We start from the raw sequence: 72,089 nt of genomic DNA on the forward strand, positions 1-72,089 counted from the left end.
CTATACACTTGCTGATATTTTTCTATATATTTTTTAAATTATCTGTTTACAGAAATATAATTTTAAAGTTAACCTTTAGTTATGAATCTCAAACGTTGAAACGCCCTACAAATCACTTTGTTCGTATCTTAAAACATGGAACTTAAAACAAATACTAAAAAAACGAGGATAATGCATACAATTTGTTCCGAAAAAATCCGAATGATAAAATACCGTTCAGAAGTATTTAGTATCTACATCTACATAGTTATGTAGGATTAATATTGTCAAAATCTATTTAAATCACATCAGTTCATGGCACTATGAATCATGGTTTAAAAAACAATTAAAACCACATGTATGTGCGAATCTCTGCGGGATCCTATTTCTGTACTTCAAATGTCCCACCTGGTACAGTTTTATTTGTATTACTTTGAAACAATTTGTCAGTTGCTTAACAGGAATTATAATGTATTTTAAGACTTACAGTCCGTTCAACTTACTACAAAATAAAGTAATTTATGACTAAATAAATGGTAAATAAAACTATTTTAGTTCTGTTTGGTATTGGACTCAAGGCCTAACCCGTTCCTCAGTACGGGAGGAGACCAGCAGTTTTTTTGGAATTAACGTATATAGTTATAGTGAATACTGACGACATACCCAAAGCATTTTCATATCATGGAGATCAAAAACGTAACATCGCATACAAAGAAGAAGAAAAAATTAGAGTCCAGGTTTCATTTATACAGATTCTACATAAAATAATTAATCGATTTTATTTCAAGTTCCTGCGACTCGAGATATCATATTGAGGTAGTAGTCTTTTTCAGAAGTAAACAGTACTAAGGTGTGATATCCTATAAGTGTCGTCTACCTACTACGGAATGGGTATTCTTTGGCAATGCTTTAATGAAACAAATTCACTTATAATTAAAACCTCGCTTTCAGACCTCTTTTCATATTGCTTTTCTATGCACGTTAAACTATTGCTAATGAAATAATGGTCTCACAAAAGACTCCAAAGCTTTATTACATGACAGTTTTACTCTCGCATACTCCAACTATGAATAACAGCACCGTTTAAAATAAACACATAGAATTAATGCCGTAATTGGCGACGCGACTAGACGATCCATCTTGTGTTTTCCAGGAAATCTGTTTTATACGACCCAACATGGCGAACTGAGATACATAGACTAAGTGGATAATTATGTAGATAGGACATTAAGATCTTGAAGTTAAATGCCTATGTTTGTTAGAATATATTGCTGGTTTTCGTTTTAATTGTGACTGTAAAATTAGCTTGAACATTTAAGTAGTTACGCGTTAACATTTAGTAAAGTTCTTTTTGTGTGGGAATGTTTTGTTAACATTTCAAATGTTGAATAGCATTTGTAGTTTTAGCATTTTTTTTAAGAAAGGTACATTAGATCAGCTGCAATGAATAAGTTCACTTTTAATTTGCCTCAGTATGGTGATAATGTGATAGTTGTTTTTGATATACTGTTTTAATGATAAAAACCAAAAGACTGCATAGTAGCGGAATCACTTGATATTATTGTTACTATTGTGTCGTCTTATCGATTATTTTTACGTTAAAAACTTAAAAAATCTCGTCACTTAAATCCACAACAATGTTTGAATCAATGCTTCACTTGAATCATTCATTGAAGTTCTCGTTAATAAAATTGACTAAATACTTGTCTATAATGACACCTTTGTTTGCTTCTACACAAAGCTCTCGATGACGCGTCTGAACTTTACAATAATTGTACCTACCTATTTCAACACCGCATTAATCTATGACAATTTATTTTAAGATACGCACAGATCGTGGGCCTGCGTACAAATAATTAAATATAATACTCTTAGAGTTTATTTGAAGTTGAATTTCAAAAGAAGTTTTGAATTACTTTTCTTTGTAATGAAAATTATTCGGTGATATGTCGTCGACGTTTTATTAGTACTTGTTAAGTTATTAATTTTGTGTAATCATGGAGGAATTTTGTGAAGATATTTTTGTATGTTTGTTGATAATTAAATTGTTCCCTTGGAGAAATATTTGTTTCACTTTATGATATCTGTTACTTTTGTTTATTATTTTCTGATCAAATTATAGACACTTTACTGTTATAATATAAGTCTTAGTAAGCACTGCTGTCTGCTATTATAATCTGAGTTGTAGTGAAGGCAATAATTGTCGACCATAATTTTTCAGATAAGATTCCAAACTATTCATTTAAGGCCTAAAAATTGCTGAGATCAAAAAAAAATATACCAAAAATTTTAATAGAATACGATATGAAGAAATAATAACACCTATGGATTCTTCCTCAAATGAATAATAATTGTCGTGTATGTATGTGAGATCTATTATGTGTTACCAATTTATTTTCTATTCAAAGGTATTTTCTTACACCAGTACCAAGAAGGCCTTTAACCAATAAAACACCTCATACAATAATAAATTAGTTCCAGTCCTACCGGGAAGTAAATACATTATAAGAACTTGATAAACATGATTCTTTTTCGCGATAATTCTAACGCTTTTTTCATTTTATCTAATTCACACGAATATAGCTTTTACATACGACTCTTATATGGATAAAATGCTTACATTTTCTGCCTCCAGTTTAATTAAAATATATTATATTCTAAAGTGGTAAGTTATATTTTCGATTAATGAATTTCAAGAGAGTCACCCAATGTGATGTCAATGGTGATTAATTTTAAATTGGTGTTGCTTAATGACTACAGATTTTATACTATTTTACGATAAACGGTATTTAAAATGACTTATAAATTAATTGATTTATAATAATAGACATAGGATAAAATTATAAAATACCATATCAGTAGAGCAATTATATTTTATTACCATTTGCTCTTCTTACTGGCTCTACGTTCTTTAACTTTTCTATCATAAAATATATCAATTAGTAGCCGTAAAAAAGACGGACAAACTTGCAAGCACTTTCATCTACAATATTAGTACAGTTGAACAAATAAATACAATTACAGCAAACCTTTGTGTACAAATTGGAGGAAAAAGTACGTCTACGCCCACGCGTGGGAAAGTGGGAATATGTTATGACGTTTCATCTTCCCACGCTTGTATTTGGGTACAGGTAAAATATATTTAGAGAATAGAGTTTATTAACAAATTGTTTATTAGTTTCAAGAAACTTTTGTTTGATGAAGATAATAGAGCGAAATATTAATAGTTGTTTTAAGTACTATAGTTATATATAGAATTTGAATATAGATCGTACTTGATTGTTTGGAATGTTATAATACGTTAATAGACGAATTACACCTACACAATTTTCAAATTGTTTAAAAATAATATACTTTGATGAAGTTACACTTGAAGGCCGATGTTTTCACAGTCACCTTAGTAATTTTTTAAACTTATATGGTAAACAGTACTGAAACATTTTTACAAACCCACCTATAGATACCAGACAAAACAAAATCTCACAATGGAAAATAATAGTTTCAATTATTAAATTTAAAAAAAAAATATCAAACGTCAAAAATATATTTACAGCATACTTAATAGTATTCTACTCACAAAACTACGCATGACAACAATTTACAAAGTTTTTTTGATAATAATCAAAGAGGCTATCTTCTTCACTTTTACCGCCTGTACAAAATAATTTCAATGAAAATCTGTACCAATAAGACACAACCAGAAACAATTTCAAAACCTAATATTCAACTACTAGTATCACAAACTCTTTTATCTGCTCTTCAACCCTACTATGAACCATACATTCTACAACTGGCATTCCCGACCCACAATAAATTCAGTCAACGTGAACATTCTCAATAAATACACATGAAGTAATACTTAATTACAGCCTTCAACAGTTTCGACGTAAAGTAATTAAATTATCGCCAACTTAATGAACATTTTCCATTTATATCGAAAAATTGAAAACGAGATGAAAGAGGAAACCAAATTATTGGAATCGTGTCGTTTTATTTTAATATTTTGTTAAATAATTTACTTGTTTTAATTTAAAATTAATGAGTGAATATAGTGATGAAAACATTCATCTTTTGCGTAAATTATTATTTATTATATAAAATTAAAAACTACCTCTATGCAACACACCAATCATTTTTAAAAGTTTTGATTGTAATAATTATTTACCACGCCTTATTATTTTATTTGGTTATTCAATTTCAACTATGAAGTTTACATTTTCACAAAAAATCGCCAACATGAAATAAAAAATATAGAATTGATCCATATTTATACATAATTTTTAAAATATTGTATGTGTAAATAGTATTAAATTACATTTATGAAATACTAATGAGCGAAAAAAAAAATCATGAAAGCATGTTAAATACCTATTACAAACTACCCATCCCGGTGTGAATTACTAGCGCGATGAAGTAGAGAGCCCTATACATTCTTTACAATCAAATGGGCAACCGTACAGCAATAGGACAGTGTAGGTTAAGTATTTATTCCATATTCATAATATTAAACTTTGATTTACTTTCAAGTGAGATAAGTAGCATTTATTTATCACTAGCAGATAGTATAAAAAAATATTTTTCTATAAATTGTCACTATGCCCTTTTTAAATATAATTAAAATGATCTCCCTACATCCGAAAACATCCGGTTGAAAGTATTGTTTCCTTCCTGGCCGGTCATTATCCGGATGCCACGTGCGGGATAAAAATAAACAAGCAGTTCCAACGGTTATAACGATGCGCGTGCGACGATGACACCACTGATGTATACGAGATTAGATTGTGGAGATTGTCTTAAGATATGTTGTAAGAAGTTTGTGGGTTTTTTTAAGGAAGTAAATTTGTGTGAAGTAAGATTTGTTTTTTTATGTTGGAGAGTTTTGGTTAAGTTTTGTTTGGTCATAATTATAGAGTGGAAATGTTAACTTGTTTCATACACATCCTTGTATATGATAGTAAAGTTTCTGTAGTCTAAACCTCGGATGTTATTCAGCTAATGGCAATGTTTTGTAAATTACGAAAATAAACATTTTTATCTTTTAAGAGTTATTCAGGTGACTTAAAAAGATTTTATCTTATTAACTTACGACAAATTACCAGCAAAATTATTCAATTTTATCCTGGCCGAAAGGAATCCGACTTCTATAATAAATTGCGCACCCAAAACATTGCACCAAGTATGCCTGATTAAAAAATAAACTAAATAAAAGTAAAAAAATAATAATATTGATGTCACGAAATCCTTCTACTTGCTTCTATATCATACACGAATTCTAGTCACATAAAAAATGCAAATCAATGTCCACATAAAATATGTATCCTAATAAAACAAAATGAACTCCTCACTTTATTTTACTCACACGAATAAATTATTCAAACAAAATTTAAAATTCACAAAACATAAAATTCACAATACACGCTCATTTCAAACAAACTCTAAAAACTAATTTTCACGTGTTCATACAAAGCTGAATAAAAAATATGTTTATTATGATATACGTTGAAGCACTGTAGAAATCAAAAATGTACTTGTAATAATAATTTAAATCAAGATACCCGTTTGTTTCTAGACAGCAAATTTTTACTTAATTTTTTATTAAAAGTTACTACAAACAAAATAATAAAACTACTTCTTTTCTAAAATATTACACAGTGAAAGTACTCTACGTATGAAATTCAAATCTAAAATACCTTTCTTTCATTTTGCATAAAGTACTGTAAACGTTTTGGTAAAGTAAAACTGTTAAAGGATCTAGCCACTTGACAGATCAAAGTAGTTTTCTCTCCAAACAAAATACTGCAAACGCAATTCTTCCCCGACTAAATCCAGATTGACACAAAAGAAAATTCACTGCGGTGGAATGCCCGCATCTTTTGAAACAATCTCTGCTATGTACATCCCCTCTGCTTCGGATGCCGTAGTATTTCTGTATTGGACTCTCGGGGACAACTTTGGACGCTATCCAGTTAGAATCACGCGCCGCGAACGCGCAAACGCCGTTTATCGACCGCTGAAAAAAATTACAAAACAAAAATTTCCCGTGAAAATAATTACACCAAAATATTCAACCGATATTTTTTGTGAAAAAGAAACAAACAAAAAAATAAATGTGATTTTTTTTATTTTTAAACTCGTGTTCCAATTTTCAAATGTGACATTGTTGACAGTTGATATTTTTAGTTACGGTTCAATATTTATAAATGTAACGGCCTATTGTTAAAAATATACTAGAATTGAGATCGCAGTGTACAGTGCATAATAAAACTTGAGTGCAAACAAACAATAAAACAGCAACTATTTTGAGCACGTCGAACATAAAACGAGCAAACCGATGCTCATAAACAAAATGGCCACTAACCGGCACGCGACTTCGTTTATAAATCACAATATGTTTATTTGTATATTCATCTCGCTCTTACTGCCGATGGCAAACGAAGGTGCGTCGAACGTTTACGCTGATGACCGAGGGTTCCCGAAGGATGACGGAGGGAAACGATTGACGAGGGAATACCACCTGAGACAAGGAGCTTTAAGAGGGTGGATCGTAAAGCCAAGTCGGCATTACGATTTGCAGTATGTCGAGATGTTCCTTGGAATACCTTATGCTGCTCCTCCGACGGGGAGTTTGAGGTTTATGCCACCAGGTAATTAGATCGAACTCAAACACTCTAGAGTTCCAAAATAATATTATATTTTGTGTGAATCACTGAATAAAAATCACGGGATTCTTTTAAATTAGCTCTATATAGGATTGCTCAACGAAAGAAGGTATCACTTGGTGTTTTTAGGAAAAGCTCCTTAATGATCAGGAATTGCGGCAGCGTATCGGTAAAAAACTAACCAAAAATTAGACCCGCGATCCAAAAAGCAAATACAAAATGGACACCAGCTCACCTAGGCCTAAAAGTACAATAATTCCTAATATATTTATATAGGGTCATAAGAGTATTAGTCAACACCCGATACAAAGTTACATACAAAATGTACCACCCTATCCATAGCCACACGTACCAACAAAACTCAATTTCAAATAACTCCGCTAAAACCAACTCAATTGTAAATCCTAGTTTCACTATGTAACCAGATTAGTCACCATTCAGTTTAATGGCACCGTTAACACGATTCCGCATCATTCATGGGAGTGGAAATAACATTTTATCTCCATTTGACATTTGATTCTTGTTAAAGATGATTCATCTGACTTATAAACATCGCGGCTGCTATTTCCTATGGGATGAGAAATTTTAATGTTGTATGTCTCATTTTATGGCACCGAAGAGGCGCCTCTATCAGTCGTGATGTATTTGGCAAAATAACTCGCTCCATTACATGATTTTACATTGGAATTTTTACAATTTGCTGTAAACTCAAGAGAAATGCGGATTACCTTTTAATTCGAAGAAAACTATAATTTGAAGAAATTGCGTACTACGTTTTATAATAATACTAGCTGACCCGCGCAACTTCGTTTGCGTGTATCCCGCTACTTCGACAAATACAGTCAACGCACCAACACATATTGGATACTAATTTTCAATTCACAATAACTTCTCTTTCCCTTAACTGCGTTTAAAATATTAAAATGTTTTTTGGTTTCTGTGACTCTTCTTTGATCGCCCCCCCTATCAGTTTTTGGAAAAAATATTTAAGTAATGTACAGATTTTTTTTTTGTCTTATATGTATAGATCAAAGTCGTAGTACCTACTTTTTAATATTATTTATTTTTTATGTACCGTTTTTTTATATTTTTTGTTTTTTACTTACCTACTTTTGTTATATACATCTAACTATTATTTTCTTGTTTACTTTTTAAATTATTTACATTCTACATTTTATTACTTTTACTTATTTTTTATTTACATTTATTTTTAGAAGATTAACTTTGTCTACATTTTTTGAAACATAATATAAGGTATGTATACATTTTCATTTTAACGATGAGAAAGGTTTCCCATATATTTAAAATTAAAGACTATCTACAATTAAAAACTACCTGTAGGTAGATATACATGTTATTTTTTTTTATTTTCCTTTTATTTTTTATTTATTTTTTGTTCTTTACCTTTTTTATGTATTAGATTGTACTTTATTTATGTAGGTACACTATCTATTTTAATTTTTGATTTAGTCCAATTTCAAAGTGCTAATGGGGAGCCGCTGCCGCCGACGCGCTATTTATAGGGACGCTGCCCCCGCCGCCGTGGCCGGCCCGTATCGTGCCGCAATACTAATATCGTGATATCTCCTAAACTATATGTCTAAATAACACACTGTAAACTGCAAAAATAATCTAAATTAAATGCTCGTGATGATGAACTTACTTATTTTGATAAGGATATATGTATTATTGGTAATATCACCAGTTAAACATCACCCAACGAATTAAATGTTTTTTTAATACAGAAAAGTAGTTTTTGTGACTTAAATAAAAAAGCTGGATATATGTCATCGCGGACTTTTTTGTAGAACTAATAAAGACCAATGTTTTTGCTATACATTGTTCTTACTTGTATCCAACGGTATAAGCGGCGCACGCACAAATGCAATCTTCAATTAGATTTTTTTTCTGACTTGTTGGACATAAATCGCTATAACTCAGTTAATATAGTTTCAATGTATTTCAATTATATATAAAAACCTGTCGGAGAAAATACTCTTTCTATTAGTGAAAACCGCATCAAAATCCGTTGCGTAGTTTTAAAGTTTTATGCATACGAAGGGACTACAGACAAAATGGGCGACTTTGTTTTATACTATGTAGTGAAGGCTTATGTCCACATAGATAGACTACAGTCTATTCATACAATATCAAAATCATTAATTTGTTTTTAGAACAGTACCTCGATTCTCTACCACTTCGACTACCGACAACCGGCTAGCTATCGAAATTATGACATTTTGAATGAACTGCCAAAATATTTCCTACGACACCCGTCAGAGGCGCTGATCAGATTTTCATACAAAACTTCTCGATGACAGTTTGGATGTCGGTAGTCGATAGTAGTAGAGAATGCCATGAGCTACTGTAATATAATTTTAAGTAAATAGATTCTATACTCAATACTTTATACCCTTTGCGTACGAAAATAAACTAGTGAGAGTCATAAACGACCGAATCATTTGTTTACCAAATTCGATTTCAAAGAATTGAAGGTGGCTAATTGTTTCGTAATTATATGTTTACGTTCAGTTGTACTTACTAAAAGACTGATTCACTCTCTTTCATTAATTGTATTCGTTTCTGATATCTATTAATGCAATTAAAAGACTGATTCAGTTTTTAGATTTTTATTATTGCTATTTGTAACTGCTAACCTGATGATTGCATTTTCAAATGAAATATATGCTGATATTTGGTTGCCTTTTTTCCGACTATAAGTTTGCCGATCAGTTCATTGAACCACAAGCAAGTTACTTCTAGAGCTAGATATTCTTCAGAAACTGTCACGACTTCATCCTAATCAACTCTCATTATATATTTGGCATTACTTCAAACACCACCATCTGCTATACTTGCATCATCAGTTATAGGTACTATATTATATATTTATTGACTACTAGTAGCTGCCCGCGACTTCATCCGTGTGGACTTTAGTTTCCTCATTTTCCCATTATTATTCCTGGTGCAGCAGCAACTCCTTTTAGTTATTGCCTAATGTACACATCATCAGCCTAGTCTGTCTTCTAACTATGTTTGAGTCGGCTCCCAGTCTCGCTGGATAAAGCTAGTTGTCCTTCTTTCAAGCTTTTGACTACTGCTAAATAGATACTACAAATAATTTTAAATAAATCATACTGTTCAATAAATGTATTAATCAACACAAAACTAATTTGTTAATTCGAACACGCATTTAAGCAAACAAACAAAATCTTTACCTTTATATTATTAGTATACAAATTTATTGCCCATTCAACACCTAGCAATTCATGCACCATTAACTAAATACATTAGTGCTGCATATTTGAACTAATATTTTGCATAAACTTTGCTTTCGATGCAGAACTTTGACTAGCAAATATTGTATACGAGTTGAACAGTTTGGAGAAACGATGTCTGAAATATTGAATTTTTCGATTTGCAGTTTTATAACAGTCGTATAACTTGAACACTTATGGTTATATGTAATGTTTTAATTGTTTCTTTCATTACTATTTTAAGTAGAATCTATGCATTTTGGTATCATTATGTCGATGTATTAAAACCTAATTATCTTTTATCCCAGCAATTCCGCTTTTTTAATCATCAGATAACTTTATTAGTGGCATAATTTTGTAATTTCAAGCAGGCTTTTCTTAAAAACATCAAATTCTATGACTATAAGTATAGTTATTATAGTATTCAAGCATGAAAATAAAGGAGCAAAGATTTATCATCTTCTATCCTTTTCTCACAAACTGCAGCAACATTTTATTCGTAGAAAAGTAAATGGTGTTGTTGATCGTGCTTTTCACAACAAACATGTCAATCACGACATTCTAAAGTTTAAAGCAACATTTCGTGGAAGTCCAAGATATAAAATACGAAGGTATTTGTCGGTACGATTCACGTGAAACGTCTCTTGTGAATTTAGTCAAGGATTATAAAGTTCTATATTATTTAGTTTCTTGATTTTATTTAACTGGACACAGTTATTTTCCCCTATCATACACATAACATGTACATACATACCAATATTAAAAGAATGCCTTCTATGTTTCAATTTGCATTTGCATAGGACATTTATTTTGATAGTCTGCATTCATTCATTAACCAATCTGTGATGGTATAGTGCCAAAATTGACATTTAACGATCAAATTACAAAGCTAAAAACTGTCAGAAAACAAGCAATCAACATTCTAACTTGACTTATTGCATAAAGTAGAAGAGTAATTCGTGACTTTTAAACACAGTCTCAGACAATCTTAATGTATGATTACCACATTAATGTGTAAGGCTATAATACTATTATAAACACACTACAACCTACAAGAGCGGATAATTCGCTATAAACGTACTAAGAATATAAACACAAGCAGTTTCAATACTAACTTTAATACATCTTGATCGTAAATAGCCGTTCGTGTTAATTCCCAGTTGTGATGTAGTAAAACTTACTACGGCTGAACTAGTGAACCTACTGCTAGATGCATCATAAAACTGAATCTATAAGGACTTTCTGTTGGTCTTGGCGATGGACGATTTGACGTGAAAAATTTCGGCTAGAACTACGAAATTTATGTTTAATTGACTACATCGATGTACACATGCTGTTAATAACTGGCGGAAAACTACTACTACGAATACTGTGAAACTTCTCGCACTTTGCTCATTAATTTACACCTTCGTGACATCGTAGCGATAGAATTAGTTTGAAGCACTATAAATGTTTCGCGATTCTCTACAGTCGGTACCTTCGAGTAAAAATAGTTTAAAATATACTGCAAAATAGTGCCTTATATAACCGCTAGAGGCGCTGATCACATTCATACAACATGTCACAATAGGTAGCATGTAGTCAGTGTGTGTCATGTATACAAGTGGGTAGGTTATAGGTTGGTAGAGAATCGCGCTACTGAAAATTTGTAACCTTTTAGCAACTTACACCGCTAATGACTATACCTATAGAAGTATCAAAAACTTACAAAACACGTAGTCCTTCAGGTCTAGGACTAAGCGAGTGACGAGTGAGTGATGTTATCAAAGTATCGAAATATGTTACAGACGCGTCACGTTCGCATCGCTTTCCTTTCGTCAACAAAAACTCAGACGCTAAATCAAATTACCAAAAAGCTAATAAATTGTTAAAAAGTATCGTGTACGAGAGTCCTCAGTTAACCTAAAACAGCAACAATATATCACCTCGTTGCGCAATACTATGGAAAACAGTCTGATAACCAAAACGCTTTGCATTTGCAGTACCAGCCCGTTTTATTCAACATTTATGTTCATCCCCCAGTTTTTATATTAAAGTTATAATTCAACTTTATTTCATTCAATTTGCATCTGTTTAAAATGCTACATTTGTTTGTGAACATTATTTTATCATGTGTTCTGTTTCGCTCCGATTTCATTTGTGTAATAGGTTTTTTTTCACATGTTGGTATTTTTTTCTCGAAAGTTATTACTTTAAAAACTTTTATGTACCGAATACGTTCAGACATACACGACCTTAAAGGATAACAGATAAAAGAAAAACCTTTAGAATTAAAGTTGAATAAATGTGCTCGAGACATGAAAAACGACTAATTGTGATTTGACCATGACAAAATTGCTTAACCTTAAGGATAGTGTATGGTTAACACACTCACTTATCCAAAGACAACAATCGAGCATAATATCCGACTACCTCTTTGGAACAGCGGTAGTGAATTTACCAGTTGTGTAGAAGTCCCAGTTTCGAATTCCAGAATTTCCACCATAAGGAAGAAATATACTTAAATGTATTTTATTTGTTCCAGTCAGCGCCCCACCATGGCCAGGAGTGAAAATGGCCACCCACTTCGCTCCTGTCTGCCCCCAATCATTCCCTCCTATGAAGAAAGAGAACCCGCCTTCGAAAGGCCGTCAGCTGTACATGACGCAGTTGAAGAAGTTCCTCAAGAATGAGTCTGAAGACTGCTTGTATTTGAACATCTATGTGCCTTATAGAGGTAAGTTGTTTGATAGAGTAAAATAGTTAAAAGCAAGTGATTATAAAAAATTTGGTGGTTCAAGGACTAAATACAGGATCTAGGCCACAACTTATGAAAAATGAACACTATCATATCTAAGTCGTTTTGGTTTCCGTCAGTAGAAGCTCTACCAACAGTTAACTAATTTGGATCTTAGCAGCTTTAAAAATGCTGCCTACATCAATTTAATTAAGACTCTCATTTAAACTCGCTTCTTTACCAGTGAGCTTTGTCAAAATAATAGGAATCAAAGTTTGAATACAATCGTTATCCATGACAGACTTTCATTACTTATGTATAAGGATGCTATTTATGAAAACAGCTAAGAATAATTCTTTACGCTAACTCATTACCAGAAATATATAATTTGTTATAAATATCTTACATCCAAAAACATACACCGCGTCTAAAATACCGCTAAACGTAAAGAAAACATTTAATAATTTTCATCCATTTCATGTAAATTGATCTCCTCCGAGAAATCTACGGTCCCTTCTTAATATTCTCTTTGATCTTAGTAAAAAATATACGCATAGGTATACAGTAATTTAGAGGAGTAACATAAATAAACAATGAATGTTTGCACTAAATAAGAAGGCGCGACTAAATTGAATTTTCTTTATGAGTTAAGAAAGAGTTCTAGACGTGTGTCAGTCTATGCATGAGTGAACTAAAAAATATTTTGTTTTACATTTTTTTATGAAATAAAGGCTTGTGAAAATAAAAGTGATTGATGATAGTGACACTAAATAAAGTGTTTTAACCAACTGCATGCAATTTTTAGTATTTTAGGAGCTCAATGTCCTTTGTTTTGTCGCAAGAAAATGTAGTTTGTTAATATTTTCGTTTTGATGCTCCCTATACTACAAATAGAGAGCTAAGCAAAAATTATAAAAAAATAAGCTTCTTTTGGTTTGTCATTTATTTGTAGTCAAAACCAGAATAGTGTATTTTGATTGGGCCTAAGAAGATTTAGAATAATAGAAATAACAAATGTTGTCTCTTATTTCAATCTACCTAGCAACAATCATAAGTATACAATTTTTGATATTTTCTTCGCATTAATTTTTATCTTCACAATCTTCTTTGTCTCTTTTTTATCCCACTTTAAGTGGAGGCTAAAAGGAAATGAAGGCAGTGCTAGGAAAGCCAATTAATGATATAGCAATCAGGGTTATAGAGACTATGGGACAGACATGGGACTATGGGACGCTGCAGTGGTAGGGCCGGAATTGGTTATGGCTGAACTTGGGTAGGACGGGCCGTGCCCAAATGATAGGCCAGATTCATCTCTACCTATGCATTTCTGCCCAAACATAATTCTTACTATAAGATGTACAAAATAATTGTTTATACAAAATCAAACACGAAATCTACCACATCGTATCGCATGAAAGCCTACCACAACACACTACAAATGTTCCACTCCATATTTGTTTTAGATGCGGTTTCAAATAATATTTCAGTTTCCATTTTGTTTATAATTTGAATCACACTCGTGACGTATTATGTTACCAAAGGATTAATTAATGATTTATGAGTGATATATGACACGGTCCTGAATTGGTATTAGGCAAATATTCATGTTTGTATTTGAAGTAGGTTTTTAGTTATACTGCAAATATTTGTTTGTTGAAATCTAATATGGAAACGATGGAACGGATTCATTTACGTGATTAAGTGGTACTTTTATGTCTAGTTATTTATTTAATAAACAAAATTGCCGAATAAAACACTAGTTAGTTAAAGTTTAACACTAATTAACCCTCTGAAGTAACTTAAAATTAAATTACATGTAATTATTGCGATTATAAATTGTTTATCTCGGCTAGAAACATTGACAACACAATAAAACACAGTCAGTGTAAACTGTACCGAAACGTCACTAGTAAATAAAGATATTGGTCATACAAGTAATTGTTAAGTAATACTAAATCATTTCAAGAGATCACGAGAAGCATAGGATTGACATTGAATTAGTTATTACTACTGTCCAGCGCTCCCAGTGGTCAAATTAATGGTCAGTATTCACATATGAGCTCGTGGCTTAGTTAACAACAGCCGCGCGGATCGATCTCTGAGGTTAAGCCATGCTTGCCGAGGTTGATTTGTGGATGGGTGACCATCTTATACATATCGAGTTCCTCCGTGTTTCGGAAGGCACGTTAAATTGTGGGTCCCGGCTGTCATTTTCGAAGATCTTTGACAGTCGTTAACAGTAGTCAGAAGCTTGAAAGTCTGACAACCAGTCTTACCGAAGGGTATCGTGTTATCCCAGGTAACTGGGTTGCGGAGGTCAGATAGGCAGTCGCTCCATGTAAAACACTGATATTCAGCTGCATCCGGTGAGACTGGAAGCCGACTCCAACATAGCTTGGAAGAAAGGCTAAGCTGATATATATTCACATATTGATAATAATATGTTCATTGCTGCTTTGACGTAACGTGTTAATCACTCCTATCTTAGGGAGAAAACAATGTACAGCACAGTTGCTTTCAAATAGTAAAATAAATAATAAATTTTAAAAAAATAACTTTTAAAAAAATTTAATAGTTACTACATTATTCCAAACGAATGCTAAAATAAATTGCGTATAATAATATGATAAAGTTAGATACTTTCGTATCTGACCTCAGAAACTCATAAAATACCAAAGCAATTTATCATAAAACATCGTAATTAAGATGTCAAACAACACTTTGGCACTCACATTGAATATAAGCGTGAAGTGTGACGTCACGATAGTTAGTTTCGAATAAATAATACTGTTAATTTTGAGAACCATACGAATATTATGAAGTTGAACACATTTTGCTCGTTTAAACATCCTTACCTCAGAAATTGCTGCTCTCGTTTGGAAAAAAGGACTTTGTACGTTACGATAAGCAACATAAATATTGGCTCAGAGTGAGTGGTCCATAATTCCCTTTCGACTTTGATTCACTCATACAGGCTTATTTAAAAGATCTTAAGTTGTAAATTATATCTTTCTTTAAAACATAATCTATTATTCTTACAGATTTCATCTTAATCGATTGAGCCAGTTAGCTAGAAAACGTTTCATTTCTATTAGACAAACGCAAGAGCTTCTATTAGACTCTTACATTTTTTACAATGGGTAACAAAAGAGCTGTCGTAGAATAAAAAAGTATACCTAGACACTTTCAAGGCATCCGCGGGCGTTGGCTTGCTAGTTTTATAAACAGAATATAAATTATTCGACTATTTCCCCGCGACACTGCGTTATGACGTCACAAGGTCATACTAAATATACAATCTATGTTTTGGTTCAAAAAGATTAGACTAGATTTCAGGAAGACATAGTGCGTACTATTTTACACGCCCGTCGGATTTTTTTGTCGCAAATAATTACAGCTTTTGTTGTTTATCGGCGCAAACCGTTATAAATCTTAGTACGTATTTTTTTCTTGGAGAAAGTACAATAGAAGTTTGTTTTTGTTTTTCGTAAATTGAACTCATTAATGTTGTTGCAAGGAAATGAGTATTTGAAATAGCAATTAGAATTAAAATAGCTTTTTTTTTTAGGTGAAGCTCATGTTAGAAAATCTGATAGATATAATATATTTTTATCCAAAACATTTTTTTTTTAGAATAAAACATTGTTTTGCACCTAAACAATCAGTTTATAAAACTAAGTTCCGCTGGATACAATTTATAGTAATTTCGAAACATTCGAATAGTAGAGAACATAAAAGCAATTCTGTTGACATCTAAAAGTCTGTTTTGTGATGCAACCAACAATAGACCAATTAAAAGTTTCTTCCTCGGTGGTCTGGTCGTTAAAATAGTTCCTGAATTAATAGGTTTGTATGCTAAAATTATTCTAGTATCCACTTTGAAACTAAAACAAAAATTTAACAATTATCCTGACTGTCATGCATTCTTGATAAATCTAAGTAAAATTAACAAAACATAGGTCTTTGCAATTCTATTCTCCGAAGTAATTCTTTGTTCCAGCTTATTGATGAACAAGTTCTATACTTAATTATCTGGATTTTGAAGCTGTAACTTGGGAGGTCATCATTTTCAATATTTTTTCTTAAATTTGCTTACTACAAAATATTGCATTTAGGTTAACACTGAATACTTACTCCAACATTACTCAATTATAAAATTCTATAATTTTTGTATCTTAATACAAATATTATGTTATCCAATGTAAATACCAGTTAAAGTATTGAATACAACATAGAAGTGTTAATAGTCTGCACGTTTGGCGCAGTAGTTTAAGCGGTCACCTCGCCGCAACAACCGTTGCGCCGCGTGTGGTGGGTTCGAATCCCACCCGGGACAAATCTTTGTGTGATGAGCACGAGTATTTGTTCTGAGCCTGGATGTAAATGTATCTATATAAGTATGTATTTAGAAGTATATAAGTATGTTTATCAGTTATTTGGTTGCCATAGTACAAGCTCTGCTTAGTTTGGAATCAATGTATCTATATAAGTATGTATTTAGAAGTATATAAGTATGTTTATCAGTTATTTGGTTGCCATAGTACAAGCTCTGCTTAGTTTGGAATCAAATGACCGTGTGTGAGTTGTCCAATAATATTTAATTATCAAGAGCAAATCGTATTTAGCAATATTTATGAAAACATTGGAAAATCTAATGACACCACATTGGAATTCGCAAAACTGTTTAATTTCTTTAGTACCTACATGTAAATTACAAACATAAAATTAGTTCAATTGAAGTCCCCGGCGCCAGTCAGACATGTCGCACATCACTTGCGAATTGTTCATGAAATAACTTTTATTTTAAACTCTTACATTATTCATTCTTTAAATAAACCCGACTGTTTCCATCAGTGCTGTCTATTTTGGACCAAAGCTCCGATAGTTTAGTGAGATGCTAAAACAAAATGAAGGTAATAAAACTATTTTGAAGTTTATAAATAGGTCTGGAAATTGATTTTAGTGGTTGAAGAATACTTTATGACCTTTTAGTGTCCCGTATTGGAAATATTAGACAACATAGGACAGGATGAACATAATATGTAATTAGAAATTGCTGTCCTCCGTATAAAATCGGTTCATTTCTGTCGCCCAAGCACTTCCACTAAATACGAGTTTTATTTAAGTAAATAATGTATATTAAACTTTAAAACTTTTGCGTTGCACGTTTAGTATATGTTAGGATACGAGAATTAACGCGAATTTCTTACTCTACTCTCATATAAATGAAAATGTATAATCACAAACTTAAAGCTAGTCATACGGTCGTGTCACCCATGGCTAAAGACTACTCTTATTTCCACTTTAGCCTGAATAATATTTATGTATGGACTTATGTACTATGCCTGTCAAGAACGTCTCTCCATTATTTGTAAACGTTACAAATAAAACGAAAACAGAATAATATGAAGAGGAAAAAATATATGTATTCGTAAAAGATTGATAGGTACCTCGAAAGATTTTCACACCAAAGAAACAATAACACATTATTACAAGCCCTACTAAATCATCCGAACCTCTCAAAGCTAAGCCCAATAAACTCGGCCATTACACAACGTATCATCTAAACATCAGTTAAACAATCGTACTAGAATCCTGCCTATTATTGGCGCCTCTACATTACAACTCTCGTACTACTATCACATATATTGGCAGCTGTACAGACATTTTTCACATGCCGATAATGAATCATTTTGGATTTGATGGACATGGTTATGCCTGTGACTGCGTCCGATATTCCTTGGGTTCAAAAGTTCAAGTGCTAATCCAAAGGACCGATAGAAGTGTTGTCACGGTAACAAAACACCATATTATTTTATTTATAAAGTTAGATAAAATAACATACAATTTTATTTTCTTAAAAAAAAGAAGAAAGTATATTTGTTACTTAAAAACTCAATTCCCTCCTAATTCAAACTCAAAAAAAATCTTGCGATCATATTATGCCACACGTCAAGTTTAGATTAGCTGATATTTTAAGTGACAAAACGATGTCGAATTTAATTAATATTCTTGAGTCAGATGTCATTAAAAGTTTAACAGTTGATGCTGTAAATACTCACAAACACCCTCACAAACTTTCGCATTCATAACAGTGGTATTTAAGCTGTTATCATAACCTAGTTCAGTTATGATTTGTTATCAAGGTTGCTGATGATTGGCAAATGGTATCTGAGTTTACATTTCTCGCAGATCTTATGCAAGTTCATTGTTTTCAGAATTCTTCCTTTGATGTTCGTATGATGTGTGAGTTGATTTAAGCGTGTGGATCGGATTGTGATAATCTAGAAAACGTTCTATCTGAATGAGAGTAAACATTTGCTAGAAGGGAAAAATGCACTTAGGATTTTTTTTATTTATTTATTTATTTTTATTTATTTATTCAAACTTTATATACAGGGCTGTATAAAGGCGGACTTAATGTCAGGGGCATTTTCTGCCAGTCTACCTTGGGGTGATGCAGAGATTTTTATGAAGGTGTTAAAAAGAGGAAGGAGAGTGAGTTGAGAAAGGGTGTACAAATAAATAATAATAGGTGTAGACAATATGAGGTGTAAATAAATAATAATATAAAGTATATACACACAAAATAAAAAATACAATTATACATACATACATATTAGCTACATATATATAAAAAACATTTCAGATTTTTTTATTTCACAAGATTAATATTTAAATTAAACCGGAATACTGTATCCAAAAATTGTCATGGTTGTATTTTAAGTCGTGTTCTCGGACATAATCAAACAATTTCGAAGGCATAAAATAAAATTTTACCTACTTCCTTTTAAACACCTTCTTTATAACCTTTCAAAGATTTAATTATATCATCGAATGAACTACTTTAATGGAGGTTATTTTGACAGATTTTCCTAACATTATACTACATTTTTTAACATCTAACTATCATTGCCACATGTCTAAATCAATTCCCTATGAACACATAGGGTTTCTCTTTGCTGAAATCACTCTAGTTAACATTTACGTGATTGAAATAACTTTTTCTCAGTGGTTTACCCAGTTATTCTCACTTCATTGTTGTCGTCACAAAAATAATATTGTTGTCCCATAAATTGGCAGTTGTGGCCAGATTTTTGAAATTCCTTCAGTGAATCACACCGGCCTAACATGTGCCTATAACACATAAATTAGAGAAAGAATTTGTACAAACTAATTTTGTTAGTGACGCCCTAGAATTTGAGTTTTGATTTACTTGATATTTAAATTGAAATACCTGCGAAGTTCTTTTTGATATCGACCTTCGTGTTAACAAGTGTCGTGGGTAAATAAATAAATAAATAATAGTAATATGACTGTTATTATTTTTAGACTTACGTTGACGATATTTTTGTAGCATTGTAAATAACTAAAATGACCAGTAGTAAAAAAATCGTAAATAAATGTGTCAGTTTACAAAAAATTACGATAAAACTAAAAATATCTTGAAAAAAGAATTTCATGCTGATAAAAAATTGTGGGAGGTGGGTAAATATTTTGTTTAAAACATTGAAAATATCATAAAAATCTTGTACTACGAAATGAAATCCATAGAATATATTCAAACACAATCATATTAACTGACGTCAAAGCTGAACTCAACGGGAAAATAAACTTCAAAAAAACCTCGCCGCACAAAATGCCCTTTTAAAAATTCACCATCAACGTAGAATAAAATAGTCCCTAATAGATGGCGTGCTCATCAAAAAGTTGAATTGCCTATTTAGCTCCAGAAATGAGCAGTGAAAAGTTTTAAGTACGCACACTTAATCGTATCGTATCCGTCAAAAATATAATCGCTGTTTAAATACTTCAAGGTTCTTTGATGTGAGTTCTTTGAAACTGGTAGTTTTTGCTCCAAGAGAAAAAGATTTGGTGAAGAGTAACTACTGGGTAATTTTAGTTTGTGGAAAGTTTTTGATTGCTTGATTTACTAGACCGGGAATAAAAACTTTAATAATTGTTTTGCATTCGTAACAAGATCTTCCTTAACATAATTTTGACAAAAGTCTATAATTTAAAAAGAAAATCATTATTGTCCCACTGCTGGGCAAGGCTTTTCACACTGTCATTACACACATAACTCCGAAAAGTCATTAGTGTGTTGCCTCCAATTTGAACCATCGACCACTTGCGTTGGGAGTGCATTCTTAGGCCACTCGGATATAATATATACTACTAGTCTTCAATGATTAAAAAAAAACTTGTGTTTGTACTTTTCATATTTTCCAGAACATACCCACAACCACAACCAAGCCCGTTTCCATGCTAATCTCCTAGTTGGTACATATTTATGCTGGTCAGACATCACTTAACAGAATTAACACCAGTACTTTCAAGCTCGTGCTTGCATACTTCAGTGTTTTCAAAATTCTCTTTAACTCAAAAACTACTACAAATAATTCGTTTAACCTCACAAACAACAAAACCATAATCGTAAACAACAAAGGTATTTGAAAGCCAACTCAATTAACAACGTGCATTTATGCCTGAAACGTTCTACTAAAGTCACTCAGTTTAGGGAAGTGAGATCGTGCCGATCTTGTTCACTTGTCATTACTCATGCAAGGCCTTTGATCTAGTAGATGACAAGCCAGTCAAATACTCTATTCATTTCCATTCAGTGATGTTGAAGGAATGCCTGCTTTGGGATACTGTGTGAATATTGTGATACTTGTTGAAGTTTTGGTTCTGTATGAAATTTTGCACCAATGGGTATGCTGTGCGTGGAATTAGTGATTTTAGAGTTATATCTGATTTCTTGCATATAAATATTCTCTGATCTGCTTTACTTTACCTAGATTAAGTTTCACCTTCTAATATGCCTAGTGTTACATTTATTCGAAAAATGTTTTGCAAGAAATTTTATTATTTACTTTCTCATACTTAAAGAATGTCTTTCCTATATTTCCTATACAGGTCCTATGGTTCCTATACAGGCAGAGGCCTACGTCTATAGGAAAAGTAGGAGAAAATATCGTACCAAAGAACTGCACCTGGTACGACTACTTTTACTATTTAAAATAATTCTGACGTTTTGACATCATTGCAAAAAGATATAGAATCAAAAATATTGATGGAAACTGCACAATGTTCACTGGTTCTCATAGGTATTTGAATTTTCGCTGCATTTTTGTACTTCCCTACATCACCAGGTTTAGCTTTGATATGTTAGTCTTGCCGTACACTAATATTTTGTGACATCCCTCATTCGGCTATTCTCTCATGCATTCGCAAGCCTACACGCTGTTAGCATCTGTCGGGACGTATCAAGGATCACTCACAAAATATCAAAAATTCTGTGAAGCGAGCTGATGACATGTGCGCAGTTTTTGCGCTTTTGGTTACCACGTATTAGTATTCCCCTTCCACGTGATCTGCATTGTAGAGATACAGTTGAAAATTTGAAATTTTATATTTTGAAACCCTTTGTCGCTTCGACATAAATAGCTGATCATGTAATTTATGATTTAGGCCTACACAGAAAACTTAGGTCGAGGATAAAATAAATAACCTATCACCATCTCTTCATTGGGTAAAAATCTTCAAGAAACTTCCTTTTACTAGGTTCTTGATGTCCAAATCAGATAGGTAGCCATTTGCATAAAAATATTTACCAATGCAAAAATTACGTGAGACAAGCAGAAGCCTAGACTTTAACCTCAAAAGCCAAACCTATTAACTAACGAATATTCAAATTTTCATTCCTGATCTAAAACGTCACCTGCTTTCCTTTGATAAGAAAGTGTATACACAAGCATAGTTCGACGCCTCGTTCACAGAGTATAAAACACTAGCCAGATGAACTACAGCAGGCTCCGCGTCCCCGTTTTACAGCTGACTGCGTTGTTCCTCTCGCGTCACTGAACGACCATGTTAGCGATATGTCGCCAAATAAAATTGTATTTTTAACGGAGGGTTCGAAATGTAATCATGTTTTCAATGGGTTTTCTATGTTATTCTTTTAGTTACAGGTTTATAGGTTAGAATTTGTTTTTGAGTATTTTGTTGTGTGATATTCTTAATTAGTTTATAACACAAAATAATCATGAAAGTTTTCAGTAAAAAAACAATGGTCTGGAACTCAAATTACACAAATCTTCTATCATTAACAAAAACTCTGGGCTTACACACACACTTCATTTTCTGTTTTATGTGACAGCAGAAAATAACTAATAATGACGTAAACTTCTTCTTATATTTTCCTGTCTCATAAAATCAGAAGCACAAAATCTCAAAAACGATTTCCTCATAAAACTAATACAGGTTATTCGTACCGTTTAAAATAACTTTGGCGCCATCACAGAATCGTAAGAGTAAATATATGTCAATCACGCTAATGTTGGCCGAATATACAGAAATAGTGTTTGGACATTCGCTTACTGTGGAACGTGGAAATAGGCCAATACTTTGTAGAGGCCTCACAAAGTAGAAAATTCTAAAATTCTGCGGTGTTAGTGGTTTAGCTATTAGTAGGTACATTTGATACCATCAGCATATCCAGGGGATCACAACATATTGTTTGTTTTAAAAGATTATTTAGTGTCCTAAAAAATATGTGTTGTGGAACTTTAGACCAATAAACCATTGGCACAGAGTACAAATAATATATTTGTGAATCAAACATTCTGCTATTCCTGCTAGGCTAGATAACGATATAGAGACAAGTAAAATGTAAAACATATCGCAAGGGGTCAATAAGTGCCTAATACACTCGCAAAATAGAAGAACAAATTGCATTATTTATTCCATTTTGCTTAAAGATTTACCTTTCAAATCTTCTGCGTCAAATCCCGCCGGACATCACAAGCTTTCCTCTCTAGATAAAGCAAATGCCATCCACTGGATAACAAAGTCTACATCACTCGTCGCTTGATCCGCTGTGGACTGAATCAAAGTGGACGTTTGAAATGACAACCGCATACAATTTCGACGTGACTGATCTAGGAGGCAGGTGTTGGGTCACTGGAGTGAGTTTTGTTTAATGTTGGTAGAAGGTGAAAGGACTTGTTGATTCCTGTTTGTTGAGAATTGTTTTGATTTATGAATTTAACAAATATTTTTGTTTTTTTTTATTGGTAGATAAAGTGACTTAATTAATGTTTAATTAAAGCAATAGATCTAATTGCCATAGACAAACGCAGAAAACATGGTGCAGCTACGGATCTAAAAATGTATAAAACGAGCATATTTTACGTGTTGAGTGAACCACATCCAATTTAAATACGATCATATCCCTTGCTAAACATTTATAAAATAAACTAACAGGCCAGAGATATCATCTATTTTCCACCTACAAAAACCATAAAGATCAGACATAAATATTAAACATTTTAATTCTGTAGCTTCTAAATAACCAAAAAGTAAGACCAAAAAGTAATGTTTAGGGACCAATATGAAATCAGCCAACAAAATAATGTCAATACGGCACAATTTACCTCTACGAAGAACGCAGCCCCACTATCTATTCGCAGCGCATTTGAAAATATCTCAAATGTTAACTCAATTCATAGTTTCAAAGTTCAGTTCACGCTAATAGTTTTGAGTTTATTTTCGTAAGAATTTGGACAGAAGCGTGACGGAAGTGTTAAAATAGAAGATTAGTGTGCAGCTGACGGTTAGTGTTGAAATGTAGGGGTAGGACATGTTACTGTTACGTGTATGAGATTTTGAACGCTGTAGTGCGTTATAAGTATTGTTTTATTTGTCCAGTAAGCACCTGTCAAGCTTTTTTATTAACGGTCTTATTGTTGATTAAAGTTCTTTCCTAAACTGCTCTCATCTCTCATCTCTCTCAGTTCTTTAGTTTCAGTTCAGAGCTCATTAGTCTATATCTTCAACCATTTCCTGTTATTGTATGATATAATCAGTAGCGCGATTCCACCACTTGTCGAAAGTGCACCAGGTATCATGAAATTTGTATAAAAAAATTATCACCGTCTACAGTAATTTTATAACCGATTCAATTTTTATATTCGCAAAGTCGCAAAATTCTCAGCTTAAGCACTGGTCTAACGAGATAGTGAGAATAGCATTACTATCACCTTATAACAAAACAATTAAATTCTAAATATGTTTCGGCCAACACTTTTGCTATCAACGTGCGTGATATTCTTCAGTAGAACAGAAAATTATGTCTTCTTCAACGTGTAAGTACATAAATAAACTTAATATAAAAATCGCAATATATCTGGAGAAGCCGGAATATGTAGGCAGTACATTATTCCCAGCTAATTAATCCGGTAACAATACGAGAGGATAAGTAGGCTCTCTTTCACAAAGGCATTGAAACTAGACTCGGATAATTAGGTAGGAATATTGTCTATTGCTTTACAAGATAGCTTTTCACTTCATGGTGATGCCTTACTACTTACTCGTATACTTAAAGTAATAACTATGGCTTCTTTTTGGTTATTTACTGAAAATAAAACTTGTTTGTATTACTCTATTGTATTATCTATACTCTATTTTTATATTATTTTTATTTATATATATTATATATATTGTATACTCTATTTTTGCCATTTATTCTCTGTTTTTATGTAGATTATTTAATTTGGATTTTTTATTCGTAAGAATGTATTTAGTAAAGTATTTAAACGCAAGCGATTGAACCATACAAGCTGATATTAGACACTTATAGCTTTGTTTTATGAACTCTTTACTTGCATTAAATATTTAAGTGTATTTTAATGTTAGCAGCTTAAATAGATAAATCAAATACCCATAGCTTACACCAATATTTAAACCAACTTATCATAAAGAGAATCTCTCATAGATCTTTTATCAGATCATAGCCAAGCCTTTGCCAAACGTTGGCAATAGACCAATAAGCACCTTCAATGTATTGTTAGAAGGATACTGATAAAAATCTTAAAAACGTAGGATAAATGCAATTATAGAATTTTGAACTGTAGTAGTAAAGAAGTAAGGTTGGTTTTTGTTTGAAGGTTTGCACAGTCCCGTCAACTTCAGAAGTTTAGTGGAGTTGTGTGTAAAATGTAAGAAGTTTCATTTGGTGCAACGTTTTGTGAATATATGTGAATGTGTGTCCGTTGCATTCTTGTTTCGTTAGCTCTCGGTTTAATTTTGTACTGTGTGATATTTTGTTCGCGAGTATACAGTTTTGTTGAGATAATGTTTTCAGATTTAATTAACTTTGTAAGATTTCGTTGTGTTTAAGAAGAAAATATATAAAGTAAATCTAGCTTGGATATGTTTTAAAACGGTTTGTAGGAAACAATACTATCTTGTATTTTGTCTTAATTTACTTCATATTTTGGCGCAGTATGTTACGTTAGGTTAGTCAAAAGGAACACCAAATACAAGAAGTGTTTAGTCAAAAGGTACACCAAAACCTTCATAAAAAAATCTATTTTTGATCAAGAGTTTTGGGTCCCCTGTTACACAATCCTAATTTAACATAAAGAGGATGTACACCTTTTTAATTTTGTTCAAAAACTTAATACCTTTACTTTCTGATCAAAAACATTAAGTATTCTCCTTGTATGTACACCGTCACATGAGATTTAAAATCACCTTTCTGTAGACAATTTTAATAGGTACTGATCGTTCTGTGATTCAATAAATTACTCACTTCAATTTAACTCACTGTCTATTTAAAATAAAGTATTTTTAGTACACGTGTAATTATTTTCGAATACAATGTAGTTTTCAGTTAAATTTAGATTTACGTCACCTGTTCCTATCAATATTAATTGTCTGGTTGTTTAATCAGATACAGTTCTTAGTATTTCTTCGAGTAAAGAGCACGAAGACTAAAGAAGCGATTTCTCATAATTATGTAATCAGCGCTCCTAGGGTATTATTATTATGATTTAACTAATTTTTTTTGTTATTATGTCAAGCATTATTTGACTGTACCGAGTGTAGAAAGATTTTTTACGCTTAATACTTTTGTTTTCCTATCAACAGTACACTACGATTTTCTACATTTGGAACTATTTAGTATCGACAGTTTGACATTTAAAATGTACTGCAAAAATATCATATCAGATTTTCGTACAAAATTTTGGTTTGGTCTGGTTTCTTGCGCTACGGTTTTGCGAATGACAGTTATTAATTATATAAAATGAATGTAAATGATTATTTTTTGTTACCTTTTTTTCATTTTTAAACGACTGAACGAATTTAATAGTGTTAGCAAAACAAACAATAAGTAAAAGAATTATTATTTTCCGGCTTTTTTTTCTTATGTCAACCTGCATTACTCTTACAAACCTGTACACTGTCACAAGTGAAATTTTCACGTAATTTTCCTACAAACAAAAGGCTTGGGAACAAAGAAAACTGAACAATGAATAGACGTGTTGGCTGCAAGGGTTCAACACCATTGTTGCCTTCGGTTTTTTAATGTTCTAAAAACATTTAGTAATTATCGCATGTATCATATTAGTAGTAATGTGAGAAAAAGTATAAAATTTGAAAGTATTATTATTATTTACCAATTTCTTACACGACATTTTGTGTTTCACTAGTGTGTCTGATTTATCAGATTCACAATATTTTTTTCCATAAAATTTGAAGTGGTAAGAATGCAACTCAAGGCTGATCTGCACTCGAAAAAGCAACCATTTTCCAATATTATTGACAAGTTCTTGCTCTTAAGGAAAAAACAACCTTTAGATAAATGAGTTGATAAGATCCTTTATATTTCAATTGGACCTTGAGCACATATGAATACAATCCCTAAATAGAATTTTATCTTCGCGAGACAATTCTTAATATCTACATATCAACACGGCTTATTCACAACTAGTCGAGCGGCGCGAATTTGCTGGCGTTTATTTTGAGTAAAATTAAAATGTATCTAGACTGATTCGAGGATATCGTGTTCAATTAAACCTTAAGGCTAAGCTTTTTTACATCCGATCAGCGGTTTAGTAGTAACATACAGCTTTATTTTAATTCTGTTAAAATAATAATTAATTATTGTTTTTTTTTCGTTTGAAATATTACACTCTCTTAGGTGTAGATTTTGGTACGAAAAGTAGCGTTTGTTTCATCTCGGTACTCAAACTATCTCCATGCTATTCATCATTCAAGGTTCAAGGATTTAGCCGTTCAAGTAAAACAGACAGACAATCTGTCGCATGTATAAATAGTAGGTACATGTATATTATTGTGGATACAGAAATAGCTTCAATTCAAATTCATTTGTGCCAGTAACAAATGTAGGGGAAATGTCAAAGATCAAGAGGAAACCTTTGCGGTAACATTGAATGAATTTAGTTAATGTTCTGAGAAACAGCTCCATCTTTTGTTCGTTGTTCGTACTACCTGAGGATGGAATTTACATTACACGGATATGCATTCCTTCCTAGAGATATTTAACTAGAGAGGTGGTGTGTGTGACTTTTAGTCAGAAAGTCTACGTTTCATATTTCAGTTGGTTGAGGTAATTTCTATCAGATTTTTAAATGGTTAACAGGCAATTACAAGCTCGCCCGTTTTACATGGGACCAGCAATTTTAGGTTCAAAAAGTGAGTGTATATCATGCACTTCTGTCTACACCGTTGGGTATAACAGGTGTAGACAGTTTTAATTGTTAAGTACTGTCTTTTAAATAATAAATGATGTTTGGTTCTGATTTAAAAAGTATAGGTATAATCCTACTTTAATAATTTTGAATTTTGAGCTCACGTTTTGTACAGCATCTAATTTTAATACTTACCTCAAATTCTAGAGCAATCATGTCCATTCATTGAACAAGCCATAATCATTAAAACGAAATAGTTTTAACATCAAAGCGAAGTAAAAACGTCCGAATCTTGACATTGAGTACTTTTAATTAGGAAACATCGTCATTAGCAAGTACATAGCGAACCAATTAACCTATTTACTAAAGTAAAAATAAATAACTGTTTAAACTAAGAGCTTTGACCATTCACAAGTCTATTTTTGGAGATGAATAGAGTATGGAGAGAGAGAAATGAGTCTATTCTTAACTTTGATGTAATTACAGCGAATTTACAAATTTGTATTAAAGAAGAGGATAGGTGTAAATACATAAAATCATGCTTTCTTTCCAAAGGCGTAGACCGAGACCAGAGAACGCCACTTGGTACGATTACTAACTTCCCATGCTTCATTAACAGTCATACATGAAATAAAGTAATCTTGAAAATACAAATATGTCATTTGCTGCATCTGGAAATTAAACTGGCAACAGTCAATTTTACATGACAATCTGACACGAGAAACAACAGTTCACAACCAACCGGTGTGACAACCAACTGAAGTAAACAAATCGCTATTAAAAAAATTTTAAAAAGCATACAGCATTTTTGTATAATTATTATATTATTCGTCTTCAGGTCATTTTTCTACACGTTATGCAGACTGACCCTACACTCTTTTAAGGCTCTCAAACATAACATAACTTTTCAAATTTGAATAATCTTAAAATATTTTCAATAAAGTTCATAAAGACTACTTAGTTTAACAAGTTAGCAACATTTTCATAAACTGTATTACACTGAAATGGTTAAATCATTAATAGCCATAAACCCCAAAGGTGTAATGCCGACTCAAAGTAAAATTTTCGCTTTGATTTGAACAAAAGACTCTGATTTACGAAGCGTTCGTAAAAATATCGCCCTCTCTGTTTATTTTGAAATGTTAGAAAAGGATAGAGTAACACCGTTTGCACGGAATGTTAGGATTGTGTTTGTTTTACGCGCGCATTTTTAGTTGTTAATCAAAGGTATTGCTATAGTGTGAGTTTTGTACAATAAATGTATTGAACCTATCACTATCCCATTATTGGGCAAGTGGCTCTTTCTGAAGCGAGAGAGTATGTAAGCCTAAAACCCAATTCATCGCATCGCATGGAAATAATAATACTAGAAAAGAAAAAACAATATTCTTCAAAACTTAATTTTACTATTTTTTCCCAATGATCGGTTTTCGATTGGAGTACATCAGAAATATTTTCTAACTTAACCTCGATTTACTGGGTAATTTACCTAATTGAGCTAAACATTCGTTTTATACACAAAACGATTGGTATCAAAAAATATAAATAATGTTTTTCAAGAATTAACATATCTACCTACAGAAATTCTAGGTTAAAATATACTGCAGTTACAAAGCCACGTATATATTCCTGTTTCCGCCGGATAATTAGCACAATTACCGTTGAACTTGCTAGCTAAATGACAACAAACATTACTTCCATGTTTATGTTCTCTTTGAAGTCGGATTACAAGTGACCGTTGGTACCTAATAATGCACTTTATGTGTCGAGTAATTAACGAAGATCGTAAATGTTTTATAATGTAAATATTAATAAACTGTTTTATGAAGGTCAGATGTTTTTGTTCATGGGCACTGCTATAAACTTTGAACACTGTTTTTGTAGCAATAAATACATTTTAATAAACCCTCCCTCTTTTGGGAGCAGTTACCAGCAGTAGGATAGTAGGTAATTATTATCATAGCGGTAAAAAAAATCAAAATTTCTAGTTTCATGAATTTTATGTTTTGCCTTGTTATGTTAATTGTACTTTTTAAACACAATTAAAGAAGGGTACATTATTTTATTTAGATTTTCATTAAAAAAATACAATTTTCGTACCACAACACATCACAATTATACATCCAAACAAACAACACACAAAATTTTATAAACAACTACTACATTTTACTACACACCTCGTAACATACATTCGCGTAGCACAACTTCGTTCCTAACCGGGTCGCTGAAAGCGCCACCGCTAGAATTCCCTCATTTCCGTTGCGTTATTCATACACTTGATTTTTTAGCTTTTTTGCTTTCAAAGTGTTAATGCGTCGAGTTTTTGAATGGTTTACGTTAGTTCTGTTTTATAGTTGTTGAGGTTTTTGTAGACTGTTTTGTTGTTATGTATTTAGCTTGTTTCAATGTATTTTAAGAGCTGAGATACTGTGTCTTTTTGAACTAGGTACCGATTTATTCATTTTAAGATTAATTGTACTAGAATCTAGATTATTAAAGAAATAATTCGGTTTTGTTTAGGTATTATTTATTTTTGAAATAGTTCATAAAAAACATAGCATACATAACATTTTTATGAACACACGTTGCCTACATACTTTGTTAGTCGATTGCTAAATAATTAGCCGAATAAAATCACAGACAGTGCCTCTTAAAGTGAATTCATAATTACATAAACTCTACTTTTATTACTAAACGACCTCAATCCTCGGAAATTTCATGAACCTCTAATTTTTAAATACACTGCCATCTATAGGCAATACACTGAACTACTTATTTTGTTCGCATGGCAGAAACAGAAAAGGACGTTACAGAATTCAGTGGTGCTTTATACAAGCAGTTCTTAACTACAACAATAGATGTCCTTACCAGTTCTCTGGTGAATTTAATTGTTTACGACTTGATTTTTTAGTAAGATCATAAAAATTAAAATATGTATATTGTATGATTTGTTTTTACTGTAGTGGAAACAAACTTTTTCTTCAGAATTCTTTAGGTAGCTGATCAAATAGGATTGAAAAAAATATGACTAACCATAATTATCATTGCAACAATCTACGTAATAAGATCTTTTATGAGAGAAAAGCCTATTTAAGGCATAATTGACTATTTTATATTTTTATAATTGAAACCAAAATGTTTATTCTGAAATATCAACTCAATATAATAATATATTTGAAAAACCACTCTACTGAAACTCTTGGACAAAATCATACACCTGGCTTATCTTGCGGTGCCTTGGAAATCGAACCTAGACCATCAACACCAGCAAACAGTACCTTGAACTGAACTGTATAAAAAATAATCCTGTACCTGACCTTAATTACTTCCAAGCTTATTTCAGTAAGCTTCTACCTTAAACCATTAGTTACAGGCCGGAAAGGTACGATTGATTTGTGGACAAACCCCTTTGATCTTTGCAACGATTACATTAAACAAAGCATAAAATACACTACAGGCCATAATGAACTTTATTTTGTAGGCAATAGGGTTGATAATTCAATGTTGTTGAAGATAGAACATAATTAAGCGAAGTTTTTCAGTCGTTTTTCCTGTAAAGGGAGATTATCAAATAAATAAAGATTAGCTGTTTTAAATATACAATGAGTTGTTTTTTTTGCGATGTTGTAGTGTAGCTTGTGATTTGGTAAAACGTCTGCTGATCTCCGTTCCCGGGTACGCTTCTCGGGTCGGGTAAAGTGCTATTAGTCAATTATTTTTTTTAGAATATTCTCAATAGTCTTCCCGGTTTGATAATGACTATATTAAGCTCACCCCCTATTACATGAGACTAACATAGTATAAGGCAAAATGTGGCTATTTTTCATATTTATACATACCTCCTGGTATAACAGGCGCGAAATTGTAATAAATAAAACCTTATTTAAAATTCCTATGTAATCTTGCAAATAAAGTTTTTTAACTCTCGTGTTTCGTACACATTTGCTAACGGGTCTTGAATCTATCCTATCGCGTTTAAGATTCGTTACCAATATTATATACCCTAAATCTTAATATTACACATTACAATGTAAATGGCATGCAACTATTTACAAATAATGAACTGCCGACACTGTTAAAGCAACCGAAGCAACTTCCATTTGCCTCAATCTGAACTTGCAATCGTGTTGAACAAATGTATTCTAAATGTTAGTGTGAAACGTTTGTAAATGCCATTCATTAGAAAAGCTAAGCGTATTGAATTTGAGAAATGTTTGAATTAACTTAACCTTGCAATGTAGTACAACTGATTTCTTCTCTGAAGTTCTATGAAATGTATAAAATTGACATTAATTTATTAAACTAGATGTTTTATAATTATAGTTATTAATGTGAAATAGAATTAACCCATTTTTTTTCAAAGGAAAAGCAACCTTAAAGGCATTGAAAGATAGCACTGGACAGAATGGAGGCTTACTTTAAAGTAGGCTCTAACATTTAATTCCTTCTCTCTTTCTTTTCCAGAACAAAAAACAAGAAAGTTCCCAGTCTTAGTGTTTATACACGGAGATTCGTTTGAGTGGAGCTCCGGTAACCCTTATGATGGAAGAATGCTGGCTTCCTACGGAAACGTTATGGTCATCACTCTTAACTTCCGACTTGGGATATTAGGTAAGTTTAACTTTTACTATACGGAACTATTTTGTTAACATTTACGGTACTATTGCAATTACAATTGATTATTTCAAGTTACAGAGTGTCTCAAGGTTTTTGGTATTCTAATCAAATATTTTCGATAATTTTCTATACAACTCGAACTTAATGCTGCTCCTAGACTGTGTCTAATTAACTATTCAATGTGAGAATTTACTTGACATTATAACATCGCGCTGCCATACCAAAAAGCGTAAATAAAAATGAAGAAAGCACCTACATTTCGCCAGCTTACAAGTCCTCTAGAAAGCTAGATTACTCTATCACTACACAACACTATATTATCAAATCTGTTACTTTCAAATATCCTCTTCTTTCCAGGGTTCATGAAGCCAAGTCTAACAGAACACGTGTATGGCAACAACGGTCTCTTAGACCAGCTGGCTGCGTTACAGTGGATCAAGGACAATATAGAAGATCTGAACGGAGATCCATCGTCAGTGACGCTGATGGGACATAGCACGGGAGCCGCGTGTGTCAGTTATTTGATGCTCTCGCCTATTTCTAATGGTAATTAATAATGTTTTTAAATGGAATTTGTTGTCGAAATAGTCTATGCTATCAAAATATCTGTTGTACCTGGCTGTTGTTTGTCTTAGAAATGTGAAAATATAATTTGTGTTTCAAACGATTGGTTACCAAGATTTTTGAACAGAATTTGGTTACGTCTATCAGTCAATTACAGAAAATGTATGCGAGTATAGCCGTTTTGAAAAAAAAAAACTAGGTAGAGGTAAAGGTGACAATTCAATCATTATACAATTTACAAGATTCGAAGTTCAATTCGAGGGCTTAGAATCTTCGTATTTTCGTATAATTTGTCAGTAGCAGGAATTCCAATAAACTGCACGAAAATAAAACAAAATATCGAAGCTTCTACCATGCATTAAGAAACCAATGTACTAGCGTGAAATGAGGGAAACATTAGACCTGCACTGTAACTCAACTGACTTAATTAAAACAACTTTTACATTGCAACAGTGCGGCGCATCTGTTGTCTAACTACTGGATTAAATTGCACTTATTCCAGCGAATGTGTTGAGATTCTCGGATTAAAAGTAAATCTAGAGAAGAATGTATTGAAATTGTCTTTATTTAGGAATGGGATATCATGTTATGTTGCAGTTTACGAATACCTACTTTCATACATACAGAGTAAGATATACTTGTATAACGCGAATAGAAATACTAGAAAGTAAACTTTGAACGAAACTACCCGTTGTGAAATCTTGTGTATTTAAGTATGATACATAACAATAACTCCTAGGCAATTATTGTTAAGAAAAATTAGCCTATGTTACTCCGCAGTCAGTTCGATCACTTCCATGAAGTAAATTTATTTTATTGAATTTCTAGTATCTATACATTCCTTACCAAATAATTTACTAAAAACACTAATGTGTCGAATCAAAACATTACTAGCAACAGTAGCACTACTCAGCACTAACCTAAATAATAATTATACGCGAAGAAAACATATTTCAAGCGAATTGTATAAAAAATGCGGGCAGTAGCCCAAGACCTGCGTCCAATGGTATCGGTTGCTAGTGGAAAAATAAACGGTTTTCAGTAGAAGTCGTTTGCTGGCATGAATAAACCATTATGTTCGACGCTAAGAGTGGTAAGGTGGTAACGAATTGGCTGCGTTACAGTTAATACCTGATGTTTTTATTACTATGTACCTCTAAAAATATATGTTTTTAATTAGTGGGGTAGAATTTGATTACAATTTCTGGGCACGTTTTTAAACTCCTGAAGTAAAACGTACAAAGTGTGATAAAACTATATAATTCTTTAACATTTTGTCAGTCTTCGCGTTCAATCAATATTTTTCAGCTGGCCAAAGGTTAGCTTAAGATAATGTATTTAATAAAAAAATTAAGGCTACGTAAAATACAAAATTATTTCTTGAACTAACGTCTCTTTTGACGAAAAATCTGTTCTCAATAATAAACTAGGTTAATTGCTTTAACTAACTCTAGAACAATAAAAAATAAGAATCACCTGTTAGACTACGAAGTTATATCTTAAAGTAATTTCTTTCTTGCAGGTCTTTTCCATCGCGCAATCCTGATGTCAGGGTCAGCACTGTCCGACTGGGCGATGACAAAAGATCCAACACCATACACACTACAAGTGGCACAGAGTTTAGGCTGCAACCCTAACTCGAAGAATATGATGGCTTGCTTGCAGAAGAAACCGTGAGTAAAAACTTAAATAATATTTCTTAACACACCGATTATTTCGAGAATATAATATTATTTCATAATAAGTACCTATTATAACACCAACTGATAGGTTTTAGACCACTATATATTTATTGAAAGCTCGTGGGCTTACTCTAAAAGCGACTGCCGGTGGCATATTATAGATATCATACTTCTATTTGAGCCTATTTAATAAAAAAATAATGTTGGTATCTTGAAAGATTTTACTTATTACTGATCTACTTAAATTTGAAGTAACTAAATACACAATCAAATCCATAATACACCCTAAATACAACCCTCTTAAATCCCTTCAAGAATTAATCCCGTGAAATAAATAAAACAAATCATGCGTACTAAATTACCCATTCAAAACCTAGTCAATTTCAAGTCCTTAGTACCCAAACGAACAATAAACTGAATAGCATTTGAACTCCATCTGAAACGTTAAAAGCTTTTAACGCTTATAGAAATTTTAAAAGGCATATAAAATATGTATAGCTGAGTCTCGGTTCATTTGTTGAATGGTTTATAATACGCATCTGTGTTTTAGAACAGATTGACGGTGTTATATTTTGCATTAGGCTGTAGGTGTAATCTAAAATAATATTTGCAGATGATAGATGCTAATTAAAAACGCATTGTGATTATTTTCCAAAGAAAAGATACCATTTTGAAATAACTGAACATAGCCTAAAAACGTTTGCTTAGTTTTACGTAGATATCTCTAAAATTTAAAAAACAGAATGAAACCACCATTTATTAGAAGTACAAAAACATCGTTTTAAATTTTGCTGATACCCTTTTATACTCTCTGCCCATATTTAACAGTAAGAATTTGTCTGGAGGGTTCGAGTAGTGGACATCTGTATCGCTTTTTACCCAAATCTTATACTTACTAATATACTTTTTAATAAATCGATAAAATTTGGCACAATATGAGTTTTTAGCCCGTATATAGGATAGGATGCGTATATAGATAGGATACATTTTGTTTTGGAAAATCTTTCCACGGAGACCAAGTCGCGAATAGAAGCTAGTTATTCAATATTTCGACTTACAAAAGGAAGTTTTGCGTAGGTTTTGATTCAACAATAGACTTGTTGTAACGGCTCCGATCTTTTGAATTTGCGAACTTGTTTAATTTAATTAGGCTTTGTTTTTGCTTCGGTATTATTGTGGCGAACCTTTTGATGTATGTCAAAGGACTAAGAAATAATATGGTATACCTACAAAATACCTACGAATTGTTTACTTTGTAGAACTAAAGACAGTTCTTAGGGTCAAAGGTAGATTGACTTCACATACGCATAATTCTCTTGCTTTCAAAGCTTAGCTCAGCTCTTTTACAAGTAGGTACAAACAAAAACAAAAGGTAGCCAGTTGCGCTCACCGGTCGGTAAACGATCTGTGGGTTAAGCAACCATTGGCGCGGTCATTCCATAGATGGGTGACCGCATAGTGGTATTTGAACTGGGCGTCTCCGTGTTTCGGAGGGCACGTTAAAAGTCGGTCCCGGTTGTTGTCTACTAAGATAACAGTCGTTAAGCCACGTCAAAGGCCTCTCGGGCGGCTTGAACAACTTTGACACTAGGTTGACCACTAACCATACGACAAACAAACAAACAACAAGTTACTTACGTTTTGCTGTCATCGCTACTACCTACACATAGATTGTCCTAACAATTTATCGAAATGATTGAGATACTGCAAATTAAATGAGACGTTAAAATGGAGATATGTTTTGGTTGCGATCAGCAGTGCATAATAAGTATAAATAAATAAGTGTTTGAAGTCATGTAAAAACAAATTGTCGTAGTAGGTTAGTTAGCTAAAAAACATAAAGAACCTATGAATTTAATTAACACTCGTTTTCCTTAAATCCTATACATCATCCTTAAGATAACATAGTTCACGAACTCACAGAAGGATACTCTTTCAGCCTTTTCGAATGTTTAAATTACTCGTATGGTTAATATTTTGAAAGCGTTTGATGTCTGTGATTACATCTAAGTAGAGCAAAATAATTATAATACTTTACTAATTACATAGTCTAGTCTTTCTTTAATATTTGCTCATGTTACAAATTAGCTAGCTTATTAATATATACGTTGTTGCTTAGATAATTTTATTTAGGTTCACGGTAACGTTTTTGAAGAAAAGTGAAAGTAATAGTTATTTACTGTAATTCCTAGAATCAAATTTTAATGACGACTTTGTTACTATTTCACACTTTATTCAGCTTACTAAAGTTAAAGAGTTTATTATAATTAACATAAATAAACCGTTTTTATAATGCGTCATTCTCTAATGTTATTAAAAATTACTTGCTGTTAAGATATTTATATTTTCAACTGCACCTATTCTACTACGTTGATTAAATAAGCTTTCTGGAACAAACAACAATTAGGTACAGCACATACGAGATTTTTAATTTAAGTTGTATTTTTTTTCATCGCTAGCTTTATACCTACTAACTAGTTTAATTTGAAGTTCTATCCGCTGTTGTTGTTTGCAGGTTATCCGACATCAAAAAAGTGCAAATCTTAGCGAGAGAGTTCGAGACGCCGTTAGGTCCAGTAGTCGCTGGATCTTTTATACCAAATGAACCGGCGAAAATTATGGAGTCGTACCCTAATTTGTTGAGCAAGTAAGTTTATATTACTATTATGTTGCAGGCAATTTACGAATACCTACTTTTTTTTAAGATTGTCAAATATTTTTTTCCTAATGCTGCGTTTCGAAATTGAGGCAGTTAAGAAATGGCAGCATATTGCTTATTCGTAAAGTTCTCTTTTAAGCTATCTAAATGTAAAAACCTTTGTATAGTACCTACTTGCTTAGTTAGTGCGTGATAGTTTCACTGGAAAGGAAGGAAAAGTTAGACGCCCCTTGTATTTTTTTTAATCGATCAATCCTTGAGTATTTCTTAAAGTGATGGCGAGTTAAAACTCGCTGAAGCTAGCAAAACTGTGCATGATTATAGAGCATTAGACTAAGAACCTCTATAAAATTGCATTGAACAATATCTCAATGTCAATTACACAGTCAAAAGTAACAGAAACCTCCACAATTAATTAATATTGCTCCACCCTTCAGAAAGAAGATAATAAATAAAAGTCAAGATTACGTTCCTATCGTAATTGAGCCGACAATTTTAAGTACTTGATCTGTATTCCCTTTGATAAATTGAATGTCGATCCAATTTATTCTAGAAAAGTTGGCATTTTTTATTCTAAGAAGTGCTGCCTTGGAAATCTGAAGGTATCTCTGAATATAAGCCACGTATTAAGTTATTCGAGTAATAGGTATGGAATTAGCTACGTTATGGAAATTTGAGGTGAATGAACTGATGCGACTATATGTAAAGTTACTAATAACTAAGACATGACATACTCAAATATGTACACTGTACTTTATACCTACCCCTAAATATAGATGCTAATTTAGTGTGAATATTACCTCACCAGTTTTAAGTCCAATTATGATTATACATTATTTTTGTATTTTCGTTCTCATTCGTATAAAATCACTTTCAAAAGCCACATCAAAGGCCTTCGAGTGGCTTGAACAACTTTGATACTAGGTTGTCTACTAACCATACGATAAGAAGACTTTCAAAAACATATATGACAAAAATACTCTTAGAAGACTCGGCAATCTTCTACAATTACCATAATTTTTCACCAACACGTACTTCCTAAAGTGCGCATTCTTGTTGTTAAGTTTTTCAGCATACCGCAGTATTATTACGTTTTAAATTATAGTTTACTGATCAACGATTGCAACAAAGCATTCTCAAAGTACTAAGTACCAATATTTCTCGCAACTTATTGGCAACATACACAGCGTGTAAGGAACTTATCTCCACGCATTATGTTCGGCAGATATTGATGGATACAGTTATGTTAGTCATTGTTTGTCTATCGTTCGTTATGATGTTGATAGGTTTCAGCTCCGATAATGTTTACTTTTTGGCACCGTAACCAGTTTCGCTCACCGGTCGTTAAACAATCTGAGGGTTAAGCAAACCTTGGCGCGGTCATTCCATAGATGGGTGACCGCATAGTGGTATTTGAACAGGGCATCTCCGTGCTTCGGGGGGCACGTAAAAATTCGGTCCCGGTTGTTGTCAATTAAGATAATTCAAAAGTTGTTCAAGCCGCCCGAAGGCCACGTCAAAGGCCTTCGGGCGGCTTGAACAACTTTGACACTAGGTTGACCACTAACCATACGACAAGAAGAAGAAGAAGATTGAACAGATTTAGAGATATTTTGTCAAGACTATAACTTTTTGAACTACCACTATTCAGGCAACTATAATGATTAAGTGCTACCTGCTCTAAACAATGTAGTGTTGTAAATGGCTCAAAATCTATCCGAACGTTAGTATTCTAGGGTGGATGTTTGTTGCTGAATCGTGCCAAATCTATATTTGATGCACATATAGTTTTTAACTTGAATTAGCACATAGAATCTTATTTTATGGCAAATCTTTTCTCATAATTTTAAAAATTATCTATTACATTATTTAGTCAGTCTATATTTTTTTGTTATGTCGTGCCAATGTTATTCCTACAATGAACCACAGACTTCAATATTGTTACAAGAAGCAAAACTAGTAAACTTTATGCTAAATTATTTCTAACTTACGATCTACATAATTTAAAAGTTCTTGAAGTTTATGAATGAGTAATGAAGAATTTTAATGAACTGAGTGTTTCTTACGAACCTACATTGCCTTGAAATATTCTGAATCTCTTAGCTTTAAAACATACCTTGATTTCCTGACCTCTGATCAGTTGCTAATTAAACTGATATTCATTTTTATTCGTTAAATATATTAATGTTTATAATTCAAATATTTGGTCGGGGAAAAAGTCTTTTCACATTATAGTATGTATGAACTTGTAATAAAATCTTATCTCTACACAAAAAAGCTTGAAATTTGGGTACCTCAGGAGCTCACTGAAAGAAACCTAATGAACCGTGTACTCATTTGTGATTATTGAAGCCAAAGTGATTTTATTACAAGTTCATACATTCTATAATGCCAAAAGACTTTTTTCCCGACCTAATATGTTCATTTTCCTGTCGTCTCTATTAACCTGTAAAACATAAATATAATCAAGTAACTATATTATTACTGCATTGCTACTAGGGATTGGTCTTCTACAGAAAGGAGAGAGAGTTTGACCCCTAAGTTCAACATATTGACCAAGTTACGTTATTTTTTTTAGATATCAGCTACTAACCGGAGTCACAGAACTGGAAAGGTATCACGACTTTGGTGTCATTGAACTCGAACATGGAGTACTGGAGAATCAGAGAGATGACTTCATCAAGAAGTACGCTAAGATCATCTTTGAGGGCGCTGAGAATGAAGCCTTGAAGACTGTGTTGAAAGAGTAAGTAACATAACTATTTAGTCATATGTCGTCTTAACGACAGCCGTGCGGATCGATCTCTATAGCTACGCTTGCCGAGGTTGTTCTATGGGTGTCTGAACATCTTATACATATCATGGCGCAGTAACTATATAGGTACCACTTCTACAGTGCTTACTAAAACGAAGACATAATGAAATCAATGCCTAATGTTGCCGTCAATTGTTTTACTAAGACGTAACCCCCATCTTGTTTAACTTAATACTAAAGCGTACTAAACATGCATTCATTTTACTTCTAGATATTCCCCATCAAAACTCGACCCTCAGCGATGGAACGTGGAGATGAATCGTGACGTCATCCTCAACGTGTTCAGCGACGCTCGGTCCTTAGCTCCGGTAGTGCGCTTCGCCGACTACCAGTCTAAAGCCAATAGTCAATCCTTCTTCTACGTGTTTGGACATAATTCTGTTAGCTCTGATTATGCTGCTGTAAGTATTTTATTTCTTTTGAATTTGCTGTTTAATATCGAGACGATAACATTCATATTTTTTTATAATTATTGTGGTCTCAACCAAATAATGATAAAACAATATTAATATCGAGGGCAAAGGGAATTGGTGCTTAGATGGAGTTAATTCATTCCGTTTATCCATTTAGTGTGATACTTTACTAAAAATAAGATAAGCAAGAACGTCACTGGATAAACTGTTAGTTTGTATCTTCAAATGACTAAGCAGTCATCCTGTGGCACTAATTTACTATAAAATACAAAAGAAACATTGCAATGCAGTGAATTTATAATTATAGTTCTCAAACTTTTCTTTACTATGAGGCAAAAAAGCCAGAGAAAACCATTCAATATTTTTTACGTTACAACTCCTAACATAGCTCAACAACAGTCTGTAAACCAAAACATACTAGACAGAAAACTTCATAAAAATCAAAGCCTATTTCCCAACAGTCACAACACCTCTCCATTTTACACTACATTCAAACAGAATATGCATTTTAAGCAAATGGAAAGATTTCACGAACGAAATGTATTTCCTGATGTCAAATCGACTTTCGCATTTCAACTGGAAACAGTGGGGCTGTAAAACGTATCGCGAAATACTTTTTGTTCGGACAGAACAATAGAAGTAAAAACTATTGAGGGACTGAGTCGTTTTTTAAAAGTTCCAGGTGCCGTATTCAAAAGCGATATTCTTCAACCGTTATGCGTTGTCCCTCTCTCACGGTAGAACTTGAATCGCGCTTGAATTGCATAGTACGTTCCGTCAACCGAAACAAGTGTCAGAAATGATTGCGATGGTGAATTCGTCCGAATATATTTTGAGTGCTCAGTTTTTTGTTTCAGTTTTTCAAGCTGTAAATTGAATTTTTTTGAACATTTTCAGTCAGTTCTGTTGAAGCTTTACTAGCTGATGTTATAAAAGCTAAATAAAAAATCTGGTTGATTTACAACCAACATCTTTCATAGACTTCGGTCAATTATACGTCATTTTGAGTTATATTTTTTGTTTATTTGTATAAATTATTACAGAACTTCAATTGCCTCTAGATTGGAATCACTGAAATAGACAGTAGCAAAACAATAATAAATAAATAAATACTGTTGGATAACTCACACACGGTCATTTCCAAAATAACCGATAAACATACTTATATACTTCCAAATATATATACCTTACTTACAAATTGACAACCAGGATCAGAATAGCACTCGGGCTCATCTCAAAACAGATTTGTCCCGAGTGGGTTTCGAACCCACCACACGCAGAGCTACAGTTATTGCGGCGAGGTGACCACTTTAACCTCTGTGCCAATAACATTACTACTTTCTTTTGGCCTACAGTTAAACAAGAGTGTCCAAGGAGAAGAGTTGCCGTACGTGTTCGGTGTTCCTCTAGGATTGACTACTACTCACTTTATAACCGACTACACGCAGAAGGAGAAGCTGCTTAGTGAAATTGTGATGAGGATGTGGACCAACTTTGTTAAATATGGGTAAGTAGAAAAAAAAACTAGTAATATAATGAGATGGGTAGTAGGATATGACGTGCAAAACGGACATTTGATTGATAGCACATGAACAATATATGCTAAATACAAATTACGGTAGGGTATACAAAATAGATTCTATAATCCACTCTAAGGTTTCTAACTATTAAAATTAAATATAAGTAGCTCGCTCTATATTAATAAGACTTTACATGAAGTGCGATTTTTACACTTAATATTATAGAAAAAACTTGAAATTACTTGAAGAAAAATGTACTTAACTTGGAGCGCTGATTGGTTTTGCACAATTGTCTATAGTCGATAAAGGTAGGAAAGGTGCTTACCGTAGTAATTTTCATTATTTTCTTAACGATTCCTGGAAAACTAAACTCAAGTCCAATTTCTTTTAATTCTATAGTAAGGAAATGGTTTCTCGCTCATTGCAAATACCACTAGACGGCTACTGCGTTCATTAAGTGGTACTTAAGATTACTTAACCCGGCAAACCGTTTTAAAATCGATCGCTAAGTGTACCTGGCTATGGGAACTAGTTAAATGTACATTAAGTAAATACTAAGGCGTTTTTATTCTCCATTGTAATGTAATTAGAGTTATCTGGTCGAACTTGGCTATTAACTTTATATTCAAGCGTTTGGCGTCGGGCCAAAGCCTCTCGTGAAGCTACTTTGAGTATACTTTTAGCAGTATGAGTGCTTTTTACCTTTTTAAAAAAAATCTCCAACTGTTACTTATCGCGCGCCAAAATTCCTGTAAAATCCATTTGCTTGCAGCTTCCAAAATCGGTGGTCTCAGTTTTTTTTCATCAGTGATAGTTAAGGTAGATTATAGGACTAATAATAATTATATTGTATTTTATTGTGTTTAGAATAGACAATTTTTAATATCCTTCACTATCCCAAAATTGGATCTACGCCAATAAGTTTACTTTCAACTTTGTCCAAAAAACATACAACAGACGGAATTGTATGAAAACATTTATTTAACACAAACAGCAGGACATTCTAGTAAAAATATCGTGTAATCTTGTTATCTTAACGTATTTTGTAACGCCTTGTCGCGTTATGGCCGGATTTTAGTTGGTTTCACAATTTCCAGCACAATTTGCTTTCTTTTATGCTGTTCCTGGAAAAGCAGTACCATTTATGTTCAAGCAAAAGGCTTTAGCTTGGCTTAGGGACTGATGTGTTTATTGAGCCTTTTCGAACTATGTCTGAGCAAGAAGTTTAGTATAGCATCCAAATGCTGATGGAACTGAATTAGTGGTAAAATCTGATCCATGATCACCTTGAATCGCTTGAAGTTTCGGTGCTTGCATATGTTAAACGTTTAAAGTTTAGTACATCAGTATCCTGGCTTTTGCAACTAACGGTGGCCACAGTTACACTGTTTGTTATGGCAACTTTATTTTGAAAATACCCAGAATTATTCATTTGAATGCATATCGAGCCTTAATAATGAAAGACCTTCTTCTTCTTATCTTATGGTTAGTGTTCAACCTAGTGTCAAAGTTGTACAAGCCGCCCGAAGGCCTTTGACGTGGCTTAACGACTGTCATCTTAATTGATAACAACTGGGACCGACTTTTTACGATACTATTCGAATACGAATTCGAATACGAATTCGAATATGCGGTCACCCAACTATGGAATAAACCCCGCCAAGGGTTACTTAACCCACAGATCGTTTACTGACTGGTGAGCACAACTAGCTATGGGCGCCTTAAAACATGAAAGATCCATGAATGTCTTCATGCTTATATTAAGGTTTTAAAAAAAAAGACAACTCCCGCACTAAGAATTGCTCTTGTGTCGCGGGGACTTTTACAAACATACAAACAACGGACACAAAGCACAACCAGACCCGAAGCAATTATTTGTGGATCGCACAAATAATAATGCTCCGTGTGGGAATCGAACCCACGACCTCCCGTTGCAGTGGTATCGGCGTGGCGACCTAAAGGCTTACCTCAGGCAACATTTACCAGCCAGTAAATGTTGCCTGAGGTATTTGGTTCGGACGTATGAACAGATTGAACAGTCTACCATCAATATTGTAGAGCTTATATCCTGTGCAAGGCTATTATAGGATTATCCCGTTGATTGGCTGTAGCTCCCACATGTCCGAGAGTACGCTTTGACGGGCTTTATGTAAAATTGTCGACCGTTTGTTGTTTCACGGATGATATTTGTTGCCGTTTTTGGGTTATTGTTTTTGGTTAATAGATTAGGTATTAGTTTTATTTTGCACTGAAAATACCTTTAATATTGCGTTTAAGCAATTGTCTTAAAATATTTAATCTTAGCTAAAAACTCATTGATTTTCTACTTCTACGACTAGCTAACGACAACATAAATTTTGTATAAAATCAGATCAACGCTTCTAATAGCCGTAGAAAATATTTTGGAGCTGTAGTCTTATACGACATTTGTATCTCATAGCTCAAAATCTCACTATTAAATATTAATCGCACACCAGTATAGTGCTAGACATTAAATAGAAAAAATACTACATTTAGATAGCTGCATCGGCTTAAGTACAACTCAAAATAAAAACGTACCGCATCGTTTAAACACGATCTTTATTTCTTCCTATCTTTCAAGTGTATTCTAGTTTTATTGCTATTTTAATTGTTTATCTTTTCCCAGGTCACCAAACACACAGTCTCCTGTTAAATTCTTCAATTTGGATAGAAGACAATGGACGCTTTACAATCTAGGATGGCCTGAATATGATACGAAAGATCAAACTTTTTTGAGATTTGGTAAGATTTGCTTTTTCAGTGTTATTGAATTTGAGCGGTTTTGCATTGTAGTATTATCATTAACTGTTCATGGATAATATTGAATTAGTAATTAATTTGGTTCCTTTTTTTATGTTCTTTTGCAGACATCCCACCAGCTCAAGAGTCATCATACAGGTCCAACTTTACAAAATTCTGGACTGAAACACTACCCAACAAGATGAGCAAATTCGTAGTTGATCCGTTGTTTGAATACACTCAAACTCCTACCACACAAAAGCCAAAACCTGCACCCACGAAGACGGTTCATAGAAGCACTAGTTATTCTCCAGGTAAATATTGAACTACAATTTTCAAAAATTATATATTGTTTTATCAGAATTCATTGAATTATAGCGAGAAAAACAAAACATTAATGAATATATTCAAATTCTTAAAAGTACGAAAATTACATTATAATGACGCAATAAGAATAAAATATTTTTCACAGATCCAATTCGTAGAAGTTGGGCACCGCGTGTAGCTGAAGCCCCGCACTATTCGTCATCAATCGGAATATTACGACAGATGTCATCTCCCGTCCACCGACCTGACTCTAACGCAAAATACAACGAGATTAAGTCCATCGTGAGGCCTCCAGTTTTAATGGAAAAACCAATACCCACTACGACCACAAAACCTAAAACCAACATGCCAGTGAAAACTTCCAGCGCGACCATTACACTGATAGTCTCGTTAGCTATTCTCTTTTTAGCTGTAAACGTTGGAATTTGCTCCATATTGTATTTCAAAAAACGTAAGCTCAGACTCCGCGAGCGAACACTCGACAGTTCTCGACAACCCCGCGCCGAAATAGGCGAAGTGGACGTAATCGGTCAAAAGAGTTCTAAGGATGACAAAAGCGCTTTGCAAACTCTAAAAAATGGATGCAGCGTCATCAAGTCAATGAGTTTCAATAAAATGAAAAACAATTCCAAAAAACATAAAAAGAAATCTGATGTCTGTAAAACTCCAAAATCAGATGACTCGGGCGGTTTTAGAGAGAGATTTCAATTGCGGAGGCACTTATCTACAAGTACTTTGGACGCTCATACAAAAGTAAGGGACTGGATTGCTAACGAAATGATGCATCGATGTTCCCCGGGAATATTGAGAAAATCGAACTCTGATTTGAATGAAAAGCACTTGACTGTCGCCAAGCCATTCACAAGATCTGAAGAATTACTTTCCGATTCAAAGAGGAAAAAGGACAATTTAAAAATGAATGACAGTGTGAATTCGAAGAGTTTAGGTTCGAAAACTTACAGTAGAACTAAAACTTCTGAGAAAACCACGTCAACTTCGGCACTTGATTCTCATTCATCTATAGGAAGTAACAAACAATCGCTAAATAGTATTAAACAAGCAAGCAAATCTAACGATTCTTTGAAAAGCAAAGCTACTGACAGTATCAAGTCTAAAAAAGTATCAGTGGCTATCGATGCTACACCAGCAGCCCGTACGAATTCTATACTAAACCAAGAACCGATCGAGATACTAAAATCATTCGATGCCGGTGATCAAATACATTCCAATATAATTCAAAAATTAACCGGTACTGATACTAAAACTCATCCTGAAGTAAAAAAGGATGAAAAGACGTTTACGAATGTAGTCACTCTATCGGTTGAAGATAAACCATTGGTAATTTCACACAAGCATTCCTCGTCTGATCCTGTCACCGATGTCAACTACGACAAGCTCTTAGAAAAGATGGAATGTGGTAATATATTAGACATATTACCTCCCGTTACTTTTAGAAATGATATCAACGTAACGTCAAGAGAAGAGAAATCACAAAACCCTATGACATCCGAAGAAGCGTTATTGCATATAAAGAAACGAAACTTTCCTAAAGTACTGCCAGACTTACCAAAATTGCAGAAACGTTTATCTCTACAACCAAATTCTTTACAAACTTTCCGAGGATATTCTATGGAGAGTCAGACTGACCGTCCGAGGGTTCCACCACAACCACCGCCAAGAACAACGACTTTGGAAAGACGTCTTGCTTATAAAAATACCAAACCATTATCTTCCTTTGACGCTGCAAATGTAAAGCGAATCAACGAAGATTCTTCAGTCAAAAACTATGAAAACATAAATACTTTATCTCCATACGTAGAATCGCCACGAAATGCGTCATTTGAAAGCAACAAATTATTTTCAAAACCAGAAACTACAATAATAATGCCTAAAGAAAGGGTACCAAGGGTGATAATAGCATCTAGCGACATTCCATCATCACAAGATCCTAAAATTGTTATTACGCCGTCTCCAAGTCAAGTTGAAATTCCAATCAATGCACCAAGAGTTCGATTACCTGATGATTTTCATTCAAGACAAGGGTCAGTCACATCATTCTCATCATTTTATTCCGACGATGATGAAGACGAAGAAGTTGATGATGAAACAAATTTCGAAGATTTTGAAGACAAATTAATTCAAGAATTAGTCGGTGGAGTGGACTCTCCGACTAATATGGACGATGTATTAGATTCCAAAGGTCCTGAGACTATATTTGAAAAGAAATTAGAAATAGTACCTGTTAAAATAAATCCTGGTATGATAGTTCCGAAAGCAAAAGAAGATTATGTTTGCATAAGTGATTTGTTACTACCAGATGTAAGTGATTTAGAAAGGACAGCTCAAATTAAGCCAAATTTCGGTTTGAATAAACTGCAGCATAGGACTGAAAGTATACACAAACCTCCGGAAAAAGCTGTTAAAGTGAAGCAAAGGAAGAGTAGAACTCCTTCAATTTTGAATAGAAATTCTAAGAAGAGAGGAAGTGATAGAAGAGGTGATACAGTTAAGCTTGAACATTCTAACTCCGGTTCCTCAAATGATACGGAAACTAGTACTGGGACTGTAAAAAGAGTTGAATTGAAGAAAATATGAAAGAATTTACAACGAATAATAATTGTGAATTGTACAGATTTGACTGGTAAATATAGCCACACATAGACTGTATCCAGTCAACTGTGAATTATGAAATGCTATTGCCAAATGATCCTTATTGAGATAATCTCGACATTTACAACAATAATTGCATTTTAGTTAACCATTATGCAACTAAAAACAATGCATTTTTCCAAAGCACTATAAGTGAACTTTTAATGCTGCACTTTACGTATTGTCTAAATATAGACCGGAAATGAAAATCAGTATTTTATAAGTTCCTAACTTAAAGAACCCTTGTAGGGAAGCCAGCCGTACTTAATATAATAAGATCTCTGTAGTTATAATAACAATTTGCATTGTATATACTAAGCTAAATAAGTTTTAACTTTTAAATAATAAATTAGGACAATATAACCAAAGAAAGTAAATATGAAGTAACCGTGTGTGCTATTTTATCCTAAAGTAGCAACCCAAATTGCCAGTTTACAATCTGGGGATAAGTGCCGAATATACTATCCGATGGATAAAGTTATGGACTATGACTATGAGAAATTCTGACAAAATTTCTCCCGATTAAAAATAATTAACCATAACTTATTCGTCCCGGTTTCTGGTTATCTATTCAATAGCGTTTAAGATTATATAACAATGACAGTTTAAAAAGATAAACTACCGCTAAATGTGTCTTAGAAACCGGGCATCTGGGATGTAAAACTGGACCTAAGTTAAGTATATTATTATCTTTAAGAATTTTTGTACCTACGTAGTGGGCGAGTGCATTCATAGAGGCAATTTTAGTTTTTTATTTAATTTTATATTATTTGTGAATGTTATGATATCAGATCAATGTAATCTGAAGATCCATTTATGTAAAAATGCATTTAGAAAATATAAGTTTTGTACAAAATTAAAAAGTCGTTTTATTTTCATCAATCCATAAGTCGTTATTAAATTAATCTTAAACGACACATTATTTCCTTGAAAACTGTGGTACCTTTTTATAAATAGTCTTTAAAAATCTTCATCGGCTCGAAGAAAGACTATTTTAATATAGACCAGTACGTGAGTGCCATTAAAACCATATGGAACTAAAACACACAAAAACATTTTATCAATATAACAAGTGTGTCAGTAAATTTACTAAGAAGTAGCCAACTTAGTAAGGAATTTACCTAAAGTGAATTCTCTATAACAAGAAGCCAAGCCATACCATTACTAAGTTGCCCACTTAGTGAGAACGGCAAGCAATGCAGGTGTCGCAGTAGCCAAACTCAATAATTGGATTATATCAAAACTGTTTAGTTTAAGTAGTTTAACTAAGCAGTTACAATTGTCGTTAGTTATTATGATATTGGTGGAAAGTATCAAAATGATTTTTTAATTATTATGAAATTATTAAATAAAGAAATTGGATCATACATACATTATACACCTTTTTCGAAAGCAAATATTGCATCACGAAAGTAAAATAATAAAATTTTAAAACAAGACTGTAAATGGCAAAATTAGAGTGTATCACTTATTGAACTTATTTTATACTTGTTTGACCAAAACTAACGACAAAATAGATACATACAGTAAAACATTTATAATATCCATCTAGTAATATTTAAATAAACTAGTTACTTGGGTGACGCCTAAACTATTTGTCGTGAACAATATGATGATGCAAGCAATAATTACAAGTGACTAGTAAACTGATAAAATTATTTAAACAATACAGTAAGGCAAAGCAATATCCAAATTAATTAGAAAAGGATCAGGAAAGGATCTCTGTAAAGCAATTTTGTGTAAATTACATAATGATAAACCTAATAAATCTACAGAAGTATTTCATAATACAATCCCTTTTCTAAGAATTAAAGCAATGAACAAGCAACTTTGAATTAAATACCAATCTTAAGTCAACAGACCAAAATAATTCTTAGAAAGGATGGATATACTTCGAGGAAAATGTCCCTGTGGTGTGAGCAGTACATTTTACGTTTCCTGATCACGAGGTTCAAGCTTCGATATCCAGTCCGGGGAAAGTGCTATAAGGTATTATGTAGCTCTGAGTTAGGTAACGTGCCCGATGTATAACAATTTACTGCCCCTTTTAACTTGAGACTAACATTGTAAATGGCCATATGTGGTTGTATATTTTCCACTTCTGCTATCACCTTCGAGAATTACAGGCATGATGCTTTTAAATAAATAAAAAAATCCATCTTGTATTTGTCATGGTTCTTAGATTTGAACAATAAAACCGACTGTAAGTATTAAACGATATTCCCGGCATCGCGAGATCTCTTATTGTCTTTTGAAAACGTTGTTACTTCCCAAATGTCCCGAATTATACTTTGATCCTCTGCGTGGTACAATTTATAAACTTCAGATTTAACTTCACCATTTTAGAAATCTACTACCACTTTTTCTTGCACCTATGTATATAAAGGTTGGCTCTATGTCAATGAGTCGACACATAGAAGTAAGCTTGCGCTTTATTCAATGTTATGTATATTTGTTTTTTTATATAATAGGATAAGGAACCAACCCTACGCTATCATTATGGATGCATCTCTATATCATCTAATAGTTGAAATCTTACGGCCTGGCAACTGTAAATCTAAGGAAAGGGTCCTAACTCAATGATCCATGTCATAATAACCTTGAAACTGTATAGACGTTAAAAATCATTCAGCAATGTGGTCTGTTGTGAGACTAAATGAGAAGAATCTTCAATTGTATCGTTGCTAAAACGTGTGTGCAGTCGTTGGTTGCTCGCTAAAATAAAATAAAAATCTCATCCCTTTCTTTTAACTTGTCCCACTCAAACACTCGAAAACTTTACATCCAACGTTATCGTGGAGAGAGTTTGTAAGTGTAATTCTTGAATCATGACTCTCATTCGAGGTCTCGTCATCAGAGCCCGCCAATTAGCCCTTGATCCCCAGTCCAAAAACTTGCCCAATTATAAATTGTAATCTCCGGATGACAGCCGTTTGACAATTACAAATGATTTGTGTTTGAAGTTTTAATGTGTGATTGATATTGTTTTCTATAGCTTATTCACTGTTTTATTAATAAAATGTCGTGTAACCTCTGATTAGTTGTAGTTTTTGCCTTTAACATTTTGATTAAAAGTGACAAAACAGACAAACTAATCAGAACTTACACGACATTTATTGGTAAGACATAAAGTTATTTTAAAGAAAGTAAACACTGTAAACGATCTGATATCCAATATGATAATGCATTGCAATTTACTAGAGATGAAAAGTTACATAAAATGCCAGATTAAGCGTAGTTGACTAAAATACAAATTGATATTCTGGGTTTTGTAATTATATGAATCCATTGAGGATATTTAAAAATAAAAAGAAAACAGTTTTTATCTTTCAAAGTGCAGTCGTTTTATATTATTTGGTAATCGCTCAGAAATAAACTAATGAAATACGAGAAATATGCAAATCACCAAAACGAAAACATCGTATTACCAAAACCACGCTCCCATCAAACCAACACACAACCAAAACAATCGAAATATATTCCAAAACAAACTCGTATCCCGAAAACACAAAACTAAAATCCCTTTACAGGAAAAACATCCCTAAATACAAATAACGCTAGCAGGAAACATTCCACGGTAGAAAAAAGCCAACTTTTATTCACAATAGCAGTCTGATTTGCACCAAATTGGAAACGTTCAAACAAATAGCGATTATCTTTTGTTGCACTGTTTATTTCCGCAGGTCTTTTGCGTATGGGGTTCCACGTTCCACCGCATACGGTGTGTTGATCATTGGCTGCTTTTAAACGGCTTTTGTAACACGACATGAGGTATTTTTATATAATCATGGTTTTGAAAAGCACAGCAGTTAAATAAAAGTATATTGAACATTTTAATATTTAGAATATAGTAAATATAAAGTTGGTTTTCCATTTTATTAATTAGAGTTAGAATACTTTTGTTTGTGTGTCAGGGATAATGTTTGTTTTAATAGGTCTTTCTGAAAATTCAAAATTCGATACTTAGGATTTTGAACATTTTGATATTTTGAATACAGTAAATGTAAATTTTGATTTCCATTCAATTGAAGTATAACAATATCTGTGGTTTCGAATTTAAACGTTTATTACTACTAGGGTTTTCTTGTTTGACAAGATGTATGGATATGAATGAAGCTAATGAATTTTGTAAGGACGTACTAGTTGAAGTGACATTCTCTGGTCGCTGCCTACCTTTAGGGGCAGAAAGCGTGACTTAAAATATGTATGTTTTTCTAAAAGTTAATAAAGCTTAGTAATTGACATAACACAAGTTAACGTAAAAAGCTATTAGATATATAAATTTAAAAGAGTAATTACTGTTTCACTGCTTATTAATAAGTATCAGATAATATATCTACCAGATAAAATGACAGTAAATGTATGAAAACAACTACCAAGATACCACCTAATAAGGTAACTGCTACATTTACAAAATTGGTCTAATCGGGCTTAACTCTTTTTGCTAGCTGCAAATAACTTAAAATTATGAAACTTTTAGTGAAGCCTTAAGAAAACAAAATAAAAAATTACATAACTTTTATGAGCAAAAAGGAACATTCGCGACAATATATGCGACCCTGCCAGGATTCGAACCTGGAATCTTCTGATCCGTAGTCAGACGCGTTATCCATTGCGCCACAGGGCCGATATACAAGCCACTCAATTTTCTCATCACAAGGATTTTCGTTCGATCGATGAAAATGAAAGTAGGTCAGCTTCGAAATAGATTTTCTTGGGACATTTTACTGTAACAGTGTTGGTACAATTCATAACAATGCGTTTTATAATAAGGAAAGCTGTTTAGTTTCCTAAACGTTAGAGTTAGGTTTGAATTTCTTTCACTTATTGGACCGTGTCGTATAATTATGGTTACTTTGGTAAAATTTTGGGTTAATTAGATTATAAAAATAAGTAAGTAGCTCGCACTAACAGCTAGCGATGAGTTCAGTTTTCCGGTTCTTAGTACTGAATACCGCTATGAATAAAATTGTGGCATTTCAAATAGTGTTATTGACTGCACGTTTGGCGCAGTGGTTTAAGTGGTCCCGTCGCCGCAATATCCGTAGCGCCGCGGGTGGCGGGTTCGAATCTCACCCGGGACAAATATTTGTGTGATGAGCACGAGTATTTGTTCTGAGCCTGGATATTAATTTATCTATATAAGTATGTATTTAGGTGTATATAAGTATGTTTATCAGTTGACTGGTTACCAATGTACAAGCTCTGCTTAGTTTGAAATCAGTTGACCGTGTGTTAGTCTTCCAAAAGTATTTATTTATATATTTATTCTTTACTTATATCTGGGGGCACGGAAGTGCCCCCGCAAGTCGAGCAAAAAAAAAGCGGCACGGCCGTAACATCCTTTTCTCGAAGCAATTCGGGCTATTTTTGACACCCCTATAATTTCGTTGTGGATAAAACAAGAAGCCTGGATTTTCAGCAACTAATTAGTCATTGTATAAACACGGTATATTTAAAATTTCAGTCAATTTGAACCAGTAGTTTAAGAATGACAACTTGTTAAAATTTTGAATTTTGTCACTCACTGATTCACTGACTCACTGACTCACCGATCATCAAAAGTCTAAGGTACTTCTAGCAGACTTAGACGCTTAAAATTTAGAATACAAATAGGGTTTAGTGTCTTAATCATGGGAAAAATGTAATATTTTCTAATTTCGGTCCAGTTTTCTAAATACACCAACTGTAACAATAACTTTGTAATCCCATATAAATGTATAAGATTACAAGGTTACATTTGCAGTTCATGAATTATTATTACTGTAGAAAATAAATAGGTGTAAATAGGTACCTAGGGATATAGGGTGGGTAAGGGTGTTTAGCCCATGAAACTGAACAACATTCCCATAGGAAAATATGTTGAATTATGAAAAAAAAAACGTCTTTCCATACAAATTGGACTTATGTTCGCTCTACAAAAAGAAGTGAGATGCCATCAAAAACATTCTGTAAAAACCTCAAGTCTCGCCGTAAAAAGTTGTGAGATGTATATAATACCAAGTCGATTAATCTATTTAGTCTCTTCTTAAAGGACATTCTGTCTTAAGTTATTACATATGTTATTATCATGCCAATTAAAAAAATACCTTTAAAACAAATAGATCGACTTGGTCATCGCAAGAAAACACAAATTCGCCATTAACATTTCAAGAGCATTAACTGCTCGTCGTGCTGATTAGTGTTATACGTACTAATAATTAAATCATGCGATGGCCAGGTCGGTCTATTTGTTTTAGAGGTATTTTTTTTTTAATTGGCATGATAATAACATATGTAATAACTTAAGACAGAATGTCCTTTAAGAAGAGACTAAATAGATTAATCGACTTGGTATTATATACATCTCACAACTTTTTACGGCGAGACTTGAGGTTTTTACAGAATGTTTTTGATGGCATATATCCATTTCTTGCCATTTTAGAATATACTTACCCTGAATTCAAAAGTAATCCCCGTTCTGACGGTACTTCAAAGGAGAAGTCCGTTTTATAATATTATAGATTTTAATGCATATTAATAAATGACTAGCTAATCGATATTAACCGTTTAAATGTACCATATTATTATAAACCAACGAATAAAGTCTTGAATGCTCAAACAACCATAAAATTGATATCTATAACATAAATTGTTTATAATATAGTAAAAAAGACACGTCTTACTAAGCACTTGTACTTTCGTAAACATAAGAAAACATTTACACCCCACGGAATGAGCGCATCTAAAATAATAATAACATGGAGACAAGGAAACGTTTCAAAAGACTCAAACACTTAACATCAACAAGAATTTACAACAGAACGTTTTACCATTCAACATTCGCGGAGAATTTACTTTAATCGCTTCATATTTTTGCAAAACAGCGGCGTCCGGAACGAGTCCCGTGCGGTTTGTGTGATAAAACCTTTTATAGGTGACGTAATGGCGACGTAACGGGGCCGTAACGATGTTAGTTTTATTTGTTACGACTGCGACGTGATGGGATATAGTTCAGTAACTTTAAATGCACGTTTAGTGCAATGGTTAACACGGTCACCTAATAACTGTAGCGCCGCGTTTGGTGGATTCGAATTCACCCAAACATTTTAAAGAACGCACGAGTATTAGTTCTGATCCTGGCTGTTCTTTTTTTAGAAATATAAGCAAGTATTTTTTTTAATATATGTAAACGCGTATGTTTGTCAGTTGTTTGGCTACCATAGTACAAGTTCTGCATTGTTTCGAATCAGATGACCGTGAGTGAGTTGTTCAGGCTCTATATTTACATTTCGGTGCAAATAATTACATCTGACATCATATTGAAACATTATTTCAACGGAACATGCATAATAAAGTCAATATTAATGTTTTTTACTCCATTTATTAATTTTTCATTGCACCATTTCCGACTTTTCATTACGCACTGTCCACGATTTGGGCATAAATCTGAAAATATTATGGAAAATGTCAATTTTATTTCAGTCATATAATTTAATATCTTTGGCTATATTAATCGTATTTCGATATTTATATTGGTAGTTAAATAACAGGAAATTATGTTAATGTAAAATTATATTACCAATATATTTTTTACAACACAAATCTGCAGTAATAAATTTTAATTATAAAAAAAATACTTAAAATGCTACGGTCGAAGGTTCGAATCCGAGGCAACACACCGCCTTTTCGACATCGAGAAGGTATGCCCGTGTTTATCATATTATTATAATAATTATCACTGACTCTAACGGCGAAGCAAAACATCGTGAATGAAGACCTCGCAAGCCGAAAAGTTCTTAAACACTTCCTTGTGCAAAATCCGCATAAAAACGAAGTAATAACTTTAGAAATCGATTTTTGTTGTATTTAAATTAATGCATAACTGTTGACTGTATGTCTTTTGATAGACTTCTCAGCGAGTGTATTTATAAGTCTGAATATGTAAAAGTCTTTCAGCAATATCGTTTTCATATTTCGGTTAGAATTTATAGTTTAAAGATATTGTGTATTCGCAACAGAAACACGTTTACAATGTTTTCATCGAGGCATTCGTTTTATGATGTCCTTGTAGTCTATTGAAAGTTTAATATGAAGATTCCTTTTGTTCAGTTATTTCGAGAATTTTGCAATGTAATGTTGAAAGGATGGCTTTTTCGCTTGAAACTATTTTTGTAATGTAAATTTTTGTGATGCATGTTAGTAGCAAAGGTCCGCGGTTAAATGGTTAGGTTATAGAAAATAGTTGCTAAGAAGATATGAGTTGGGTTACAAAAGGTTTTTTACTGAACTTTTACTTCTGAAATGCTAAACTAGCGTTAGATTCGTCAGCGATAAAGACGCCTAAGTATTTTTTTCTTTTTGGTAAATATTTAGGGGCATACATTATTTTTGAAACAAGTGTAAGTACAATTTAACTTCAGGTAAAGAAGACTACCTCAAAATATAATTAGGTTCCTTTCAAATGTTATATTTCACTGCTTTTTCTAATTGAGACGCTAGCAAGCAGCATAATATTATGTTTAGCGACATAAAGGTATACAGAACGTAAATAGAATGTTTGCTTAATAAAATATAATTTTATTTTTAGACGATATAAAAAAAATGCAAAAACATGTGCTATGCTATCTTTCGTCCCACTTAAAATAAAATTAAAAACTATTTTTAATTAAGCATAATAATATTTTCATAATAGCCATATAATTTAAAATGCAACAACTCCCACACATTTTCGTACATAAACTAACACACGAACCTACTCTGCATCCGTATAAAAACATCTCTTTAGCATTTACTCGGGGCAAACAGTGCTCCCGAGAACATTTATAATACTTTATTTTGTGAAACTAAAGTACTGCTTTAGTAACATGCAACCGCGTTTTTGGCCCGCGACCGTGTAGGGTGTCCTTGTATGAGGATTTTCGTAGTAGCGGAAGCAAATATTTTTTTTATAACCCAATGCCTGTGTCCTTTTGATAGACGAAGACCTTTCTCCCCTAGATTTCCAAAGCCCTTAGCTGCTGGATTACTTGTACAACCATTGTGTTAGCCCACCCAGTCGCATTACAACCTAGACAAAATAAAAAAGTGGCGTACGAGGGTTTCAACCTCGACTCTACTATGCCGACAAAAAAGCTTGAGCTCACTGAGTGCAGGAAAGGGACTTTGCATCTATCAGGAATTGTTTAAATAAAGGCGTGTTTGATTTCGTAACGTTTCTTCCTATGCCACTAGATTAGATATGTCTAATAAACACACTACCTACTTTGAAAAATTATCGGTATGTTGCTTAAGAAAACCTCATCTCCTTAGCGGCTATTGCTAAGACAAAACGGCTTCTATTATTACTACTGTCGTTTTACTTAATTAAAAAAATAAGCAATACTGATGCACGCAATGCCAGGAGTTTGAACTAGTGATTAATAAAGATCAAATCTCAAGGTCAAATTAAGGGTTAATATTTAACGACCGCCCTATTAATTGTTATCAACAATGTTGAATTACGTTCCTAGGTCCGAGTCGTAAAATTTTAGTACGGAAAGGGTAACTGATGTACTATTTAGTTGATAAACTATGACTGCTTTGTTAGAATGGACTTGAAAACAATAAAATAATTTAATTGTTAGTAGTAGTAGTTGATGTGATTACGTATTTTCAATACAATCGACTCGTATTTGTTGCGAAGTATCTGATATTTGACATAAACTATATTATTTCTACATAAATTTCGACTTGGATAAAATGTCTGAAGTTTGGACGTCAAAATAAGTTTTAAAAACTGTGCTTTAACAGTTTGAGATTTCTTGGTGAGTAAGTACCTTCATTTAGACTAATGTATATTTTTAACCTCAGCTTTAGGATTTTTATTGCTAAGCTACCTTTAATTTTTGTATCAGTGAAAATATATTAATATTTTTTTAATTCTGCCCAATGGTGTATTTTGAAGAATTCAGAAATATCTTAGTAAAGTCCGGTAACCTTTTTTAATCTTGTCATCCTACATTCTAACCCAGAGGCTCGTTTTATTTGAACCACAAACGATTGTTGACCATTACGAAACGGGTATCGAGTTTTTGTGGCTTAATTATTGGTAGGTGCTAGGTAATGCTCTTTGAGCAAAAATGTTACCAAATTAAAGCTGGTTTTCAGAAAAATTAATATTTTATGTAAGTACTAAAAATTAAAAAAATATGTTTTGCACAAAATTGCTCTTCAAGATAATTTTATTATCAGTAGAATTTATTTTATAAATAATGTTAACCTTATCTAAGAATCTATAAATGACATACTATCAAAACATTTAAAAACGTGTAAATCTTATTATCCTCAAATCAAAAATCGTCTCCAAAAATTATCTTTGTTTCGTCCCACGCCTACCTGCAGCTCGTCATGCAACGTTCCGTTTGTCAAACATATGATCAATGTAAAACAAAATATAGGTACCTTAATAACCTTCTCCGTCTTACATCGGTAAATATAAACTTCACATAGAACCAAAATCACAATATTACAGAACTCCCAAATCCCATACAACACTTACAAAACGGCAAAGTATTAAATCATTTTATCGATAAAAATAATATACGCTTCCGATGTCGAAGCACTTTCAAACACTATCTTCGGCGAACTTGTAATAAAAGTTTATGATACAGTGCCTCACCGCATATTTTGTGTGGTGCATCGTAACTAATGTTATTGAGGCTGTAAAGTTACAATAGTCATAGTTACAACTGAAATATTACATAAACATCCAACTCGTAGAATTTTCTTAACACGAGAAAAGTAAAAAAAAAATAATAAAAAAGTCGTATAAGTCAAAGATCTAAATAAAATGAACTGAAAAATAATCGTAAGTAATATAAACTTGAGACGAAGATCTAACAAAACAAAATTATTTTTAAATACTAAACGAAACAAATACCTACGTTTTAACTTTAAAATTGTAATAGGTTTTTATTCCGCAGAAGCTTCTAGCAGCAATCATTGTCACGACCAAAAGTTTGTTACATTTAAAAATACAAAGTACTTTACTATTCACACAGAATTTGAAAGTGTAAAACTTATTTACTGTAGCAAATAAAAATCACATACAAACAAATTTTGATGCTTTTGTCCTCTCCGTACTCAAAACAGAATTGTAAAAATTCACAGCGCTTTCAATGAAAATACAAAGTAGAAATTATTACCGCTGCAATGCATTAGCTATGAGGAAAATTTCTACCTCTCCTTAATGCCTTCTAAGGGGAAACGACAAAAGCTAGTATTTCATAAAGAACTACCCTTTACTGCATGTTACCGAAACTCTGAAAGTACAGGGCGTTATAAATTATGTTTATTTTTCTCTTTATAGCATTTTTATTGAGAAACGTTTCATTTGAATTTTAACGAATTTCGTTTTGGTTTTTGCGTGATTATGTCGAATATAACTAGCATTTTGCGTGTTATTGCGTTATTACCAGTTATTGCTTACTTTTGCTTTCAAATCACACTTTCACAGTAGATGAACAAAGTTCAGCTAGAGGTATTTTCACCAGATGAATCCAAAAATATTTAGTTTGTCATATCATCGCATAAATATAATAGTACCTAATTAGCGACATAACAGCTGTTGCAATGAATAATTAATCAAAATTGGTTTGAGTAACTATTGAAGAAATATGCGCACTCATCACCATTACTCTCAAAGCCAATAACTTATCCAATAACCCAAAAACTTATACAATCACAAATTTAAATAGAAACTTTCCCGAATCGTCAGTACTTACCGCACGAAATTATTACATCGCTCAAAATGTTCCACAAGTACAAAGTCAAGGCAAAAAAGTTGCACCCATCGAAAATTAAAACTTCGCAGAGGCGGCGCCCATTAAAAGTTTTCTAAAATTTATTAACGATCGACTCGTAGAACCTCATTTGGAACATGACAAGGCAACAAAGAACCTTAATGATGAAGACGTAAGAGCCAAAATTGATTTTGTTGATAGCAAAAACGATTTTGCTGAGTAATAGTCTGTCAAAGTTGTTATTTGCGGTTGAATAAATTTCAAGATGGACTTTAGAATTTTAGAGATAAGGTTGAATTTGCATTGGAAAGATGTGTGGATATACGTTCGATAAGGATACTCCACGTGTGAAACCTACTAGAAGTTCTTAGCGAAGCTGAAAACTTGGAAATTTGTCCAGCTCGCCCCCTTAATAGTTTTCGATTACTTTGTATTTGAAAGTTAATGGTTACAAAGTTTGAGGAAAGTTTAAAAATTGATGGTTTTACGACGAAAACCAGGTGGGCACATGGTCTGTTGGAGTTAAATACTTATTACGGTTTGATGTTCCAAGGCTTTTCAATGTTCGTTCTTTAATCCTGTTACTCTTCACAAAGTTACTGGACGATGGGCGAATTATAATTTTGGTAACTGAATATTCCATGACAGAAAGAAATCATGTTTCAATTGAAAAGAGTGGCCATGACTTACTTGCTATATGTTCTCTTGAGGCTTTGCACCCTTTCCCAGCTACTGGTAGATACAGTTATTGTAACGACTATCAAAAGTGTCATAATTTGACCCAAATGTATTTTTTGTAATACTCGATCAGAAAACTAGCTTTTCTTAACACCACAAGTTCTTACGCGGTACGGCAAGCCTTCCAGCCATTAAAAGTCTTGTACACTATATGTATGTTATTCTTAACTACATGTTAACCAAAATTTCATCCAATTCCGGTCTACTTCGAGTGATTGATTAACAAACATCCAAACATAATTACCTACAGATTACTTCACAGTAAACAATCAGTTGAGAACATAATCTGTAATTATTGGTTGATAAATCAGTGTACGATCCGTCAACAACATCTGCGACTAATATTATGTCTTGGGATCAGATGGCATCAATAAACGGAAAGCTAATATTAGTAAGTGCTAAGATATTACTAATTTAGATTTAAATAGCTATACAATCCGTACTAATATGCAAACTAATACTATAAATGCAAAATTTTAATTTTCTGTCTGTTCTTCACGCATAAGATCTTAGAACCGATTTCCATGTATTTTGCTAGAGAAAGATAGATACTGGGGGTCAGATATGGATCTTTTTTTTACACAAGGGCTTAAGATGCAATTGTCTAGTTATGATAGAAAAGTTATGGATAGGTAAATATTTGAAGAAGGAAATAGATTTTGTAACGGAGTTTCTGTGGCAGCGACTGCCATAAGGGGTTCGATTTCCAGGCCGGTTTAATGGTTATGGGATCGTCTTGCAGATTTTAGAACCTAGCGGCTGGCAGAATGCCCATTTATTAGTTGTAAAATAACCAAATTCCTACTCTTGATACTATCTTATGGTCTTTGTAACGAAAATTGAACATTTGAAATTACGTTACATAAAATATTTGTACCAACACACGCTAAGGGTGTGAAATAAATAACTGTAAGAAGATTCTAATCCATAGAAAAAATTGTTACTTATATCGTAACTGCACTTAAATCGTAAGCGTTCGCTGCTTTTTTTACGAAACATCGTACTAATAATAAATATAAATACATTCAGATAGTCAATGCCTGTGTTATAGGTACAAACATATGTACATAATATCACGCCCGTTATGCCCAAAGATATAGGCTGAGGTGTACGAAATATACCCAAGTTACATAGGGGCGAGCCTACTGCCATATATCGGGCACGTAATAAATTCTGGGTTATTATATAAAAATATTGTAACATAAATTTCAATGACCTAGGTTTCCCCGACCCAGAATTCGAGCCCGAGATCTTACGCCTAACAGTCAGATACAATAGCAACTGCGCAAAATTACATGACATAAAAAAGTGAATTCACATCTACGATATATATTATACCTGCAAGACATTTTACAATACATACATCATACCCACAAAGGAAACTCAAAGCCAGAACAAGTATCTATAGCCGTTTGGTCACAAATAAATTGTCCACTATGAATGCGGTCTAGGGACTTGGCAAACTACTCGATATATGTCAATACTATTCAACCATTCAGTCAATAATAACGATCGGTTTTGAAGGGAATATTCGTGTGTGAAGTTACAGTTTCGATTCAGGTCACTACTACACAGAGGTCTTGTTTAACTCCTGGCTTGGAACTAAAAACTTTAGAACAGTCATCTATACATACATAAAATCACGCCCTTTTCCCATAGGAGTGGAGACTAAAGAACGTTACTTGGTCCTTACAAACTTCCCTTGCCTCATTCACATCAATACATCTTATACAGGACAGTCGTACCCGAGAATAATCGTAGATAATTGTGGCGTACCTTAGAAAGCATAGCCTTCTTGTGCCTGTCTTTTATCGGCCGAGTCGGTTACCGTCCTTGCACATTATGAAAATAAGATAATAGAAAGTGTATCTGTGTCTAAAATTAAACAATTTCCCTACGTATCTCATGTTAAAGAAGATAGAGTCGCGTGCTTAAGTTAGTCATAGAATATAATCGTTTTCCATACTAAAACATCATTAGCAAGCCCAAAACGGCTCAAAACATTCACCAGATCATAACCTTCAAAATTGCCTTTTTACTAGTCATTACCACGGTCGTATAAGAAAACGTCTCCGATACCATTCCTAGACATTCATACCTTCTCACTACAGATACTCGGTAAACACTCCCATAGCGCACTTACTCCGCGTTTCGCGAAGATAAAATAAACGTTGTAGGTAATAAACTCGCTTCCGAGTTAATTAAGAGGTACGTGTCACGGCGCGAACTGGCTAAATTAAAATACATAGCTCGCAAGTGCACGATGTTTTGAGATTAACTTCCCAGAGATTGGCCGTGGGTAGTGATGCGAGAAAACGTTTGGAAGAAAACGCCGGAGTTAATTTTGTGTGTTAAATTTTCATGATTATTTTTGGAATGGGGGAAAATTAGGGGGAGTCGAGTGAGAAATTGGGGAGTCTGTGATGTATTGTTGATGATCTGTTATTGTTTTAGGCACAAAAGATTTAATGCTTCAAAGATCAGGCACGTAGACTGATTTCGATGTTCTGGGACACATTTTTGGGACGATCAAATATTTATTGGGATTTATGTAACCGTCGAAAGATTGGTAGAAAGAGCCAGTTTAAAATCAGCTAAGTATAAGCGTAAGGTGCCATTAGACGTATATTTCCTCCTTAAATAAATTCACCAGATAATATTTCTAATTTTATTTGACGACGCTTTCTGCTACATTACAATTTATAAACATTCGCCATAGTAAAATCTCATAAGATTTTCCAGCGAGATTTTCTTTCTAGTCAGGTTCCCAACCTCAAATTAAGTCATGGGCTCCTTTTATGGCCCACCTTTTTTACCGTCTAAAAGAATTCGTCTTATTTTACTGCGGTCAAAAGTCTTAGAGGTCCTTAATTCCTTCCGCTCTCGCATTCATAATTTGTTTACGGCCTCTGAAGAGTTTTTCCTTTTGCTATTTACATAGGCAAATTTTTTATACAAAATTACCGAAAAAATGCAAATATTTATTTTAATTTTGTCCACCAGCCCTATTACGTAACGAAGTAACGAGTAGGTATACTTTGGTTTTGTAATAAAAATGTTTATTAGACTGTTAAATATTTACCTCGGAATATTTTCCTGAGTGGTGAGGAAATGTATGAAATTTTCAAACGTAGTTTAACAGCTCAGTGGCAACGTATTTTTTAATTTATTAGGAAACATTTTTGACGTAAATTCTTTAGTCATAAAGATTTATAAGCTACGTACGTACCTACGTATTTATTTCTTATAGAAGATAGATTTACTTAAACATGATAATAATAAAAATTAACAATTACATACATCACCGTGTTTGCACCTCATATGCTCTAAAATTGATTTTAAATGCTTAGTTCTTAGACAACATTTGGCCTGCATGATGAACTAATGGTCTAAACCCTCCGTTCTTTATAGACAAGACACATGACCTCAGAAAATAATATATTTACTGTCCCATATTTATTCTTAAGCTTATTTATTAAATAGTAACATTAACAAAAAAACACTCCAGAACTCAATAAAAATACTCGAGCAGCAAATTTCCCGTTCATACAAATTCACTCATGTAAAATGCAGTGTCAAGTTGCTAAAATGTAGCAAAGATCTGTGTTCCGGGTGCGAGTCAAAGGGTTAGGACTCAGTGCTAAGACGCACGGTTGGTTTCATATGAAATTTCACTTGGTTTATAGTACAGTCATATTTTAGAGCCTTGTTTCATACTCTGCGTATTGCGTAACTGAATTTCTTATACAATAGGTCGGTTTGCTTTAGAGTTGATATTTACATAGAGGCGTTGTTAAAGTCAGTGTCACCGATTAATTTGCGAAGTATAATTATTTGTATATTTTTTAATTCTACATAGATATTTACTTCTATTCTCTCTTTGAAGCAACACAGTATTATATGGAGTCTTTTATTCAATATAATGTGAATATTAAAACAATTCTGCATATTTACTTATACATTGTTTTCGTTCGTTTCGTTTCGGCCAACGTCATGTAAGGTAAAAGTCGCACCAAACTGCACATGTGCTACAAAAATAATGATGATCTTTTTGTTATTTTAAACAAAACATTTGCCCAAAATTTTACCCACCATCCCATGCCTCTACAGCCTCTTTGTGACGTCATCATACATACCTAATTAAACTACGAACTACTAAATTAATTCCACCACATCCGTCCCTTCACATTCTCCCATACAATACACCATAAAAGATAAACAAGAGACACACGAATAGCCTTGTAAACTTCACATTTACATATTTGTGTTGTAAAGTCCTAAATAAACAAAATATTATACGCCATCTATGTATTATGTATGTCTAAAATTGTGTTCAGATGATTAACTCCCTTCGAATTTTCACTACTAATTTCAATGCAAGAGTTCTATCGAATATTTATCTACATAATGGTATTTAACTTTTTTTTTTACTGTTCAAGTCCTTATTTCAAAAATACATTGAGCCCGACACTATAAACTGACCGTTTTTTTTCTTATTTAAGCTTTTATCGATGGTTTTTTTTTATGAATACAATATGGTTGATGTTTTAACGTGTCGTACACTTGTAGTTAATTCTTACAGTTTTAGCCCTAAAAAAAGCATTAAATGAATGTGTAACTTACATAGCTTGTGAAAACCCTCATCGGCTAAACTCTAATTTTATAGTAGCTTATGATGATGAAGTCTACAACTGACTCCGGCCATGGCGACTACTTCTATACCCAATCAGATTGGTGCAGATGTATCCATAGCTAACATAGCCAAAATTTGTAGAACTCCCGTGTACAATACAACTTTTACAAATTCAATCGACTCATCACAATAGTACAAGTTTGATCTAATAAAGACTGCATCAGAGAAAAAATCTTCAAGTTTATTTTTAAAAGGCAAAGAATTTTCTGCCTTAAGACAATATCATAATAATCAAGATAACCACAGAACCTTAAAGTTTCATAACTATTTTATGTAATGTATTTATAAGTAAGTTCAGATGCCATCAAAAACATTCTGTTAAAACATCAAGTCTCGCCGTAAAAAGTTGTGAGATCTTTATAATACCAAGTCGATTAATCTATTTAGTCTCTACTTAAAGGGCCTTCTGTCTTAAGTTATTACGTATGTTATTATCATGCCAATTAAAAAAAAAATACCTCTAAAACAAATAGACCGACCTGGCCATCGCATGATTTGATTAGTTAATGCTCCTGAAATGTTAATGGCGAATTTGTGTTTTCTTGCGATGACCAAGTCGATCTATTTGTTTTAAAGGTATTTTTTTTTAAATTGGCATGATAATAACATACGTAATAACTTAAGACAGAAGGTCCGTTAAGTAGAGACTAAATAGATTAATCGACTTGGTATTATAAAGATCTCACAACTTTTTACGGCGAGACTTGATGTTTTTACAGAATGTTTTTGATGGCATCTCACTTCTTTTTGTAGAGCGAACATAAGTCCAATTTGTATGGAAAGACGTTTTTTTTTCATAATTCAACATATTTTCTTATGGGAATGTTGTTCGGTTTCATGGGCTAAACACCCTTACCCACCCTATACCTCCTCCGGTTATGCCTCATATAGTAGGTACCTATTTACACCTATTTATTTTATTTTCTACAGTAATAATAATTCATTAACTGCAAATGTAACCTTGTAATCTTATACATTTATATGGGATTACAAAGTTATTGTTGCAGTTAGTGTATTTAGAAAACTGGACCGAAATTAGAAAATATTAAATTTTTCCCATGATTAAGACACTAAACCCTATTTGTATTCTTAATTTTAAGCTTCTAAGTCTGCTAGAAGTACCTTAGACTTTTGATGATCGGTGAGTCAGTGAGTCAGTGAATCAGTGAGTGACAAAATTCAAAATTTTAACAAGTTGTCATTCTTAAACTACTGGTTCAAATTAACTGAAATTTTAAATATACCATGTTTATACAATGACTGATTAGTTGCTGAAAATCCAGGCTTCTTGTTTTATCCACAACGAAATTATAGGGGTGTCAAAAATAGCCCGAATTGCTTCGAGAAAAGGATGTTACGGCCGTGCCGCTTTTTTTTTGCTCGACTTGCGGGGGCACTTCCGTGCCCCCAGATTCAGTAAACATTTGAATATTTCAAGCGGAGATATTTACATGTTGCGATTAATAGTTTGAACATGTTAAATGGGCTTGTTCATGTTAATTTTATGTTTGTTTTGTTGTATTTATGTGGTTATGAATAGGAAACTTCGTAGTGTAATAATTTGAAAAGCCAAACTGAGATTTATAAATGTATTGCTCGTTAAAAGCAAAAATGTGACACATATTGAACATTTATAAAAGGCATCTTCAGCGCGAAGAACGAATCTTATGTTAGTATTGCTAATTTACATCTAATCAATGTTATATTCATGAATTTTTCTTTACAATAAACCCAAAAGTACTTCTATGAATACGCAGTCAAGGTACGTAAATAGTTCAGTGGCAAAATGAAACTCACAAAAACAGCAATTACAGTTAATGAAAAAGTTTTTTTTTGTTTATTCAACGGGTTCGTTTCCTCATCTTTTTTTTATTTTGTGAATCGAACAGAAATTAATGTTACGCCACTAATTGAGCTGTAAAGTTTTAAGAAAGCACTTCACCTTGAATGCTCTGTAGAAAATTGCTATGCAAAATCGTACACTCTAAAACCCCCTAAAGAAGTAAAGGCCAAGATAAGTCTAGAAACTTGTAAAGTTTCAGAATAATGGTCAACCGCAGACCGGTCTAGCCGACGGGGATTTAGTCTCTGATAATACGTTAATCAACTCCATGGTACTTCTTACTAAGTTCTTAACTATTGCAAGTTTGAAGGAAAAGATAGCTGGATATTCTAGTTTGAGGTTTGGAAGATTTGCTTTGATGGGTCGAGTAGGGTGATAGTAAGAAATAATATTCTTGATACTTTTTTGTGGATAAGACCACCACAAAATAGATTCTCGATTCTCTAAACTGTGCTTTTAAATACCGTAGGTTGAAAGCGATCGAACGTGTAGACAAGTAGCCCTTAAAAACTGTAAAGTCGATTTCTAAACAACTCAGATAATAAGCATTTTTCAAATTACTTGTACACGTTACAGTTCTTGCATACGCTTAAGTAAGAAATAATTATCAACACACTCAAACATGTAATGGCACATTTCTTCACACACTATTTATGAAGGAAAAATTTTAACTAAAGATCTGACAATAACTACTAAAGATCAAAGTTTTATTCTCCCCAAATCACGTATTACCCCAGAAATGTTGATATATTTCGTCTTTATCAAACTTTTTACGAGGCTCGTAAAGTTTTTACTCTAATTCTGCGGAGATAAACGAACGATGTGTTGGAATAAAAACCTATATCGTTATTGTTAATACAAGTTTATAGTTTTGTATCTGAAACGTTATAGGGGACTATCACGCGATTTAGTATTACTGCGGGGCTTAAGTTAGGAATAAAAGGCGGAAGGAATAGAAAACGTAAGTATTTCTTAAGTGGGTGAGTGAGTGAAATTATCACTTCAAATTTTTGTAGCTACCTAATTCGACGAGCTACTACTAAAATAATAGGCATTTTGTGTACTTATTTTTTGTTGATTATATACTTAATAGGCGTGTATGCCATTTTGATCTAAAGAGTCACTTATCCAAAAACATACGACGTATTATTGGCTTTTTCGAAAATATTCTATGAAATTGATTTGTAGTGTACATTTTTATTAAGAAACTTTTTCAATTCATTTTTGGTGTTGTTTGGCTCTGAAAATGCACTTTCTTTCCATTGCTATAATAAATCTTTTACAACAGACAAATTCAAAAACTTTCAGTAAAAAAATCTGCCGCAAAACATTATTAACTCCAAACAAATTTCCAAGAAAACATCATCTCGCTAATCCCTTGCACCACACTCAGATCAGTTATCGCACCAACACCATTATCAATTCCTTCTCTCTCGTATTCTTAATAAATACATTTGCGTCTCTTTCTATCTCTATACCCGTGAGCGGGACAGAAGATAATTTATCGTATCGAATACCCTCGCGGAATTGCTGGTGAGAGACCGTATCTCAACTCTTAAGGCTCTATTCAGATAAAGTCGTTGAATACTTCAAGAAGAAACTGCTGAAAGTGCATTTATTTTAATCCAGTATAAAAGACATTGAAAAAGTTTGAAGATTCTTTGAGGGCTGTAGATAATGAAATGTTCAAATTTCTTTTCGCATTCTATTTATGTAGAACAAAAATGGTATATAAGGTAAAAATATGAGTGTGTACCGTAAGAAATATTATAGTACATAAAGTAGATTTGATTAGTTAATGCTCCTGAAATGTTAATGGCGAATTTGTGTTTTCTTGCGATGACCAAGTCGATCTATTTGTTTTAAAGGTATTTTTTTTTAAATTGGCATGATAATAACATACGTAATAACTTAAGACAGAAGGTCCGTTAAGTAGAGACTAAATAGATTAATCGACTTGGTATTATAAAGATCTCACAACTTTTTACGGCGAGACTTGATGTTTTTACAGAATGTTTTTGATGGCATCTCACTTCTTTTTGTAGAGCGAACATAAGTCCAATTTGTATGGAAAGACGTTTTTTTTTCATAATTCAACATATTTTCTTATGGGAATGTTGTTCGGTTTCATGGGCTAAACACCCTTACCCACCCTATACCTCCTCCGGTTATGCCTCATATAGTAGGTACCTATTTACACCTATTTATTTTATTTTCTACAGTAATAATAATTCATTAACTGCAAATGTAACCTTGTAATCTTATACATTTATATGGGATTACAAAGTTATTGTTGCAGTTAGTGTATTTAGAAAACTGGACCGAAATTAGAAAATATTAAATTTTTCCCATGATTAAGACACTAAACCCTATTTGTATTCTTAATTTTAAGCTTCTAAGTCTGCTAGAAGTACCTTAGACTTTTGATGATCGGTGAGTCAGTGAGTCAGTGAATCAGTGAGTGACAAAATTCAAAATTTTAACAAGTTGTCATTCTTAAACTACTGGTTCAAATTAACTGAAATTTTAAATATACCATGTTTATACAATGACTGATTAGTTGCTGAAAATCCAGGCTTCTTGTTTTATCCACAACGAAATTATAGGGGTGTCAAAAATAGCCCGAATTGCTTCGAGAAAAGGATGTTACGGCCGTGCCGCTTTTTTTTTGCTCGACTTGCGGGGGCACTTCCGTGCCCCCAGATTCAGTAAACATTTGAATATTTCAAGCGGAGATATTTACATGTTGCGATTAATAGTTTGAACATGTTAAATGGGCTTGTTCATGTTAATTTTATGTTTGTTTTGTTGTATTTATGTGGTTATGAATAGGAAACTTCGTAGTGTAATAATTTGAAAAGCCAAACTGAGATTTATAAATGTATTGCTCGTTAAAAGCAAAAATGTGACACATATTGAACATTTATAAAAGGCATCTTCAGCGCGAAGAACGAATCTTATGTTAGTATTGCTAATTTACATCTAATCAATGTTATATTCATGAATTTTTCTTTACAATAAACCCAAAAGTACTTCTATGAATACGCAGTCAAGGTACGTAAATAGTTCAGTGGCAAAATGAAACTCACAAAAACAGCAATTACAGTTAATGAAAAAGTTTTTTTTTGTTTATTCAACGGGTTCGTTTCCTCATCTTTTTTTTATTTTGTGAATCGAACAGAAATAATGTTACGCCACTAATTGAGCTGTAAAGTTTTAAGAAAGCACTTCACCTTGAATGCTCTGTAGAAAATTGCTATGCAAAATCGTACACTCTAAAACCCCCTAAAGAAGTAAAGGCCAAGATAAGTCTAGAAACTTGTAAAGTTTCAGAATAATGGTCAACCGCAGACCGGTCTAGCCGACGGGGATTTAGTCTCTGATAATACGTTAATCAACTCCATGGTACTTCTTACTAAGTTCTTAACTATTGCAAGTTTGAAGGAAAAGATAGCTGGATATTCTAGTTTGAGGTTTGGAAGATTTGCTTTGATGGGTCGAGTAGGGTGATAGTAAGAAATAATATTCTTGATACTTTTTTGTGGATAAGACCACCACAAAATAGATTCTCGATTCTCTAAACTGTGCTTTTAAATACCGTAGGTTGAAAGCGATCGAACGTGTAGACAAGTAGCCCTTAAAAACTGTAAAGTCGATTTCTAAACAACTCAGATAATAAGCATTTTTCAAATTACTTGTACACGTTACAGTTCTTGCATACGCTTAAGTAAGAAATAATTATCAACACACTCAAACATGTAATGGCACATTTCTTCACACACTATTTATGAAGGAAAAATTTTAACTAAAGATCTGACAATAACTACTAAAGATCAAAGTTTTATTCTCCCCAAATCACGTATTACCCCAGAAATGTTGATATATTTCGTCTTTATCAAACTTTTTACGAGGCTCGTAAAGTTTTTACTCTAATTCTGCGGAGATAAACGAACGATGTGTTGGAATAAAAACCTATATCGTTATTGTTAATACAAGTTTATAGTTTTGTATCTGAAACGTTATAGGGGACTATCACGCGATTTAGTATTACTGCGGGGCTTAAGTTAGGAATAAAAGGCGGAAGGAATAGAAAACGTAAGTATTTCTTAAGTGGGTGAGTGAGTGAAATTATCACTTCAAATTTTTGTAGCTACCTAATTCGACGAGCTACTACTAAAATAATAGGCATTTTGTGTACTTATTTTTTGTTGATTATATACTTAATAGGCGTGTATGCCATTTTGATCTAAAGAGTCACTTATCCAAAAACATACGACGTATTATTGGCTTTTTCGAAAATATTCTATGAAATTGATTTGTAGTGTACATTTTTATTAAGAAACTTTTTCAATTCATTTTTGGTGTTGTTTGGCTCTGAAAATGCACTTTCTTTCCATTGCTATAATAAATCTTTTACAACAGACAAATTCAAAAACTTTCAGTAAAAAAATCTGCCGCAAAACATTATTAACTCCAAACAAATTTCCAAGAAAACATCATCTCGCTAATCCCTTGCACCACACTCAGATCAGTTATCGCACCAACACCATTATCAATTCCTTCTCTCTCGTATTCTTAATAAATACATTTGCGTCTCTTTCTATCTCTATACCCGTGAGCGGGACAGAAGATAATTTATCGTATCGAATACCCTCGCGGAATTGCTGGTGAGAGACCGTATCTCAACTCTTAAGGCTCTATTCAGATAAAGTCGTTGAATACTTCAAGAAGAAACTGCTGAAAGTGCATTTATTTTAATCCAGTATAAAAGACATTGAAAAAGTTTGAAGATTCTTTGAGGGCTGTAGATAATGAAATGTTCAAATTTCTTTTCGCATTCTATTTATGTAGAACAAAAATGGTATATAAGGTAAAAATATGAGTGTGTACCGTAAGAAATATTATAGTACATAAAGTAGATTTGATTAGTTAATGC

At 32.9% G+C, this 72,089-nt stretch overlaps 1 protein-coding gene and 1 non-coding gene across 2 annotated transcripts; one reads left to right on the plus strand and one right to left on the minus strand.

Moving 5' to 3' along the window:
- Positions 1-5,865: 5,865 nt before the first annotated feature.
- On the plus strand, positions 5,866-48,960 carry LOC142979037 (uncharacterized). Its single transcript, XM_076123792.1, has 12 exons — positions 5,866-6,623; positions 12,420-12,611; positions 32,576-32,722; positions 33,086-33,274; positions 34,815-34,965; positions 37,490-37,621; positions 40,212-40,379; positions 40,660-40,849; positions 42,217-42,368; positions 45,029-45,144; positions 45,270-45,455; positions 45,614-48,960. The coding sequence occupies exons 1-12, from the start codon at positions 6,311-6,313 to the stop codon at positions 48,061-48,063; spliced, it is 4,386 nt and encodes a 1,461-aa protein (XP_075979907.1). The 5' UTR covers positions 5,866-6,310; the 3' UTR covers positions 48,064-48,960.
- Positions 48,961-52,671: 3,711 nt separating this feature from the next.
- On the minus strand, positions 52,672-52,744 carry TRNAR-ACG (transfer RNA arginine (anticodon ACG)). Its single transcript has one exon. It is a non-coding gene; the product is annotated as a tRNA-Arg (tRNA).
- Between the last annotated feature and the right edge of the window lie 19,345 nt (positions 52,745-72,089).

This window comes from Anticarsia gemmatalis, chromosome 2 (genome assembly GCF_050436995.1).
Source record: "Anticarsia gemmatalis isolate Benzon Research Colony breed Stoneville strain chromosome 2, ilAntGemm2 primary, whole genome shotgun sequence".
NCBI lineage: Eukaryota > Metazoa > Arthropoda > Insecta > Lepidoptera > Erebidae > Anticarsia > Anticarsia gemmatalis.

What these genes read in the sequence shown, in the direction of transcription:
- LOC142979037 (XM_076123792.1), top strand. Translation starts at nt 6,311, where the DNA reads ATGCTCATAAACAAAATGGCCACTAACCGGCACGCGACTTCGTTTATA. An exon ending in TACCCTAATTTGTTGAGCAA is followed by an intron (nt 37,622 to 40,211) that starts GTAAGTTTATAT and finishes TATTTTTTTTAG; the next exon opens with ATATCAGCTACTAACCGGAG. An exon ending in TCAAACTTTTTTGAGATTTG is followed by an intron (nt 45,145 to 45,269) that starts GTAAGATTTGCT and finishes GTTCTTTTGCAG; the next exon opens with ACATCCCACCAGCTCAAGAG.